Source organism: Marmota flaviventris, chromosome 10 (assembly GCF_047511675.1).
Source record: "Marmota flaviventris isolate mMarFla1 chromosome 10, mMarFla1.hap1, whole genome shotgun sequence".
In the NCBI taxonomy this organism is placed as follows: domain Eukaryota; kingdom Metazoa; phylum Chordata; class Mammalia; order Rodentia; family Sciuridae; genus Marmota; species Marmota flaviventris.
In genome coordinates this window covers 8047848-8113261 of record NC_092507.1, presented here as the reverse complement: position 1 = coordinate 8113261, position 65414 = coordinate 8047848, and the positions used below count along the sequence as shown (strand labels likewise).

General features: G+C 53.9%; 3 protein-coding genes across 7 annotated transcripts in view; 1 reads left to right on the top strand and 2 right to left on the bottom strand.

Moving 5' to 3' along the window:
- Positions 1-5624: 5624 nt before the first annotated feature.
- On the bottom strand, positions 5625-33052 carry Mfn2 (mitofusin 2). 4 transcript variants are annotated; one of them, XM_027947584.2, is made up of 20 exons: positions 32874-33052; positions 32002-32142; positions 31517-31601; positions 26809-26987; positions 23806-23941; positions 19687-19849; positions 18968-19092; positions 18004-18112; positions 17795-17902; positions 16336-16489; positions 16065-16132; positions 15832-15953; positions 14181-14307; positions 13709-13813; positions 13343-13445; positions 12660-12880; positions 11967-12122; positions 9811-10007; positions 8894-9028; positions 5625-7583 (listed from the first exon to the last, which is right to left on the bottom strand). In XM_027947584.2, the coding sequence occupies exons 4-20, from the start codon at positions 26981-26983 to the stop codon at positions 7514-7516; spliced, it is 2274 nt and encodes a 757-aa protein (XP_027803385.1). In that variant the 5' UTR covers positions 26984-26987; positions 31517-31601; positions 32002-32142; positions 32874-33052; the 3' UTR covers positions 5625-7513. The 4 variants fall into 4 exon arrangements, with proteins under 4 accessions (XP_027803385.1, XP_071473453.1, XP_027803382.1 ...); XM_071617352.1 differs by having other exon boundaries at positions 31517-31584; XM_027947581.2 differs by lacking the exon at positions 31517-31601 and having other exon boundaries at positions 32874-33048.
- A 4300-nt stretch (positions 33053-37352) lies between these two features.
- On the bottom strand, positions 37353-60336 carry Plod1 (procollagen-lysine,2-oxoglutarate 5-dioxygenase 1). Its single transcript, XM_027947647.2, has 19 exons — positions 60193-60336; positions 53587-53678; positions 52489-52622; positions 51686-51849; positions 50511-50623; positions 49888-49951; positions 48708-48805; positions 47960-48061; positions 47623-47754; positions 46021-46142; positions 44762-44866; positions 44324-44449; positions 43874-44015; positions 43087-43200; positions 42376-42441; positions 41712-41816; positions 40363-40509; positions 39393-39518; positions 37353-38201 (listed from the first exon to the last, which is right to left on the bottom strand). Exons 1-19 carry the CDS (start codon positions 60266-60268, stop codon positions 38046-38048), a joined length of 2184 nt encoding a protein of 727 aa, XP_027803448.2. The 5' UTR covers positions 60269-60336; the 3' UTR covers positions 37353-38045.
- Positions 60337-65296: 4960 nt separating this feature from the next.
- Positions 65297-65414, top strand: part of Kiaa2013 (KIAA2013 ortholog) — a 5899-nt gene continuing 5781 nt past the window's right edge. Inside the window, exon 1 of one of the 2 annotated variants that reach the window (XM_071617350.1) lies at positions 65297-65414. This exon is cut by the window's right edge and continues 940 nt beyond it. In XM_071617350.1, coding sequence (XP_071473451.1) covers positions 65322-65414 — 93 coding nt within the window. In that variant the 5' untranslated portion in view covers positions 65297-65321. The other variant, XM_027947572.2, reaches the window with a different exon arrangement.

The following is a 65414-nucleotide window of genomic DNA, read 5'->3' as shown; positions in this document are numbered from 1 at the left end:
AAGCAACCTGGGTTCAAACCCCAGTACCAAAAAAGAAAGAAAGAAAACTGGATATCAAAAATCACAGGATGTATGATTCCTGTTATTGGTAATGTCCAGAAAAGGCAAGTCTATAGATAAAAGAGATAGTGGTTCCCTGGGTCCAACATGTAAACAAGAAGTAACCATCATTCTGCAGAAGGGCATAAATGATCTTTCTGGGGTGACAGGCATGTTCTAAAATTGGAGTGCGGCAATGGCTGCACAACTCTGTATACTTATTAAAATTGTTAAAGGTTCAGCTCCACCATTTTTATGGTATGAAAATTACACCTCAGTAAAGCTGAGTTTTTGTTGTTTTGTTACTAGGGATTGAACCCAGGGACGCTTTACCAGTGAGCTACATCTCCCATCCTTTTTTACTTTTTCTTTTGAGACAAGGTCTCACTAAATTGCTGAGGCTCACCTTGAACTTGCAGTCCTCCTGCCTCAATCTTACAAGTTGCTGGGGTTACAGGTGTGAACTACCTGTCTGGTACTGTTCTTTTGTTTTTATTTTCAAAGTTAAAACAGACCCACTGAATTATGCAGTCATTCTATTCCCGGCATTTATCCAAGGGGGAAAGATTGTCCATACCAAGTCTTGTATAAGAGTGCCAGGCGCAGTGGCACATGCCTGTAATCCCAGCAGCTCAGGAGCCTGAGGCAGGAGAATTGCAAGTTCAAAGCCAGCCTCAGCAAGGGTGAGGTGCTAAGCAACTCAGTGAGACCCTGTCTCTAAATAAAATACAAAATAGTCTTGGCGGTGTGGCTCAGTGGCCAAGTGCTCCTGAGTTCAATCCCCGGTACCCCTGCTCCCACACACAAAAAAAAAAAAGCACTCCAAGATGGAAGGGCTTTTCCACTATTTCATTAAAAAAATAATAATAAGAGGCAACTTGGCTGGGATGTTTATTCAAAGCCAACTCTTCTTTTGGTGGTGCTGGGGATTGAACCCAGGGCCTGTGCATGTGAGGTAAGCACTCTCCAAACTGAGCCATACCCCCAGCCCCTTAAAACCAGCTTTGAAGAAGACAGACAACTTTTCTCATCCCTCTGTCTTCAGAGAAAGAAAAGCTTTTATAGAGAGACTGTGGGACAAGACTCAGGAAGTATACACAGGCAGATTTAGTTAGCCAGAGAACCTGTGGGTCTCGACTTCCAACTTCCAATGGGTTTGTCTTATTCTCATGCTAAGGAAGTTCTAAAGTTGAAACAATTTTGAGCTTAATTTCAAAGGGGGCTCTGTTTATTTATTTATTTGGTACCCAGGGATTGAATCCAGGGGTGCTTAACCACTGAGCCACATCCCAAGCCCTTTTTATATTTTATTTTGAGACAGGGTCTCCCTAAGTTACCTAGGGCCTTGCCAAACTGCTGAGGCTGTTCTTCAATTGGGATTACAGGCATGTGCCACCAAACCTGCTCAACAGGGGCTCTGTTTCATATCCCACAGAAAAACAAGTTATCGGGAAGTTGCCCTTAATTTCAGAGGGAGTCTGTTTCAGCGGCAGCTTCGTTGTGAATCCCAACATCCATCAAGAAGTAGCAATAAAATACACTGTGGTGTCTCAAAAGGTATCCGGAACCTCCTTTCCTCTACCTCCATCCCAATTGCCCTGGTCCAGGACACCATCACGTCCTGCCTGGCTGGCTGTTTTGTATCTGTCCTCTCATTGTCCATCTCCACCCAGCAATCCAGGACCCCACGAAAATGTGAGTCATAGCTGGGCACAGTGGTGCATGCCTGTAATCCCTGGGCCTTGGGAGAAAGAGGCAGGAGGATCACAAATTCCCGGCCAGCCTCAGCAACATGGCAAGACCGGGTGTCGCTCAATGATAGAGCACTGGCCTCCCAGGCTCAAGGCCCTGGGTTTGAACCCAAGTACCACAAAAAACAGAAACAGAAACACCCAAGTTGGCTCATATTCTGCTCCAACTCTCCAGTGACACCTGCCTCGCTCAGAAGAAAACAAGACCCAAGTCTGCCCCAAGCTCCCTTTTGCACCCCCTCTCCGGTCTCACTCCACTCTGGCTGCAATGCCCTCACTTTGCTCTTGGCAGATGCTGCTCCTGTGCCCACCCCAGGGTCTCTGCCTGCTCTGTGTTCCCTGTGCTGGAAAGCCCTGCCCAGATTCAGGACCTCATTCCCCACTGTATCCCCAGGGCCCAGAGCCCTGCTGAGCAGCAGCAGGCACTCACTCTGCCAAATGGACAATCTCCTCATTTGAGAGATCATTGGCATTTGTGGTGTGATGGCAAAAACCAGATCTGGTTGTAAAATGAAATTATAAAAATGTTATGGTTAGAAAGGAGTGCCTGGGGCAAGGGTTAGTTCCCCTTAGGAAACCTAATTAGCCACCCCTTTCCTACCTTTTGGATTATAAATAACTGTCTCCAGGAGTCTGTCTACTCTCTTTTGAAATGTAAACATCCCTTTGAAAGGCTTTCAAGGCTAGAGATTCACAATTGCCTGTGAAAAGGGCTGTTCCTTCTTCTGTTTCTGTAAGCAAGCTTTCTATTAGAGACCCTGCACAAGGCCTTTAGCCACAAATTTATTTATTTATTAATTTATTTATTTAGGTACTGGGGGTTGAACTCAGGGTACTTAACCACTGAGCCACATCCCCAGCCCGTTTTTGTGTTTATAGACAGGATCTCACAGAGTTGCTTAGCACCTTACTAAATTGCTGAGGTTGGCTTTGAACTCCGGATCCTCCTGCCTCAGACTTCTGAGCCTCTGGGATTATAGGCATGCGCCACCACACGGGGCCTAGGAGATTTTTAAAAAGAGGTTTAAAAAAAAAAAAAAAAAAAAAAAAAATATATATATATATATATATATATATATGACAGGTCTAAAATGACACCAAATGACCTATAAGTGTTGTAAGAAACTGTGGATGAGGGCTCAGAATTTGACATTTTTCTCCTCTGTGTCTGCCCATTTACAATAAAGTTTGGAGTTCTCTTCTCTACCAACGGTCTGTTTCCCACAACAGTGGGGGGTGATCTGCAGACAGGACACAAGGTAAGCTGTCAAGAGGTGCTGGCTGTTCTTAATCAAGACTGAGTCCAACTCAGCAGAGGCAGGAAGCCTTGACCCAAAGAGGCCATCGCCTCAGCACTTGGAATGAAGTCCTGCATTCCTGGTCACATAGTACTTGGGATTAAATGAGGATGCTGTCACCAGGGGGCTAAAATTCCCAGCCTCTCAGATTCCCCAGAACTTCTACTGTACAGGTGAGGTAGCCTGAGAAACCACAGGGATGAGTCTGGCCCGGTCTTGACTGGGGACCCAACAAGGAGCAAGAGACTTTTTATTTATTTATTTATTTGGTACTGGGGATTGAGCCCAGGCCCACTCTATCATTGAGCTACTGAGTTATATCCCCATTTTTTTTTTTTTTTTTTGAGACAGGGTCTCACTAAGTCCCTAAGGTTGGCCTTCAATTTGCAATCCTTCCTCCATGCATGTGAGAACAGCTTTTATCTATCCATCTATCTTGCAGTGCTAAGTATCAAACCTAGGACTCACATATGCTAGGCAAGCACTACCACTGAGTTACACCCCAGCCAGAAGAGCCTTTTTCAAACTGACCATCATCTAGGAATTGCTGAGAGTAATTGAGTTGTAAACAGCATCCTGCTAATGACAGAAGCTACTCTTGCACTGCAGGACAAGGATGATGATTAATCCCAAGTATTTCCTTTCACTTAACACACGGGTATATACTGGATCACAATATATTTAAAATTGTGGATCAGAGCAAAAAGTAAGTTCGAAAGCCCCTGGGCTTTGGGAAAATTTTAGTTTAAATGCAGGCTCCATGCCCAAAGAAGCTGGGGTTTAAGCTGGTCCGACTGCCCTGAGCCTGGTTCCACAATGGAGCCAAGAGTGCGAAACACTGAGTACATAACATGAGGGAAACAGAGAATGCGCATCTCCCCTATCTGCAGCTACTCCCCACCTGCCTCCCTGTGTGCAGGGAGATGTTAGTGGTAAATTGGAGCTTTTGTCATTTAGAAGCCCAGGCCTCAACCAGAGGGAAGGAAGGGGAGGACATAAAACCTGACCCCCCCATCAGCTGACCCTAGGAACTCCCTTACCTGCCCCCCGCCCGCCCAGTGAGCCCTGCAAAAGTTAACTCTTCCCATGACCTGGCTCTGCTAAGGCCCCATAAAACCCAGACCCCCATGGGGCCTGCCACCATGTCCCCCCAAGATGTGCCCCTCCAATGCTTGACTGCTTGATTCTGCTGCTTAGTAAAAGGTCTGGGGCTGGGGATGTGGCTCAAGCAGTAGCGCGCTCGCCTGGCATGTGCGGGGCGCTGGGTTCGATCCTCAACACCACATAAAAAATAAAATAAAGATGTTGTGTCCACCAAAAACTGAAAAATAAATTCTCTCTCTCTTAAAAAAAAAAAAAAAAAAGGTCTGTCCCCGTTTTGGTCATTTTTTGCTTTCCCAGTACCCCTGGAGTCCCCCAGTTTCAGTAGTAGTTGCTAGTTCTCTCCCCTAGTGCTGGAGGGCTGATGAACGTGCACCACAATGTCAGGGTCACTCAAGTCTTTTCTGGAGCTCAATTCTGTGCCAGACACAAGCCTGGGTGCTCGATAGATATGAATAACCAAAGCAGACCCAAATCTCAGCTCTTTGCAGTATGTGATCTGAAGGCGGAGGCAATAAAGCAAACACTGTTTCCTGTTAGGTGACAACTGTTGTGTGACACCTGCAGGCTGAGGCCGAGGGGAAGGAGGGCAGATCTCCCACAGGGGCTTCTGGGTTGACTTCACCATGGCAACAGTGTGGCAGACTTGGGGGTAGAGGAGTGAATCTAGCGGGGGCTATATGGGGAAGGACAGGCCGAGGGTCAGCCAGGGCAAAGGGCGAAGGCCTTCAGAAGGGAATATACTTAGCAATTGCAAGGACAACAAAACATGTGTGGCCAAACAGAGGGGCAAGGGCGTGGAGGGCTGGATCTGGAGGGCCAGGGTAAGGATGTCGGCCTCGACCCAGGTGGAACCCAGAGCCACCGCAGCGCTGTGAGCAGAAAGCAGGAGCTGAGCTCTAGACACAAAAGTCACTCTGGGGGCTGCCTGGGGGAGTCACTGAAGGCCGAGAAGGAGGTGAACAAAGGTCAGGGCCTCCACAGATTTAGACAATGACAGATACAGCATGTATGACAGTGAACTCAAGCATGATACCCCAAGTTCGTGGCCTGGGAGACGGGTGTTTGGGTCAAGGGAATGCGGGTGGAAGGGCAGGGAAGCCCACCATTCACACCCTTATCCACTCCTGAGGGCCTAGGAAGGGAGGGAGGAAGGAAAGGGCATACCGAAATTCTCAGAAGTCAAAGGATGGTGGGCCATTCTGAGTCATCTACTTTTTAAGTGAAAGATGAATGGTTTGGAGTTATAGAGAAATCTGTAAAGAAATCATTCTACACTTCCTGGCTTAGAGGCCAGTTTTGCCACTTGTTCTCCTGAGCCAATCGGTTTCCTTCCAAGAGTGAAAGGGAACTTCCCCTCAACTAATGTCCCTTCAGAAGGCCCTGCAGTGCCAGGAACCTTCAGCAACCGCCAGCTCCAGGCAGGGGCCTCATGCAGGGTTCCAACTAGGTTTTATTTTAGTTTCCAATATTATCAGCAATGATACAGGAGGAATTCAGGCAAATACAACACCTTAAATACATTCGAGAGAACTCGCTGGGTCGAGCTCGCCTTGCGCTCCAGAAACGAACATGAAATAGAACAAGGTTAGCAGCATCTAGTTAAAGTGCCTCTGCCACACTTCCTTCAGAAATCGTCTCCACTCGGTGGTGTGAATTTAATTTTACTTATTGTATAAGAAGCTCAAAATTTCATTTATCCCCCAGGAGCTACACTGAAAAAAAGTTTTTTTGTTTTTTTTTCCTTCAAAAAAGAACACAAAATTCATAGGTTTGTGTGACACTGATTCTTCCTGACTCCCTGGGAGGTGACCCTGTGGGCCCAGGCCTGGCAAAACACTCAGAACAACCTCACCACATGCCGACATTGGCCCAAGTCCATCATTTTGTCCCTCAAAGTGACTGAGGGGCTGAAGGACAAGCAAGGACATGGAAAAGACATCAGCCGTGTGGTCACCCACCAACTCCTTTTCCTCATTGCACCAACTACACGGGCAATGGCTGGATGGACCAGCAGGACAAGGCTTCCCTTGCCAAGCCTTGCCCTGGGCTTCACCGTGCAGGTTTGTTGGGATGTCTCTGACCTGGTCTTGCATTAACACCTTGGTGACAGGAAACTTCCCCACTTTAACCAGTAATAACCTCAAAACTCAAGGGCAGGGAACATTTCTCAAAATCAAGGTGAAACCAGTGTGTCAGGAAAGCTCTGAGGGTCAGGGAGAGTGGATGAAGGGTGCTGGGTCTCCCACGCTATCTTGTGGCCAACTGCAGAGTCGCAGGAACAGGAAACAGGCCAGAGGGTAGGTGGGTGGCTTGGGGCAAGGCAGGGGATGCAACCAAGCTAGTAGGGTAGGGCTCTCAGGCTCAGGAGCTTCTCAGAACAAGGTCAGCGGAGGCCCCTGTTCTGCACCAGCTACATTCCCCAGCCTCCCAGGCAGGGCCTTTTCTTCTCAGTTGCCACCAAGGCCCCACCTCCCACCATCCTGTAACCACCTGGACCAAACCAGCTCCCATCAACAATAAACAAACTATGCAGGCCAAGGACCAAATCCAAAGTGAGGAACGCCATCCCAAGAAGAGAGGCAAGTCCCTCCTCCTTGTGGTGATGGCCACCTGCTCTGACAGCGTCACTGTCACCAGCGTCAGACCCCTCCACACTCCCTCTCTGAGCTCCCCCCATCCCCCACTGGCTCTGTAGTGCTGCCCTGCCTTCAGCCTCAGTCTATAGCTCAGGGCTGCCAAGCGTGGCCACCAACACATCTGAAAGGCTTGCAAGCGGACAGAGCACTAAAGCCAAATGACCAGGTGACATAAGCCCCAAGTCCTTCTGGGACACTCGGGCTTCCAGGAGCATTTCCAATGCTTCTGGGAAGGAATTCCAGTCACTCTCAATGTGGCCTCTCTCTGCAGGATAGCTGGGGTGCAAGGAGGGCAGGTGGCACGAGCTGGAGGAAGGTGGGTGCTTGCCTGATGCCCCCGAAGGCTTCAGTCATCCTGCAAGACTGACACCCGAAAACTTATCAAGCAAATGATTTTCATCAAGTGAACCTGATGAAGCAGAGAAGGGCCTGGCTGTGACTCCAGATGCCATGCAGTCTGGTCATCATTAAAATCTCCTGTAGGGGCCAGAGCCAGGGGACCTTCCTGCAGCAGCAGGTCAGGGGAGGGGACATAACTAGTGCTGAAGGGCTCAAAACGGTATGAGACAGTGGATACGTTCACTCTCTCGGGTGGCCAGGGACCGGAGCTGACGTGCCTAGGGAGCCCACCATGCCAAGGGTGGTGACAGCGCCTTCCCCACGAGGACCCTGCTCCAACCGCCCACTATCTGCTGGGCTGCAGGTACTGGTGCGTGAACATGTTGAGCTCGCTGTCCAACCAACCAGCTTTATTCCTGCAAAGACATAGTCATTTTTAACAATGGCAATTGTGGACAGGTAACAGTGACACTAGCTACATGCAATGACAAGTGACTGGCAGCCTCATTTAATCCTCCAATACCCTTATCAACCCCCCAGTACAGAGGAGGAAAGGGGGCCCAGAGAGGGAGATGACTTGCCAAGATCCCCAGTGATGGAGTGGAGTCAGGCTTTTCTGCCTCTCAGGCCCCATGTTTGCTGTGCGGCCCAGGGCAAGTCCCTGAGCTGCTGGAGTCAGCATGTCTGCTAATGAGCAAGAAGATGGGGCACTATCTGTGGCCCTTTGCAGCGACCCTGTCCTTGGCTTTGAAAAGCAGCAGAGTGCGCCCCCCTCCTGCACTCCAGAGAGGAGCATGTCCCTGGGAGATGACGTTCCGGGGTGGTGGATGGGGAGGCACATGTCTACACGGCAAGGGAAAGTCCGCCACCAGTGAGGGGGCCTGAGCTGAAACCCTTTGAAGTGCCACCCCTTTGGCTCTGCCACCCCACAGGCCTCTGATGTCAAGGGCGAGGGCAGGAAGTACAGGGTCCCTGTGTGCTGATGTTATCATGGGCCGCACCAGCCAAGGACTGACACAGGGCACGTTCATCCTCAGCTGTGGCTGCCGTGAGCTCCTACTCCTACTTCACAGATGAAAACAGTGACACACAGGGAAGCTGAGTGCTGGGCCAGAAGCTAGGACCCCTGGTTCCTCTGACTGATGCTCCTTCCGGAAAACTGCTAATGGGAGCTCTGCCTTTCAGTGAAGCACCTGGAAATCTGGGTTCCAATCCTGCCCCTGTGGGTGAACATGGTAGCACGCCCCTTTCCTGGGCTCAGAAACCCTGACCACACACGGGTGGCGGTCTGGCGTGTGCATGGAAAATCAGCACCCAGCATGGAGGCTGCTACCACCATGCACACCTGGGCCCCGCCTCGCCCGACCATTTCCTGTGGGAGCCCAGACCAGGACTAACCTCTACAGGCAGTGTCCTGCTTAGAAATGGAGCTACCAACACGTGCCCGAGGGCACAGTGGCGGCTTCATGAAACAGCAGCCATGAAGTGCTGAGGTGCCGCAGTGCCCACAGGTGCCCAGAAACGGCCATCACATGGTCCCCTTCAGCTTCCTTCCTAGGAGGTCACCATGTCCTGCCCCAACTGCAGGTGCCTCAAAGGCAGTGATGCTGTCTTGAGCCTGGCACTCAGCAGCGCCTGGCAGACATCTAACACGTGTGGCTAAGGTCCCTCCAGAGAGGTCTGTGTCCCTGAGAGACAGCAGCGGAGTCCCAGGGTCCCACCTTACCTGAGCAATTTGGCTTTGCTCTGAAGTGAATCGAGAACTTCAATTTTCTTGTTCATGGCAGCAATTTCCTGCTCCAGGTTCTCCCGGGTGACATCAACTTGCTGGCACAAATGAGCAAAGGTCCCAGACAGCTCCCTGAGGGAGAAAGGTGAGGTCACTGGGCATGCAGCTGTCAGGCAGGACGCCACTGGTGGCCAGGCCACTCCAGGTGGGCTGCCACTGGGCCTGCCCCTACCCTGCCCCTACCCTGCCATCCCAGTTCCGTGGAGTCTTTCCTAGCCTCTGTTGAAATGTGACCGACCCTAACACCAAGCCCTTTGTTATCGCCATGGCCAGGAGAAGTGGCAGCACAGAGCAGAGGTCACAGTTTGGGCAAGAGCGCTGGGATTCAGAGCCTGGCTCTGCCGCTAATCAGCCAAGTGGCCTAGAACAAGGGACTATTCTTCAAATGTGTTTCCTTATTTTGAAAAAGGAGATGCAGATAATTTTATCTACCTCAAAGATTAGAAAAGTAAACAAAAAGTTAGGTGCAAAATGACCAGCAAAAGGTTTGCCACACAGCAAGAGAGGAGGACGCAGGCACGCCTACCCCCTACCAGCCCAGGGCAGGCAGCAGGCCCCAACCCCAAGGTGCCGTGAAGAATAGGCTGCCATCTAGGATTTCAAAGCTACACCCACAGTCACCTCCCCAGGACAACCTTAAAAAACTCCTTGACAAGAGACGTGTCCTCCCTCTTCCCTCTTCTTCCTTCCTTGGGAGACCAGAGACCTATGTCCTGAGACCTCTGTCCCTACCCTGGCCTGAGCTGGCACTGCCCGGCTAAAGACCTAGGGTCCATGACACTCAACCCACCAGAAGGAAGACTGGGTTGACCCACCCGGAGTGGAGTCCTCCCCAGGCCCCTGGGACGGCTTACTGCTGGACTTGGTGGCTGCAGTTGGAGCCCGTGTAGCTGATGATGAGCTGCAGCTTCTCACTGGCGTACTCAACAAACTGGCGCTTGAAGGCGCGCTCCTTGGCCTTGGTGGTCCACGTCAGGCGCTCATAGACGTAGAGGAGGCCATACAGCCCGAAGGAGAGGGCAATCAGTCTCCAGCCCACTGCCTTCCACACCTGCAGGGGCACATGGTCACCCAGGGCAGAGCCCCTTTGACCCCAGCCCCTGTCCTTTTGGGCCCAGACTCCCAGGACTGCCCAAAGAGCCCCAGTCAAGGAGCCTAGTGTCACACTAGGAAGCTCCCCCTTTTTTTTTTTCTTTTTTTTTTATCAGGGATTGACCTCAGGGGCACTCAGCCACTGAGCCACATCCCCAGCCCTATTTCTACTTAGAGACAGGGTCTCACTGAGTTGCTTAGCACCTCGCTAAATTGCTGAGGCTGGCTTTGAACTCACGATCCTCCTGCCTCAGCCTCTTGAGCTGCTGGGATTACAGGCGTGTGCCACTGTGCCCAATGGAAGCTTTTTTTTTTTTTTTTAATATTTTTTTAGATGTTGATGGACCTTTATTTATATCATATGTGGTGCTGAGAATTGAACCCAGTGCCTCACACATGCTAGGCAAGCACTCTGCCACGGAGCCACAATCCCAGCCCCTGGAAGCCTTCTTTTAATGGCTCCTTTGACCCCACTGAGGCCAAGAGGGCAAGGACTCTCTCCAGTTGGGAGGGAAACAGTGTTGGCCACGACAAGACTCACATAGGGTGGACCAGAGCCCAGATCTAAGCAGGCAGATTATTTTCCCCCAGTGCTAGGGATTGAACCCGTGGCCCCCTACAAGCTAGGCAAGCACTCTACCACTATTGAGCAGAAGCCTTAAGGATAAATGCTGATGTGCTTTTTTTTTTTTTTTTTTTCCTTTTTTGGTAGCAGGGATTGAACCCAGGGTGCTTAACCACTGAGCCACATCCCCCATCCCTTTTGTATATTTTATGTAGAGACAGGGTCTTGCTGAGTTGCGTTGGAATCTTGCTAAGTTGCTGAGGCTGGCTTTGAACTTGCAATCCCCCTGCCTCAGCCTCCCAAGCTACTGCCCCACTGCAGCTGGCTTGCGTAACAGCTCACTGTGGTGACACTGACAAGCAGGGCTGTGTGCAGCACCTGGGCAGATGGCTTCCCTGGGTCTGATGTGCAACGGCATGGCTGAAGGCCATGAGGCTGCACCAAGGAGCTGGGGACAGCCGGACAGTGAGGCTCCTGTGGCCCGCTGTCCCTGCTGGGCGGACGCAGGCCATTCCCCTTATACAGTTTCCTCTTTCACCAAAGAGGCCTATGGTCTGTGTCCACTTAGCAGGTTATTTGGGTGGACAAGACTGCCAGGTATCAACGTTTCAGCTTGTGACCCTCCTGCCACAGTCATCACCATCTTGAGAAAGGAACCAGAGCACCCGCCGCCTGCAGTCCCAGGGAAGGGGCTCTGCTGTGTCCCGCCTGTCCTACATTTGGGGAAAGCAATTTCTGGCAATGTTCATGACAAGCACCCTCTGCCACCACTGTCAAATGTCCAGGAAGGAACCTGCCAGAGCATCAAGAAAATCTCAGGTGTAAATGATTCCAGCAGCAGTGTGTCTTCATTCAGGGCGTGGAGAAGCCCAGCTACTTTGGAGTGGAAAGGAAGGGGCCACAAAACCAGGAGGAGGAGAGAATCGGCTCCAGGTCCAGCATGGCTTCTTTCCATCTCAAGCACTTCCAAGTTCCCACCTGCTAATGAGGAACCCTTTTTTTCAAGCCTAGTTCTCTAGAGCCCAGGTTTTTAAGGCCTCGGGTCACTCCCCTACTCACTGTGTGACCCAGGCCTTGCAGTCAGATGGGGCATGGATCAAATCCCAGCTGTACTAAGCCACTGCGGATTTTCCTCATCTGGGAAGTGGGAATGGTGCCAGCTAAACACCTGATTACTGAGTGAGGCTTAAAGAGGCCAGTAACGTATGTTGAAGGGCTCAGGCCCCAGCTCCCATAGAAAGCACTCAGCTCACTGTGAAGCGAGGACCAGTACAGAGGCCACCTCCAGCACAAAGCTCCTCAGACCCTGCCCTCAGGCCCCTCATCCCACTCCAAGCAAGACTCATCACTGACCACTCCTCCAACCACGAGAATGCCCATGGAAGTCCTGGACGTCAGTGAGGCCAAACCCGTGACCATGGAGACCATGAGCTCCTCTTGGGTGAGCGAGCCCTGTGGCAGGGGGGGCATGCTGGGGTTGGCAGGCGTCAGAGGGACGGGACGCTGAACCTGAGGAAAGAGATGGCAAAGAGTGAGAAGAATGTGACAAACCTCACATTCAAAAGCCTCAGTGACCCTCAAGGCTAGAGGAGCTGGGACAGGGACACAGAGAACAGTTCTTCAACATCCAAGAGGCAAAAAGAGGGGAAATGAGCTCTGCACCTCACAGAGGAGGCTTTACGCCTCCTGATGGCCCTGGCGAGTTCAGCACCAGAGGCCACAGGACGGGAGCAGCAGCCATGCCGGCCCGCAGCAGCTGTTTCCAAAGTGTGGGGCGTGAATGGAAAGCCAGGATGCACGGGCTCCGGGTGGGGATTAAAGTCTACGTTTTACGATGGCAGTATAGATGACTATGTGAAAAGTCACCTCCTCTTGGCAGTTACCTACTTGTTTTAATGTGAATTTTAAAAAAATCATCTTAGCATTTGAAATTAGGACAACGCCGGGTTGGTCTGTGGCAGTAGTGTTAACTGCGGTGTCCCAGGGGTGGTACACACTGCCATAGCTGACAGCCTGGGGGACGCCTGGGGTAGGGAATTTGCTTGCCTGGTCACTGTAGCCCACCAAGGCCCGCCGGCTATTCTTGGGGCCCAGGAACCTGTTCACCAGCATGGTCCACCCAAGAGAAAAGTGGAACTCAATGTCCTCCTGAAAGTCAGCACACAGCTTGTCACAGTTCAAGTCGTAGCTGAGGGAGAAGCACTGGCGAGGGACCAACATGTCTATCTGACTCCGCACAGACACAGGAAGGAGGGGCTTCAAGCCATCTGTCAGGGACACAAACACACAGGGAGAAAGCACATCAGCTGGGACTGTGCCACCCAGTGCCAAGCCCCAGGGACCAAGGCCACACCAGTGAAGGCTGCTTAGCAGTCCCTCCCAGGACTCGTCCACACCCAGGATGAGTCAGCCTGGGGGAATACCTCACCATGACAGATGGGCCATCTTTCCCTGTGTAACTGAAGGCTCCAAACCTGCTACCCCCATGCCTCATGTGGGTTATGGGAGCAGGCCAAATTGTTGCCTATGGCAATCCTATCTGGTAACTCAGGGCAGTTCCCAGGTCTAGGAGCAGAGTGAGTTAACCCACAGCGCACACCAGGAGTGTACAGGTACCAAGTGAATCGTCATCAAAGGTGGCAGAGAAGGAAAGGCCATTATTTCTCCACGTTGGCCTGATTCCTAGGCAGCCCCAGAACCCCAGCCCCAAGCTCCTCTGGGGCACTAACCTATCATGTCCTGCTGCATGGTCTGCAGGGAGCTGGTGATGGCCGTGGAGCAGCGGTCGGACATGTTGCGGCCCAGCCCTTCCTCTATGTGGCGGTGCAGCTCCTGCAGCAGGAGAGGGAGGTTAAGAGAAGAGGCATCCCCGTCAGAGTTCCTTCCGGGAGGCCAAAGAACAAGGAGACCCTGAGTCTGGTCACCCAGGCTCACCATGAAAGCCAAGGAGGTGAGGCAGCCCAGCTCCTGTGACCCTGCTTCCTTCCATTTTGCTGCAGACCAGCTGGAGCTGAACTACCGTCAGCGTGGCACTCACCCCCCACCAAAGAGAATCCAGGGGGCCCCGGCCAGAGCACCGCTGCTTCATGACTCACATTCTTATAGACCTTGAGGACCACTGGAGAGGGGTGGAAATCCATCTGGTACTCATCCACCAGCACAGAGAGGCGCCTGATCTCCTCGGCCATCGCAGTCGACACCTACAGCAGAGGAAGCGCGCTGCTGAGCACCAGGGAGCATTGCGGTCCCTTAGCCTCAGAGTCTCGCAGACGGTTTCCCCTCCCAGCAGCACCTTGGCTCATCTACAATCTGAGAAGCAGGTCAATCAATCTCCCATCAGGCATGGAAGACACCTAGAGGAGGAGTCACACAGTGGACAACGGAACCCCAGGGAAGCTCCATACCCTTAACTTCCTCCTGGAAAGCTGAGAAGCCCCTGAGATGACAAGATGAATTGACAAGGCACCCTAAGGCAGAGCAGCTGCGCCTCTAGGAATCAGTCCTAGAAAGACTTATACCCTGGATGCCACTGAAATCTCCCCCAAGTGCCTCCTCCTCGAGTCTCACCTGCCTTTCAACCTCCTCGGTAATCTGCTTAATTCGAAGTTTATAGTCCTGGGCCAGCAGCTCCAGCTGCTTGTCGATGAACCTCAGCCGGTCTTGCCGCTCCTCGCGCATTTCCAGGCAGTAAACACTACAAGCAAAGAGCACCAGTCAGAAGGCCACGTGCCAAAAGGCGGGAGTATGAGGGCCCCTGGGAGGCAGCATGGGCCACCCGCCATCCTGCCCGGGCAGGTTTCACGCACACACAGAGGCACGAGCTTCCCTCCCAGGCAAGAGGGAGTCAACCACGTGCTCCCCGATCTTCCATTTGTTAGAGAGATGTTGACAAAGAGGGGAAGACTAAAGGGGGTTTAGAAAAGGTGCTGCTGAGTAATGTGGAAAAAGTGCTGACCTCACCGGTAAGCAGGGAAATGAAATTAAAAAGAGGTACTACACTCCACCAGATGCCTAGGAAAAGCGGTCAGGCCTGGAGCTGTGGGGAGAGCTGCGGAAGTGGGAGTTGCCACAGGCAGTGTTGGGGGGACACTGGGGAAATAGCAACAAAGCCAAGCTGAGTAAAAACGAAAACACACCCACCCTATGGCAGAGCAGCTGCACCTCTAGGAATCGGTCCTAGAAAGACTTAGGAAAGCGAGCAAGCACGCACAGGCACGCGGCCCTGCGGCAGAAATTGCAAGGGCATAAGGAAAGTGAAGCCTAAAAAAATATCAACCCAGGAAAATGAGGTATATCCACAGTGGAACTCCCTATGGCGATCAGCACTCAGGAACTCGCACGAGCTCCGACAAGGACGAGGGGACACAACGCTGCCTGGAAGGAGCAAGGCGCAGCAGAGGCACAGGCACACCAGCACATGGGCAGCCACCCATCTGTCCTGTGAGACTGACGCAGAGCCCTGTCTGGTGGGCCCCAGGGCCTCTACCACCGAGCTACACCCAGCCTGTTTAGTTTTTGAGACAGGGCCTGGCTGAGTTGCTGAGGCTGGCCTGGACCCTGCGGTCCTTCTGCCTCAGTCTTGTGAGTTGCTGGGCTCATAGGCATGAGCCACCATGCCCAGCTAAAAAGTAGTTTGTAAACAAGTGAGGGGACTACAGATTCATAACTGTGGAGCCCCTGAGGAGTGGAAAGGGTCAAAGATCAAAGGGTACTTAACACCCTTTTCCGTTTTAACATAAATCAACAATGTTAACTCTGTGGCAGAAGCAAGGTGTTTTTATATTATTCTCTGTGCTTTTTTTTTTTTTAAGTAATTTAAAAGTTTTTAAAAAATGTGTTCAGGCTGGATGCAACTTATGAGGCTGTACACAACCTAGTGAGACCCTAACTTAAAATAAAAAATGAAAAAAGCTGGGGTTGTGGCTCAGTGGTTGAGCCCCCTAGATTCAATCCCTGGTTCCAAAAAGAAAAAAAAAAACGTTCAGGCACTGAGACTGGTGACAGTACCAGGCAGGACAACAGCTGAGATCTCCACCAAAGGGGATGGCCCTGCACAAGCCAGGAGGCACAATCAGACACTCAGAGGCCCGCCTCACCAGGCTTGAAGGGATCTGGCAGGAACCCAGAGCCAGCCTGCCATCAGGGACCCGGGTGGGACGGAGCGCCACCGCTCCTTCCTCAGCGCCCTCTCTGCCTGTCTGCGCTCCTGGGCTCTCACCGCTGCTCCTGAGCCGCGATGTGCAGGGAGTCCATGATGAAGCGAACCGCCTCCGCAATCTGCTTAGCCCGGACTGTGTGCTGCTCAAATTTCGTCTTCACTGCAGACTGGGAGATGCACTCCTGGAACGAAAGAAGCCCGAGGGAGGCGGGGGCCACCTAGGGTCTACAGCCCCAGCGAACATCCCGGGAGAGCTTGGGAGAATCACCAGAAACCAGGATCAGAGGACTTACCTCAAATCTTCTCTCAAAATTCTGAAACTCAAACATCCTCACTTGAAAGCCTTCTGCAAGAGCGCCCCCTAGGAGAATTGCACTGCATTAGCGAGGAAATGCTTGACAGCAGGAGAAAGGGGGAACCCAGGGGCCACAACTACGACCACACAGGACACTGGCTGGACAGCAAGGTCTTCTCCCACAGGCTCTTCTCACCAACCCAACCCCAGAGTGACTGCCACCTACTGACTTGCTGCAAGACCCGCCACCTTGAACACAGCTGCGTTACCTCCTTCTGGCATGCCCTGGGCCTTCTGGATCCGGGCGTTGAGCACCTCCTTGGCAGACACAAAGAAGATGCGGTCCCCAGCCTGGGCTCGATCCACCACGCCCAGCTCATCCACCAGGAAGCTGCTGCAGCGCTCCATGTGCTGCCGCCGCACCTGGACCCCAAGCAGAGGGGCATATGTGACCATGGTGGGCTGCAGGTGAGCCCCTCCGGATGGTGCCCACAGTCCCCACTGCCTTTTTTTAAAATAGGTAATATGTTCACATGACTCTCAAAAGGTACAAACTCTCAAAAGGTACAGACATAAACAGTGAAAATCACCCCATCTCTGCTCTCCAGCCACCACAATTCCCAGAACCAAATGTTATCGTGGGAGTGTCTTGGGGTATGGCCTCACAAGGACACTTTATGTGTACAAGCAGAAACACTTAGAAAGGCCCCAAATTGCCTCTTGTCAGACTCTATCTAGTGTCACACTTTGGTGCCCCAGAAGAAAGGAACTAGGAGGTCAAGAACCTAAACCTGGTTCTCCGCCCTGATCAGCTGAGACTTCCCAGGGCCTCGTTCATACAGTGAGTGGCACCACTAGAAAAGCCCTCCCAGCGCTGATGTCCTAGGGCTCCAGGGATAAGTAGGGCTGGGGAAGTGGCTCAGCGGTAGGACACTTGCCTATGGTGCACAGGGCCCGTTTCCATCCCCAGCACCACAAAATAAATAACAGCCTCTCGTAGACACACGTAGGGCACTCTTAACAGGTATCCTCCCCGCAATACTTATTATACCTGTCCCACAGGGGGAGGTTGGATTACTGCCCTGCATCAGCCAAAATCTGGACTCCCATCTGCTGACTGCAGGCTCCACAAAGGAAATCCAAAATCACCAATCTATTGCCCTTTCTTTCATTTCACACATAAAGTTAAAGAGTTGTGAGCTGTCAGCAGAACCCATCACCCTCTCCTTTTTTAACGTTTCTCTCCTGGATGTCAGATGTCTTCCTAAGGCTGTGCCTATTCCACATTTACTATGTGTGTGTGTGTGTGTGTGTGTGTGTGTTTTAAAGATTTTATTTTAGTTGTAGATGGACACAATACCTTTATTTTTATGTGGTGCTAAGGACTGAACCCAGTGCCTTCCGCACGCGAGGTGAGATCTCTACCACTGAGCTAACCCAGCCCGTGTGTGTTTTAATGAACCCAAATGAGCAAACACGGCCCCAAGGACGCAGAGTTGGGGGATGTCTTCAGACCTGGGGGAGAGCCACTCAACAAGGGTCATCTAAGAAAGTGAACAGGAGAGGGGAAGGGAGCTTTCAATGCCATCAGAAGATACCACAGGGAACACCGGGCAATCGTTGGTGAGAAATTAATTCAGGGAAGCCATTATATCTGGTGCATGAGGTGGCCAGGGTAGACAAAGCTCCCACAGAGTGCTACCCCCTGAGCAGCCAAGAGGTACCAACCTCCTCCATGTACTCCGGCTCCGAGGCAGACGCATCCCAGCGGTTGTTCAGGATGAAGATGTTGGGGCGGGAGAGACGCTCGCTGACCTTGTGGAAGAACTGCTTCTCCTAGACAAGGGGGTGAGCCTCAGGGGGAGGAGCTGTGCCAAGCCAAGGCCCCACCAGCCACCTGCCCAGCCAGGACCGTGGAGAAGGCAAAGGAGGGTTACCGTCTGCATCAGGGTGGACTCTGAGTTGGCCACCAACACAAACACGTCAGCATCCAGACAAAATTTGTCAATCCAGCTGTCCAGCTCTGTGGTGACGTCAATTCCAGGGCTAAAGGTGACAGGGGTAAACCAACATGGTCGGCCACAGAGCACAAGCCCTGTTCTTCCTGCTGTGAACAAATCTGGGTCTTGTGAGGCAGCCTCCAGAGAAGAGAAAGCCAGGGAGGAGAGGAAGAAGGTCTGGCCTTCTTGGGGGAACTTTCACTTCCCACTTCATGTCGTTCCAGATTGCCTGGAAACGTCTTTTTAGCACACACATCTGTCACACTTATAAAAATGTAATGGCTATGGCGGGCACAGTGGCACACACCCGTAATCCCAGTAGCTCAGGAGGCTGAGACAGGAGGATCACAAGTTCAAAGTTAGCCTCAGTGAGGCAGTAAGCAACTCAGGGAGACCCTGTCTCTAAATAAATACAAACTAGGGCTGGGATGTGGCTCAGTGGTCGAGTGCCCCTGAGTACCAAAAAAAAAGTAATGACTTATGATTTTACTCTAGGGATAGATATTAAAGTGAATTTTTATATCTATGAGAGTCCAGGTAAGTGCAGCAATGCTGTATTTCCTGGTACAGTTTTGGAACCTGTCCATAGCTGGGGCAAAGGTGTCAAGAAGAATGAAGCACCCCAACTCCCACCACACACACTCACCCACACACACCTCAGTACTGGGATGGATTGAGGGCCTTCCCCACTTTTGAGCTCTCCACCCATCTGTTGAACAGGACATGTGCAGGGCACTGATACCAGTGGGTATGACAGTCCAGCTCTGGAGGAGAGCCAAGAGGCAGGACTAGCTGAGCCTCTGAAAGGCAGCAGTGCTTGAGCAGAGCAAAGACTGCTGGGGCCTTGGGCCTGGGTCATGCAGAAAGGGAAACCAGGACCTCCAGGCTCCTCCCCTCTTACCTGTCCATGAGCACAAGGTCATCCTTCAGAAGTGGGCACTTGGAGTTGGGCCACATCACACTCACCAGGCTGCCAGCGTTCAGCTGCTCATCCTGATGGAGGGCATGAGCCAGCTGGTTCACAGTCTGACGGTGGAGGAGGAAAGAAAGATGAGGCCAAGGAAGAGCCCAGGCCCACTTCTGGTGCCGGAGCCTGGGAGGGCTGCCCATGGGCTGCTCCTTTTCCTCATTTAACACATAAAGTTGAAAGCTGGGAGCCACCTGTGAGAACTGCCTCCTCTCCTCTCTCTAAGCCTGTTTCCCGACAGCTGCCTAGCTGCATGCGCTGCGCATGGATTAATCCTTTATGAATCATAGCGAGCACCTGGCCCCGAGTGAGAATGCAGCTGCCACTCAGAAGAATCAAAGTGCGACAACCCCAGATGGGTGTGGGAATCCTACAGCCACCCAGGAAGCTCTCACTGGGGTACCCCGGGAGGAGCGGCCTCACTCCCCTCCTGCCTAGTGCAGTGAGCCCTGGTGAGGGCCAGGCGTGCACGGTAGCTGCTTGGCGCTCTGTCCACCTTCCCGCCTTCCGGCCCTCTCCAGTGCCTGCTCTCTCCTCTGAAACAGGGTTTCCCATCTTCACCACTGGGAGGCGTGGCTCTCTTCTGGGAGGTGGCACCAGCCTGTCACATGGATGGGCTGGTTGGGCCAGCCTTGCCTCAGCAGCGCACCCACCTTGACGCTCCTCTTCTCCTCTGAGCCCTCCGTGAGCAGGAAGGCCTCGTGGCCATCTGTGCCCTCCACCCGCAGGAAGCAATTGGTGGTGTGGCCGATCCCAGAGGGCAGAACCTTGTCCCAGAGCATGGCATTGATCACAGTGCTCTTCCCATTACTCGTCCTAGGAGGCAATAAAGGCTGTCAGTGAAGCCCAGAGAAGCCACAGGTTTGGCTTTCACATGCAGTTATTGAGCAGGAGGTCTGGGGACTTGTTCTCTGCAATGCCACCGACGCCCAGGTAGCACCAAGAGAGGCAGAGAGGATCCTAGGGTTTGTTGAAATAGGCAAGGCCCCTTGGCTGGAGCCTGTGCCATGCCCCAGTTCATCACTTCAGACGTGCAAGGGGTTTGTGCCACGTGTTGCCCCCCCAGGCAAACTGCCCTTGGATAATAACCCAGCTCCACTCAGGAAGTAGCTCAGCAGCCCTGGGGCTGGGGATGTGGCTCAAGTGGTAGCTCGCTCGCCCGGCATGCGAGCGGCCCGGGTTCGATCCTCAGCACCACATACAAACAAAGATGTTGTGTCCGCCAAAAACTAAAAAATAAATATTAAAATTCTCAAAAAAAAAAAAGAAGTAGCTCAGCAGCCCTGATGGAGACGCCCCTCTCTGAACACAAGGCACTCCCTTTGACACCATGGCCTCTGTCTCAGGGCCGTCTTCCTTGGTCTAAATGAGCTTGGCCAAAGACCCCCATCGCCAGAGACCTCACAGACTTGTTTTCCACGTGGGCCTGTTTGGCTGCTGTTTTCCCACCATGCTCCTCCTCCCACGAGGCCCCACCTCTCCATCCCAGCTGTGAGTGCCCGGCTGCAGGGGAGACTCCTTCATCTTTCCACCTTTCCCACCCACTTCCAAATTCTGCTTAAGGTGGCTCTCCTCAGTGTCCTGTCCACTCTGGGTGTCACAGCTCCCCAAATGCTACATACGCTCACGCTCATTCAGAGCAGAGCAGAGGCTTCCCAGCCACATCACACACCTCGGAGCCACATGGGCCTTCCTGCATGCAGCAAGACCAGCACTGCTCCTGGTCAAAGGGAGGTGAGAATGAAGGACTGGGAGGCCAGGAGAGCTGGGGGCTACACCAAGGCCACAGGGCCTATTCCCTCAGCTACCACCGTGTACCTGGCATCCAATATGCCTTGGGGCCTTTCCACAGTATTGGATTTTGATTTTTTTTTTAAGTGTCTTCTAGATTCCACAGTGTAATAAGAAGCTGAAAATAAAACTCTTGTAATAGGAGAAAAGCTTCATGGCACTGAATTTGACAATTATTGCTTAGATATAACATCAAAAATACAGTCAAAAAATATAAATAGACAAATTAAACTACACTGAAATAGTAGTTTATTTGCACCAAAGGATACAATCAACTGAGTAGGCGTGGAATGGAAAAAAATATTTTACCAATACAGAGTGTTCCTCAAAGGTCCTTCAGCTCAATAATAAGTGAAGAGCTTGAATGGAATTTCTCCAAAGAAGATACACAAATGGCCAGTAAGTGCATGAAGACGCTCAACACCACCCCTCATTAGAGAAATGCTTATCAGACCCGCTAGGGAGGGGCTGGGGAGAGTGTTTGTGCAGCATGCATGAGCCCTGGGTTCAATCCTCAGCACCAAAACCCAAAAAAACTCCAAACTCACAATGGGAGGCAGGCACACTGGCAGGCCTGCAGTCCCAGCACCAAGGTAGGAGGATTACTAAGGCCCCCGAGTTCAAGACTAGCCTAAGCAATACAGCAAGCCCCATCTCAAACACAGCAAAACCCACAATGCAATATTACTTCACACGTGGTAATCGAAAACCAGAACAGGGCAGGGGTGGGTGGGCGGGCTGAGGTGGGGGTCTGTGTGTGTGAGCTCATGAGCATCCCAGCTACACTGGAGCCTAAGGTAGGAGGATCACAAAGTTCAAGGCCAATAAAGTGAAATCATGTTTCAAAGTAAAAAATAAAAAGAGCTAATGATGTAGCTCAGTGGTAGAGCACCCGGGGTTCTATCCTCAGCTGTATGTAGGTGGGGGAGTGTTGGCAAAAATTAGAGAAACCTAGTCCTTGTGCTCTGCTCTGCGGGTGTAAATGTGCCATGGCACAGTCGCTCCTGCAGTACAGTGGTTCTCCAGAACAGGAAAAATACAATTACTAGGGCTGGGGTGGTAGCTCAGTGGCAGAGCGCTTGCCTAGCATGTGTGAGGCACTGGCTTTAATCCTCAGCACCACATGACAATAAATAAGTAAAATAAAGGTATGTGTCCATCTACAACCAAAGAAAAATTTTTAAAAAATACAATTGCTATATGGCCCAGCAATTCCCTTTCTATGTACACCTAAAAGAACTGAGAGCAGGGACTAGATAAAACCCATGTTCAAGGCGGCGTCACTCATCACGGCCAAAAGGTGGAAGCAGCCCAGGAGTGCACGGACAGATGAGAGCATAAACAAAGCTCAGTCTGCACACACAGAAGAAGAGCAGCAACCTCGGACAGGAAGGAAATTCTGACACAACTATAACGTGGAAAACTCTGAGGACACTATGCTAAGTGAGATGAAGGAATCACCAAAAGACAAGGACTGTGCTATTCCACTCACATGAGGAACCTAGAATAGTCAAATTCTTATTTTTTTTGGTCTGGGGGATTTAACCCATGGGTGCCTAATACTGAGCTACATCCCCGGCCCTTTTTATTTTTTTTTAATTTTGAGACAGTCTCACTCAGTTCCTGAGGCTGGCCTTGAACTTGTGGTCCTCCTGCCTCAGCCTCCCAAGTCACTAGGATTACAGGTGTGCACCATCTTGCCTGGCTGATATATTTCGAGACAGGGTCTCCCTAGTTTGCTTAGGGCCTTGCTAAGTTGCTGAGGCCAGTGACTACAGGTGTGCACCATCATTGAACTCAGTGCCTCTTGCATGCCAGGCGAGCGCTTTACCACTGAGCCCCAGCCCAGCCCCCCTAGAGTTTCAATATTTAGGGTACACCTTCTCTTGCACCAATCTCATACAAAGGGCAGGGCACATACAGAATAGTTCAATTCTTTTTTTTTTTTTTTTTTTTTTTAGAGAGAGAGGGAGAGAGAATTTTAATATTTTTTTTTTTTTTAGTTTTCGGCGGACACAACATCTTTGTTTGTATTTGGTGCTGAGGATCGAACCCGGGCCGCACGTATGCCAGGCGAGCGCGCTACAGCTTAAGCCACATCCCCAGCCCCAAATAGTTCAATTCTTAAAGATAGAAAGTAGAATGGGGGCTGCTGGGAGAGAGGGAGAATGAGGACTTACTGTTTAGTGGGGACAATTTCAGTTCTGTAAGATGAAAACATTCTGAATACTGGTTATATGATAATATGAACACACTCACTCCTGAATATACACTTAGAAATGGTTAATTTAGGGTTTAGGGACATAGCTCAGTGAGAGAGCTCATGCCTAGTATACAAGAGGCCCTGGATTCACTCTCCTGTACCACCCCGCACAAAAAGATGCATTTTATCTTATAAATATTTTACAAATAAAATAAGGAAAGCTAGGCATGGTGGCACACACCTGTAATCTCAGCAACTCAGGAGGCCGGAGCAAGGTGATCACAAGTTAGAGGCAAGCCTCAGCAACTTAGCAAAACTATGTCTCAAAATAAAAAATATAGCCAGGAGCAGTGGTGCATGCCTATAATCCCAGTGGCTTGGGAGGCTGAGGCAGGAGGGTGGTGAGCTCAAGACCAGCATCAGCAATTTGGCTAGGCCCTGTCTCTAAATAAAAGATAAAAGAGTTGGGGATGTGGCTCAATGGGTAAATGCCCCTGGGTTCAATCTCTAGAACCAAAAATAAAAAAATAAAAATCAGAAGAGTGATGCGGGCTAGGGATGTGGCCCAGGGATAGAGTACTCATCCAGCATACAGGAGGCCTAGGTTCCATCCCCAGCACCAGGGGAAGAGAGAGAGAGTAATGAACTCAGGACTGCCCTCCACTCCCTGCCTGGGCACACTCTGGCTGTGACCTTGCTCGGAGGGCCTGCCTCCCTCCCTCCCTCCCCCTCACCTCCTCTTCCCATCCAGGAAGCTGTGAAGGCTTCAAAGACTCACCTGCCAAAAAAAGCCACTTTCATATGCCGCCGGGCCAGCACCTCGCTGATGCCCCTCACTTTGGATAGATAGCCTTTGACATCCAGAACCTGCTCTTCTGTCGTAACGGGGTCCAGTTCTGCGTTCCTGTAGGTGTCTGGAGCGGGGATGAAAACGGGCCACGGCATGGGCAGGAGCTCCACGGCACAGGCGGGAAGGGCCAGCGAGCAGCTGTGCTCACCAGGACTTCCAGCCCACCCTGATGGCACCCTACTGTGGCTCTGCCGGGTGGCAGCTAAGAATACGGGTGGGAGCGAGACCGCCCAGGTGCCCACGCCAGTCCTGCCTGCCTCCTAGCTCTGTGCCCACAGGCACACAAGCCAACAGCCAAACCTGCTTCATGAGACTACCGTGAGGATCAAGTGAGTCAAAGGGCCGAGAGGGCACTGGGGCACCTGAATGCTGCTGCTCCTGGGCCCCAAATCTCTCCCCTGGCACCAGGCTGAGGCACCTGTCTCAGGCACCGTGTGCATGTGGCCGCATTCGGTCCTCCTTACTTACATGGCAGAGTCAGTAAATGGCAGAGTGGGGATCTAAACCTGACCCTGGTGTCTGGGCTCTTACCCACTCCGTCACTGTGCAAGGTCCTTCCTGAGTGGTCCTGCTGGCCCCTCCAGCCTGGTCTCTTGCCGCCCCACTGCCTCTCACTCCACCTCACCATCTCCCAAACACCAGCCTCTGGGCTCTGTGGGCACTGCCCAACCCCCTCTCACACTCTGATGAACTGATGAACTTGGAACACCCTGGCCTGTTCCTACTGGGCCTTGGGTGCAGCTTAGATGGCTCAGCCCCCAGGAAGCTTCCCTTGGGCACACACTCCAGCCTGAGTGGGTCCCCTTTTCCATTCCCACAGCTTCCTGGATTCTCTCCTCTCAGCACTTAACTTCTCTACAGTGCTGCTGGGGGCTGACCTGTCTGTCCATCTACTACGGGAGGCTGACCTGTCTGAGTCTGTGTCCTGCAGGTGCTCACACGCTGGCTGAGCGAGTGGGTACCTAGATCACAGGACTGCTTTTCCTAGTGGCCTCGGCAGGCACGAGGCTAGCAGATCATCCCAGAATCAAACACCTGAGCAAGATCCTGGCCCATCCCATCCAGCACCTGGCTGGAGAGGACATGGCGTTTGGCCCCTTGGCACACTCCCACAAACCACCAAGCTGACAGGCCCCTGCCCTGACCACTCTCAAAACATCCAGAGCATGACAAGTGACACGTCAGAGCCTGCACAGTTTGCCTTACAGTTAATGCCACCAAAGAAAGTGACCACGTCAACAAGCCCCACCCCATTCACCAGTCACCACCCCTCAAGTTCCTCCCTTATATGGGCACATGAAATGGCCTTCACAACGCCCCTCGAGCACATGGCTACACAAAAGCAACTGCCAGGAGTCCACCAGGCCCTTGTCAGCCCTGGGTGCCCTCCCCACCCAGAGCAATGGCAACCGGGAGGGATCGCTCCAGGCCGTCTACTTTCAAAAAAAGGGAAATCAAAGCACTTGTCACATAAACACCGCCCCCCAAGAATCGACTGAGTGCTCTGGGCTCCAGAAGAGCAGCAGCTTTGACAGCGCAGGCCAGGCACAGCGGAGCTGCTGCCAAATGGAAAGGTGGTGAGCTGGACTCACTCCACCCTCCAATCACACATCTTTAAGCCAGGCGTGGTGGCGCACGCCTGTGATCCCAGGGACCGAGGCAGGACGATCATAAGTTCAAAGCCAGCCTCAGCAGTTAAGTGTCCCTGGATTCAATCCTCAGTACCAAAAAAGAAAAGAAAAAAAAAAAAAACTTTTAAAATTCAGTTTTTTAAGTTATTATTACTATACTTTTTTGTGGTGATAGGGATCAAACCCAGGGCCACAGGGCCACATGGCTGCTTGGCAAGTGCTCTACTCCACGCTACATCCCCAGTCCTAGAGTTTTGTTTTTGTTTTTTAGCTGTAGTTGGACACAATGCCTTTATTTAGTTTTTATGTGGTGCTGAGGATTGAACTCAGTGCCTCATGTATGCCAGGCGAGTGCTCCACCACCGAGCCCCAGCCCAGCCCCGCTAGAGTTTGAATATTTAGGGAGCACCTTCTCTTGCATCAGTCTCATACAAAGGGCAGGGCACAGACAAGCTGATGAAAATGGACACAATCCCGATTTTTTCGTGGAAGCCTCACATAGGAGCTTGGCGTGGAAAACAAGAGAAGCCAAGTGACTCAGCTGACGAAAGGCAAGATGGGGAGAAGGCGGCCCACCGGAGCCAGGGGTGAGCCCTGTGGATCTCCACTAGATTCCTTGGGTTCCAAAAATGCCTGGTCTCACTGAGTCTGTCATTCTCAAATGAGAAAACCAAGGGCAGTTAAGACTCAGCTACTGGGTTTTCAGACGATCCCTGGACCTGCAGCCATGGTGCCCTTCTAGACCCAGAGCCTGAGACATTAGTGGCCAGAGTGGGCATCAGACCAAATGGGGCTCCAGGAACCAGTCCTTCTCTGCCGGTAGAGCAGGAACTAGAGGCAGGGCTCAAATTAGTAACTAGTAGAAAAGGCAGAGGTAATAGGAGCTCCCTATTCACAGTCCTGTCACCAGACTAAAAATACGAGAGGGCACACTGTCTGGGATAACCAACACCTGGCAGTGCTTGGCACTACAGCAGCCAGTCCTGGCCAGGGAGAACACACGAGTTGACCACAAGCTGCTCAGTGACTCCCAAGGCAAGGACAATTCTCAAGCCTCAACCGACTTGCATTTTAGATAAATGAAACAAAACATGCAGAATTCTTAAATCAATTCTTAAATGACAGTTCACACGTCTTCCTGGAGCCCTATTCCACAGGATTCCAAGAGCAGAGCATGGCGGAGGGTGACGACCCCCCTGGCATGAGTTCCTCAAAAGCAGGGCTGCACTTCCTCACTCCCCAATCCTGCTAACCATCTCAATGGACCAAAGGGAGCCTGATGAGCAGGTGACAGTTTTACCTTCAAGGAAGGTGGCACTCTCCTGGATATAGGCCCCCAGCTGTTCAAAGATGCCATTGATCTTCTTCTTGGCAGTGACAAAGTGCTTGAGCGGGGAAGCATTCACCTCAGCCATGTGTCTCTTATCCTTCTTGACTGCGACGATGGAGTTGCATCGAGAGAAAAGCAGGGACATTGCGCTGCAAGACAAGACCGTGTGAGTGAGCCCAGGAACAGCCACCTGGGACAGTCAGCTGTGGGCATGGCATGGGGTAAGAGGAGAGCCAGGACCAGTTCTGAGTTCTATCGAGAATACAGGGCAACCAGCAGGGTGTGGTGGCACAAGCCTGTAATCCCAGCGGCTCGGGAGGCTGGGGCAGGAGGATCACGAGTTCAAAGCCAGCTTCAGCAAAGAGTGAGGCCCTAAGCAACTCAGTGAGACCCTGTCTCTAAATAAAATACAAAATAGGGCTGGGGATGTGGCTCAGTGGTCAAGGGCCCCTGAGTTCAATACCTGGTACCCCTCCCAAAATGGAATTTGGGGCAACCAGCATACACTCAAGAGATGGCAAGACGAGAACCAGCACATCAGAGTAGGAAGGGGGCCCCCAAGACACAGGCCAGTCTCCTGACCTGCTGCAAGGGCACTCAGACACCTGGAGCCACAGCCCTGAGTTCAGGCCCACCACTGGCCATTCCTCGCCTGCTGAGCAGCTGACAAGCACCTCAGAGAGTGATGGGGTGGAACCCTGAGTGACATCAGAAGCCCTCCTCCAAGTCTAAGGAAGAAAAGTGCAACAGAAATCTGACTCATCTCTTATACTGTAACACCTAAAAAAAAGCGTCAGCAAAGTGCTGCTCAAAGTCAGTGATGTCCACTCCCACCCCACCCCCTGCCACTCTGCTGTCCAGGAGCCGGGTGGCCCTAATTCCTAACAGGATTTGTCTGTTTGCTGGAGGGATGGAAACAAAGAAGAGTGATCCTCAAGTAAGAAATACCTACTTCTAAAACTTATTTTAGAAAACATCTATTGGTCTCCTAGTCTAACACATGTATGCTATAGAACATTTGGAAACCAAAGAAAAAACTATATAACTACTATTTTGTGAAAGGCGCTGTTAACACGAGGTGCGTTAACAGCTTGTTTCTGGGTGGTGCTCTCCTGCTTCCCTCAATCACATGCATCTTTGTATACTTTTTTTCTCCCTTCACAGCAATAACATGTTAGGGGCTGTGAGACTTGACTCCAAAGACCTAGAGGTCTTGGCTAAGGTCAAGAGGTGAATATTCCAGAGAAAGTAGCTCCCAGGCATGGCTGGGATCCCTGCCCCCAAAAGTGGAGCCTGCCAGGTCTTCCTGAGAGTCCTCACACAGAGCCACTGCCTCACAGAGCCCTCCCATCCTGAGGTCAAAGGTAAAGGCCTCTCCCTGGAAGAGGCAGCGTGTGAACTGTGTGTGCCCGACTGTAGCACTCTATTCCCAGCCACCCTCCTGGCAGCCCAGCCGGATTTGAGTGTCTAGTTGGAATATGAGACAGGTGCTCAGGGATGAGCACACACAAGAAACTCCCAAGTAGTGCCAAAGGGTGCCGAGCAAAGAAGCAGAAGAAACATTCAGAAAAAAGCACCCAAAGATGAATGCTAAAGCTGGCTCCCAAGAACTGATGATCCCAGCCAGGCACACACCTGTAATCCCAGCAGCTCCGGAGGCTGAAACTGAAGGATTGCAAGTTTAAGGCCAGCCTCAGCAACTTAGTGAGGCCAGAAGCAACTTAGTGAGTCCCTATCTCAAAATAAAAAATAAAAGGACTGGGGATGTGGTTCAGTTCAATTCCAAGTATCACGCCCCTCCCCGCAAAAGTACTAACCATCCCAAAGGGTAGGCAGGACACACAGACACACAGGGAGACAGGAATCCATGTGTGTTGCTCAAATATACAATTTCTTTGCAGCGTCACAGATTCCTTGGGAGGAAACTACTGTTTCCCCTTCCTCCTCCATGACACTATAGAACCACACAGCTTTCTTCTTCTTCTTTTTTTTTTTTTGGTTGGGGGTGGGGGAGACCTGGGATTGAGCCCAGGGGTGCTCAACCAACGAGAACATCTCCAGCCCTTTTATATTTTTCATTTTGAGACAGGGTCTTGCTAAGTTGCTTATGGCCTCACTAAGTTGCTGAGACTGGCTTTGAATTTGTGATCCTCTTGCCTCAGCCCCTCAAACTGCTAGGATTACAGGTGTGCACCACTGTACCTGGCCTGGTTTTTTTTTTAATTAAAAAAGACAGTGGAGTCCAGTGAGGTGGTGCCCACCTGTAATCCCAGTGGTTTGGGAGACTGAGGCGGGAGGCTCATGAGTTCAAAGCCATCTCAGCAACTTAGTGAGGCCCTAAGCAACTCATTGAGACCCTGTCTCTAAATAAAGTACAAAATAGGGCTGGGGATGTGGCTCAGTGCTTGAGTGCCCCTGGGTTCAATCCCTGGTACCCCCCCACACCCAAATAAAAGACAGTGGAGTCCTGAGAAAGAGAACTAAAAACAAAGTGACTCTCCAGCTCCTTCAAACAGAAAAGGAGAGCACACTGTAATCAGGGGGTGTGGGCAGGCAGGAGAGGAGCAAAGCCAGCCACAGAGAAGAGAACAGGGTCTGGGATGGGGCATGATGTAGCGATGCATATGACCCTGAAATCAGGTAACAGCTGGGTGACAACCCTACCGGTTCCCTCTCGGGCCATAAAAGCAACTCACTTCATTTCAGAACCTTGGACTCTTCGTGTGTACAAGTAAGATACCACATCAACCCTGAGAAGACTAAAGACGATGACATGAGCAATTGGTGGCACACAGTGAGAGCTCAAAGGGAGTTCTTTTTGTTTAAAGCAAAAGTAAGAAACTCTACCAGCAAGATATAAGGCTCTCCCCACGAACACCCAGGTGTCAGGGAAGACACCCCCACTCCCTACCATGGCTATCAAGCAAACAGATCAGCTGGAGAGGTCAGTTCTTCGAGGTCCCAGAAGTGACTGGCTTGCAGGAAGCCAGTTCCCTGATCACAGCTAGGCTTTTAGAAGCAGGTGCTTTTAAGTCCTGATCATGGTCTGCAAGCCCAAAGGGTATGAACCAAAAGCATTAGTGCTCAGTAAGTGAAAGATTGAAGGGAACGCACACCAGTCAAAGCTTAGTGGTTCAAGGTTAAAGGTCTGCTGGAGTTCAGCTGGCCTAGAGGCTGCTGCCCTTGCCCACCTGCAGCGGCATGCCCCAAACCCTCCTAAAACTGCTGACTCCTTCGTGCCGTCTGATTTCTCCAGCCCTCCTAATTCCCGAGCCAAGATTCTGCACTTAGTTCTCCTCTCTATCTGGACCCTTTTTCTCACCATCCTGACATACTCCTGCTGTCCTTCTAGCACCAACTCGGGTATTATGTCCTCCATAGAGGACACACACCCTTATCTGACTTTTAGTTTTTAATCACCTTGTGTCCCCTGAGCTCCTAGAGAGCCCGTCTTTCACAGAGGAGCGATCGACCTCTTTCCATTGCTACCTTCCTCCTGCACCACTGTCAGATAAAGGATGAGTGAGTGAACACCCTCCCAAGGACACCACCTTAAACTTGCCATTTCTAGATATACAAATGCACTTTTTTCATAAAAAGCAGTTTTTAGTTATCTATTTGGAGTTCCATGAGTCAAAAGAGTTGAACTAACCTTTCAGATTCTGAAATTGAATCCTTCCTAAAGGCAAACTGAACATAACTAAAGTTGCAAAATATGGGGGCTGGGGATGTGGCTCAAGCGGTAGCGCACTCGCCTGGCATGAGTGTGGCGCTGGGTTCGATCCTCAGCACCACATACAAATAAAGATGTTGTGTCCACCAAAAACTAAAAAATAAATATTAAAAATATTTTTTAAAAAGTTGCAAAATATGTGCACAAAAGCCAAGATAGAGACCCCACTGCCTCAGGGGATTGTCTGCTGACTCTATCCTCCCAGAGCAGAGAGAGCAGCTGGGTTCCTGTTCCTCCTCTGAAAAGCCCTGATAGTCCTATTTCACCACAGGGCTTGCTGCAGGCATGTGGGACCTGTCATCTAAGCATAGCTGAGCCAGAGGGCCCAATTCCAGTGTCTATTACACACTCCAGGTTTTTAGGACAGCCTCAAAGTGTTCTTGAGTTTATGGTTTCAGACAGTTTACAGCAGTACTTCCTAAAGTATGGTCCACAGAACTCTATTTATACCTAATGTTCCATGTAAAAAGGGTTCCATGCTAGAATCAGTTTATACAACACCACACGCCACCACCCCTCTCCACCGGCACACATGAACACAGTAAAGGCCTTGGTAAGGAAGACCAGTTTAAATGCAATTTAAGTATATTTGATCAGCATTGCACAAATTTTTTTTCAGTCAAGAAACTCTTCTTTGTTAACAGCCTTCAAAATTCTGAGGATCACACTTTAGGGAAAGGTTCATTTATCCTGGTAGTCTAATTCCACCCCCCAGAAGTGCTAGAGGCACAACAGATATTAACCTAAGACTGGAAACAAACTCAACTCTGAATGGAAACTGCTATTAGCACTTCAAGGTGATCAAAAACTTTGCCTCTACCCAGGCCCTAGGCTATTAGTTGAGGAATATTAGCTATCTGGGGTGGAAGCAAGGCAGTAGCAAAATTCACTGCAAGGTGTGTTTGGATCCCAAGCACAGTCCCTGAATCCACACCACCTCCTTACCCAGTTTTATGTACAGCAACTCCTAGCAGGGAAAATAAAATGGATCCACGGATCGTCTGCTGGCACAACTGGAACAGAGGAGAAGCTGAGAAATTGAAACAAAAGAGTATACAGGGTAAAGGGAGCAGAGCAGACTCTTAGAAGAGCTGTGATAAGGAGCCAACCTCTGCTGGGCAGAGACGGGAGGAGAAGAATCAGCACAGTAGAGAAGAACAAACAAGGGAGAGAGAGACTACCCTCAGGGAGCCCAGGAGATCCCAGCCAGTTCCTGAACTGCCAACCTTTAAACAGGCCCAGCAAAATCCTCCACGAAGTAAAAAGGAGATATAATATTTTTGTTCAACGCAGGTAGCAAAGCACCATATAGATCTGTACAAGCAGGACCCCATCCCAGAAATTTGCCACTGCAGGGCCAGGGAGGGCGCAGCATGCCCCTTCCCACTGAACCCTGATCCAGGGCACCAGAAGTCACAGGCACCACTTACTTTTTGGATGGTAAGAGACTTTTCACAGGGTGGGCATCATGGACATGGCTGGAGTCAAAAAAACGAAAAGAATTTGGGTTCTCCTCTGTGCTGTCTCAGGTCGAGGTTGGCTATTGATTGTGTTGACTCCACCTGTCCCGACTTATTGGAAAGGAAAAGGGAGATGTCAACAGGTGACCAAAAGAGGAAAACAACTGATGTGCAAAACATGTCTAATCAGGTTTGAAAGCCAAACAGACTCATCCCTGAGGGAAGCTTACTCATTGAGGTACTGGGGAGCGGGGCTGTCATGTGAGCAAATGGCCCGGGGAAAACACAACACAGGTGCAGGTTGATCACACATGTGTTCAACCATGTGCACCAGGGAGGTGCCCTGCGGCCCCGTAAGGCACGTCCAGAGGGGGAGGGGAGGGAGCACAACCAGGACGAGGACTGGGCTTGAGGACAAACTGCCAACGAGAGTCGCGGGGCAGGGTGGTGGGGAAGAGCAGTGGAACTGACTGGAAGTCAGTGGGTCCCGGCTGCTGTACGAGGCGGCTGCGGGAGGGCAGGGCAAGCTGCCCGCACTGACCCGGGGCACCTGTCAGGCGCTGAGCAAAAGAAGGCCAGATGAAAACCGAAAGGGCAGGGGTCTGGGGAGGCGGGGCGACGGGAGCGCCAGGGGACCCCACGCCCCTGCCCGGGGTCCCGCGCCCCACCGGCTCCTCGCAGGGCCGTGCGGGCCGGAGGCGAGGCCGCAGCGTGGGGACGCCCGTCCGGCCGGAACCTGACCCCTGGGGGCCCTAGCGTCCCACCGGCCCAGGCCAGGCTGTTCTGGACTCTCCGGGCCGGAGCCGGCCGTTCCCACCACCCCGGCGCGCTCGCCCTCTCACCTTCACCTTCCCGGCCTCTCGGCGGCCATCACACCCACAACGTCACCAGCAGGCGCCACCCAGGGGGAGGCGCAGGGAGTGCGCGCGTCACCAGCCGCCGCGGGCTTGCCGCTCGGCCCGGATGAACCGGTGGACTTCCAGATCAGCCAGTTGGATTCTATTACTCCTAAGGTTCAGGGAACCCACGGCTGTGCGCATCGAGAGGCGTCTCGGCGCGCTGTTTTACCGCCCGGGAGTCCCCGGCCGATGACGCAGAGCCTCGGGGTTCCCGAGGCATCATGGGAGTTGTAGTTCCGGCAGGTCCCTACCAGGGCCGGGAGGGCGTGGCGGGCGGGGCGGGGCCTCGAGCTGTCAAGAGCCAAAAACACAAAGGCGCGGATTAGATGTTCCCGCTCTTTCGTTCTTTGCCCCAGATCCTGACCCCACAGCTTCTGCCAACGCTGGAAACCTGACTTGCATTTTGTAATTGTACAGAAGGGCTCTCAAGAGGACCAGTCCGTTAGGGTGAAGTGACTCATCCAGGGAGACAGAAGCACACTGGGGCCTGCTGCCCTTCAGTTGCCTTTGGGGAAGTCAGAACAACAGCAGCCTCGACGTATCAGGCTCGAACTGAGGACCAATCACCGAACTGGATACCCAACAAGCATCCTTTTATTTAATCCTCACGACAGACCCAGGAGCCTCAGAGGGTGCTTACCCAAGCCCAATGTCAGTCACTAGGCCCCTCATTGTGTGCCAGGCACTAGGGTACAGCAGGAAACAGCCTCAGCAGTGGGCTCCAAGCCTAAGTTATGTAATACCTGCCCCAGACACATGTGGCTATTGAACCCTTGAAATGCTGGTGAAAAATGAGATTTGCCCCAAGACATGATATGAAAAAGAATGGAAACGATATCAATATTTTTATAGTGATGACCTGTTGAAATATTTTGTGTAAATTGAGTTAAATGCACCTGTTTCTTTTACTGTTAAAAATGGGACTAGGGCTGGACTCAGTGGGACACACCTATAATCCCATCAACTCAGGAGGCTGACAGGAGAACCACAAGTTCAAAGCCAGCTTCAGCAATTTAGCAAGAACCTCAGCTTAGACCTTGTCTCAAACTAAAAAAAAAAAAAAAAAAAAAATTAAGGAACAGCGTGTAGCTCAGTGGTAAAGCACCCTGGGTTCAACCCCTAGTACAGAAAAAGAAAAAGAAAAAGAAAAAAAAAACATGGCTATGGGTTGGAAGTATGGTGCAGTAGTAGAACACTTGCCTAACAAGTGCAAGGCCCTGGGTTTTATCCCCAGCGTGGCAAAATAAAGATTTAAAATAATATATGGCTTCTGGAAGGGCTGGGGATGTACCTAAGTGGTACAGTGTTTGTGAGGGCCTGGGTTTGATCTCCAGTACTGGAAAAAAGAAAACAAAGTTAAATAAACTGTGGCATTTATAATATTTAAAAGTCGATGAGTACCTTCCCTTTGGGGCTCCCCTTGTATTTCTGTGCCCTAACCAGGGTAGAATCTTGCCACAAATAGCCTCAAGAGGTAAATCAGGGCTCTGGTGACTAACCTGCTCATCAGCCTCCTGAGAGGTAGGTCAGAGGCAGCTGTCCCCCCCTCACTGCCCTAGGGGCAGCCTCTTGCCTGGGCCTCTGACTCTGTGAGGCCACACCCAGCCCTGACTTGGGGTGTAGCCAGGTCCTTAGATATGGCTTGCAAGGAGCCTCAATTACCAGCTGCTTCTACTGTCACTGTTTCCTCTTCCATAACCTCTGGCCTCCCCGAAGGATTCTCAGAGGATAGGAACTTCCATTTCCCTCCCCTTTGGCAGAATCGTCTAAGTCAGGTGGAAGCCTTGAGGATCTCTCCTGTCATTTTTCTTCTTTTCTCTAAGCCTCTCTGCAAGGGTTGGCCCAGGAACCTCTGAGTCCACCCTGCTCAGACCCTGGGGGTTCTATGAAACAACCCCAAAGTGTGGAGCCCTTGCTTCAACCCGTTCTGATAAGGCTCCCTGGTACTGCTGAGGGTGGTACTGGGAAGCGCAGGGCAGGCTGGTGGAGCTGCAGATGGCCTCTTTCCTGCATTCCCTACTTCTGTTCTGGTTGACTTTTTCAGTCGACATGAATTGCATCTATAATCAGAAAAAAAGTAAAATTAGAGTTAAAAACAACCCTGGCCAGGTGCGGTGTGCACACACCTTTAAACCCAGCAGCTCCAGAGGCTGAGGCAGGAGGATTATGAATCCAAAGGCAGCTGCAGCAACTTTGCGAGGCCCTGTCTCTAAATAAAAAAATAAAAAGGGCTGGGGATATGGTTCATAGGTTAAGTATCCTGGGGTTCAATCCCTGGTTCCTACAACAAACAAACAAAAAAACCAACCCTGGCCTGGGAATGTAGTTCAGTGGTAGAGCAAGTGACTAAAGTGTGCAAGGCAATGGGTTTAATTGCTGGCACACCCCCCCCCCCCGCAAAAAAAAAAAAAAAAAAAAACTTTAATGCACACATGCGCACACACAGTCACACACAATTGTGTATGTACAGATGAGCTCAAGAACATCCAAAAGCTGCGCATAGTAGTGCACACCTATAATCCCAGCTACTCAGATGGATGAGGCAGGAAAATCACCAAGTTTGAGACCAACTTGGACAATTTAGTGAGTGCCTGTCTCAGCATAAAATAAAAAGGAATGGGAATGTAGTTCAGTGGGAGAGCCTAGCATGTGCAAGGTTCTGGATTTAAACCGCGTGCTAGGAAAAAAAATTCAAGAAACAGACGAGCCTGGTGAGTTCTTGAGAGAACTGGGCAGCTGGGAAGCGGGGTGGAGTGAGAGAGACTGAGATTTGTGCTCTTTGGCCAGGTGTGGTGGAACACACCTTAATTCAGAATTCCAAGTTCCAGGCCAGCCTCAGCAACTGAGACCCTGTCTCAAGAATTAAAAAAGGAACTAGGAGTGGTCATGCACACCTGTAATCCTGGCAACTCAGGAGGCTGAGGTGGGAGGATCACAAGTTTGAGGCTATCCTCAGCAAATTAGCAAGACCATGTCTCAAAAAAATAAAATGAGCCAATTTTAAAAACTCAAAATTTAAAAATCTTTAAAAGGCATACACACAACCCTCAAATGACTCCAGCTGCCTTCCAGGTGCCCAAGCTCTCCACAGCCTGGTGCTTTGGTTTGAATGTGCCCCCAAATATTCAAGGGTTGCAAGTTCAATCCTAAAAGTCATGTTAATGGTATTTGGATTAGGGCCTTTGGAAGGTAATTAGAATTAGATGAGGTCATGAGGGTGGGGTTCCCATGATGGCATCAGTGGCCTATAGTTCTGGCCCTTACCCTATGATGACCTCTCACAGGTTATGATGTAGCAAGAAGGCTCTCACCACAAGGTCAGGATCTTAGACTTCCCAGCTTCCTGAACTGTGAGCTCAGGAAACCTCTGTTCTCTATAATTGCCTGGTCTGTGGTATCTCATTATAGTAACAGAAAACAGACTAAGACACCTGGGAAAGTAGGCCTCTGAACTGCCACCCCACCCACTCCAACCAACCAGTGTTCTCCAGGCCCTGAGGGTCTCTCTGCCTGGTGGATCCCTCCTCCCCCTTTAAGGTCCAGCCTAAGATGCATCAGGGTTCCTCAGCCTCACATTACTGACATTTTGGGATGGATGATTCATTTTTGGGTGGTGGTGGTAGGGCTGCCCTGTACACTGTAGAAGCACCCTAGGCTCTGTCTGCTAGATGCCAGTGGCACCCCCTCTGCAGTTGTGACAAACAAAAAAGATGTCCCCTAAGAGGCAAAATAAGCCTCATTTGAGAGCATCAGGTTATACTCGCTGACTGGTCTCGGGCTCTGCTCCACTTTGTTCTTATAGCCATTGGGACATTTATCACCAAACTGTATTTGGTTCTTTCTGCCCCTGCTGCCCTCCAGGGCTGAGTACAAATACCTTGGGGGCAAGTGTTTTGAGTGGTAAAATCATTCAAATCCCCCCCCAACCGCTTACTTTATGCGTGACCTTGGGCCAATTACCTGGCTTCTCTGAGCCTCTTTCCCCTTCAGGAAAGAGGAAATGGGGGGCGGGCTGTATGCTGGGGTGGGGGGGCTGTGTGCTGAGCACCAGACCTGTATACAGCCCAGCCACAGCAAGAGGTGAGCAGGCACAGCTCCTAGGGTTGATACATTCCCTCAAGTATGATCAGAAGAGAATGCCCCGGGGTACATGGGGCCACTGGAAGCACCACTTCTCCCACGTCATGCTTCAAGGAAGGAGGGTCAGCAAAGGCTCCAGAGAGGCGGTGACACCTGATACAGGTCCTGACAGAGGAAGAAGTGCGCTCCAGGCAGCCAGCGCCCAGCTCGTGGGAAGGGATTCTGAAGTTTACAAATGCCAAGGCCACAGGGCACTGGGTTTGGGAACCAGCCAGGGGCTCCGGACCTGCCCCCCAAGCTCTCCTCCACACCTGCACACTCCCCCACACCAAGTGCCTCCCATTCGGTGGTCTGAACAACCTTTAATAGAACTGTCCTGTTTCTGATTGTCCCTCTCTCCAGAGGCATTGGGACAGGGTGGCCCAGTGCAGTGTGGACATGTCACCGCCCCCCCCAGCAGGATCAAGTAGAGGATGTGGCTGCTGTGGCATTGATGTCTCTTCTGTTCCCTGAGAGGTTTTCTGAGTTGCTCTCTCCAGGGGACAAAGCTGTGCTCTCAAGACAAGAGCCAGGAGGAAGGGGCTTCAGAAGACCCAGGCCCAGGGTAGGAACGTGGCTCTGTTCTGGTCTCTGTGACGCCACAAAGCTTTAAGTAGAATCTGCAGAGCTGCAGGCCACCAAGGCGCTCTGGGGGCGGCTTCTCCAGCTGGAGTCTCTGTGAGCAGCGGGTGGCCCTGCTCTGCTCAAGTCCTGCCCTGGGAAAGCCTGGAGGAGGAGGGGCTGGGCTCATCAGGGAGGATGAGTCACAAAACAGGAAGCGATCCGTGTCTCCTGGGGCTGGACTGCAGGCCTCAGAAAGGCCCGCCCCAGGGGTGCTGTGTCTCTGGCTGGCTGTGTCTCTGGCCATTCCAAGAGCAACAGGAGGTCAAGAGCCTGGAGGCTGAACCGGGTTCCTGGGGACCCCAAGGCCCCAGGGGCTGCTGGGCAGTGGTTGTCAGCAAGGAGGAACAGTCGGAGGGAGCCAGGATTGGCTAGTTAGGGGTCCACGAAGGAGACGGCGATATACCGGGTGCCCTTGGTGGTGGGGAGCCCCTCGTGGTAGTGCGTGAGCCGCCCGGGGTGCATCAGGGTCCAGCCCTTCCTGGGGGCTCGGATGGAGCAGTTGTAGCGCAGGAAGCGACAGCCCCCTCCCTGGGAGAGAGAAGTGTCAGTGCCCAGGGCAGAGCTGGCCCCCCCCCCACACCCCCAACCCAACCGTTTTCCTATTCTCTTATGTCCCACTGTCTGCCACAGCCAAGTGGCCCTGAGCACAGCCAGCCTGGGGATGCCCTGTGGAGTGACAGACAGACACTAGCTGCCTAAGGAAGACACAGGTGGAGGGCTCTGGCCTCAGAGTCAGGCAGCCCTGGGTAACTGTTGCTCCACCCTTCACTAACTCTGGGGTCAGTGGGAATCCCTCCTGTAAAGTGGGAACGAAGCTACCCTGGCCGTGAGAAGTCACAGAGGAGGCAGAAGAGTGTCGGGCCGAGGTTCCAACCTTGTCACTACCGACAGGGGGGCTGTCCTGGGCGCCCCTGGCCATTACCCAGTGGATACCAGAGCACCCTCACAGTTGTGACAACACAAAATGTCTCTAGGCACTGCTAATGGCTCCGGGGGGGCGGGGGGCAAAAACTGCTCCTGGCGGAGAACCCCCAGCTTAGGGAACGCCTGACACAGTCTCAAAAAATTGAACTGTTTTTGAACAGTTTTTACAAATTTTTTTGGCCCACCCCTGGGCCAAAAGAAAAAAAAAGAAAAAGAAAACCCTCAAAAATAGTAGCTTAAGGAGAAGATGGAGGCAAGCCTGGCCAGCTCCCTAACTGACCACATGCAGAGGCCCCCATGGGCCCAGAGGCCCCCACAGCTTCCCACCGTCCTCAACTCTCCCTCCAGCTGCAAGCCTGTGCCCCACACCTAGACGATGCCATACCCTGCCACTCCCAAGGCAGCCCTCTCCCTTCCACAGGAGAACCCAAGCTCCCTATCACCTGTGGGGCCCTTCCTTGAGAGCTTATCGTGGCTCCCTGCACAACCTCAATTGTTCTCACAACTCACAACTCCAGGGAGCGCACTCAGACACAGGAACAGAGAGGTCAAGAAATGAGGCAAGGCCACAGAGCAATCTAGCTCCAGATCTCCTAGAGTTCAGGCTGTCCCCTTGAAAGTCCCCTCTCTCCTGCCAAGTAGTGCCTCAAACCCACCTCTTCCAGGAAGCCCCCTCCACACACCAGGCAGCCCTTCCCTCTGGCCCTTTGACCTGGCAGGCTCCTCTGCCTCAGTCACCTGCCAGATGCTCTCCAGCCAACCCTCGCTCTGCCCTGTGGCCTGGCCCCTGCTCACCTCGTAATCCTCCCCCACCCGGTTCAGGGCAATGTTGACGGTGAAGGTGGAGGCGTCATGGTGTGGCATCAGCGAGGGCTGCTCGTCGGGCTTGTAGCGGACCACAAAAGCCAGGTCAAACTGGGCCTGTGCCAGAGCAGAGGGACAGTCAAGGGTAGGCGCCAGTCAAGAGAAGCTGCCGAGGACCCGGAGGGGCAGGGTACACAGCAGGGCCCAGTCCAATCTGTTGGCATGGCAGCTCCCAGGGCCACCTCCTCCTCTGCCAGGAACAGCACTGGCACAGAAGAGCCTCAAGAAAAATATAGGGAAAGAGGGGCAAGAAGGGGGAGGAAAACAAAAGCAAGAATGTAAAAGGAGGGAAGAAGGAGAGAGAGGAGGAGGAAGGAACCTAACCCTCAGCACCCTCTCGGCCACCATGCAGACAGGCCAGGTGGACAGAACCACGGGGAGGAGGAAACAGCTGAGTGAGCAAGAGAGAGAGTGAGCCAGAGATGGGGTGGACACAGAGGGGCGATGGCACTAGAGAGAAACCCAGAGGCGGACTGGGTGTACCCGCAGGCCAACTGGGGGTTCACTTGGTGGGCAGGTGTAGGAGCCAGAGTCAAGGTTTAAGGACAGAGGAGGGATTCAAAAGGGGCAAGGTGAGAAGCTAGAGCAGTGTCCTCCTGGGACCTGGTCACCCCAAGGCCCCATCTCCTGGCCCTGCATCCCCACCCCCACACTCCTATGATGGGGAGACCCTGCTCCTCCTGGTAACCACATATCCGGGCCTCTGCAGGAAGTTGGCGCTGCTGTCTGCCCACCCTCAACGGACCTCACCCCAGAATCCTGCCCACTCCATCTGGCCCCACCCTCCCCAGACACCCCACCCACTCACTTGGCCCCACCCTCGAAGGTACTCCGCCCACCACCTGGCCCCGCCCCTCCCAGACACTCGGCCCGCCCACGTCCGGCTGCATGGAGGGCGCACCCTGGTGTAGTAGCCGGGGTAGAGCTTCTCCGTCATGGGGGCGATGTACTCCACCAGGAACTTGTGCCACTCTCGCTCAAAGTTGATCTGGTTCATGTGGATGTCGATGGTCGGCACGTTTTCATAGCCGCCCTGGATGCGGTTGTCCTGGAAGTGACCAGAGAGAACGTGGCAGCAGAATTCTAGGACAGTCCCCCAGGTCCCCATGTCCTGGCATGTAGGCTCTGAGCCCCTCCCCTGGCCTGGGCATAGGATGGAGCTTCACTACATTATATGGCAAAAGCGGAGGGTTTTGCTGACGTAAGACCCCAAATCAATTGACTTGGGGTTAATCAAAAGGGAGTCTGGGTGGACCAGACCTGAGGGGGAGGGTCTTGGAGAGAGAGACTGTGGCTCCCATTGGCCTCAAAAAAGCCAGATGCCTTATGTCTCCAGCTGCAGGTACAGGAACCTGCCAGCCACCACACGGGCTTGAAACAGGACCCTAAGCCTGGGAGGAGACACCAACCCCATCTGACCCTCAACTGTAGCTTTGTGAGACTCTGAGCAGAGGACCCGGCTAAGCCAGATTCTGGCCCACAGAAACCAGGAGATGATAAATGGGTGTTTTCAAAGCCATTAAAAGTAAGCTTGTGGTCATTAGCCACGTGAAACAGATAATTAGTTCCATGGGCTCATTAGCTCAGGTACTGGGGTCCAAGGATTGGCCCTGTCACTGGAGCACAAGAAACCCCAGAATGCATGAGCTATTCCAGTTCCTGGGTTCTGGAGACTTGCCCAGCCACCAAAGCACAAGGATTGAGCAGGCAGCCAGAACCACAGGACAGTCCAGCTGCCAGATCAAAGGCAGCCCAACCTTTGAGGCACACTGGCTCAGGATCTCCTGTGCCTTTACGAGCAGAGCCTGAATGTCCCAGGCAAGGGCGGGGACGGGATTCCCGCTTCAGAGAACACATGTCCACCAGGCCCTGCAGAGGATGGCTGATGAACCTGGCCCTGACCACCATGTCCTGAGGCCCCTCACCCCACACTTGCCTATTCCTCTCCTCTTCCATGCACAAGTCAGGCAGGAAGCTAAACCATTCTAATAATAAGCCAGGACCTAAAAACCCAGCAACTCACAGTTAAGGCAGCTCAAAGTCACACAGTGGTAATGGCTGCTTGGGGACCAACCCTCCACCTCCAGTCTCCCATTCCCTCTATTCCTGACTGCCTTGCAGGCACCCCAGCCAGCGCTCCTAAGTGAAGAGTCCCAGAGACACTGGCTATGTAGCCAGGAGAAGAGCCCAGAAAGCAGTGCGGGCGGAGGGGCAGCCCCTGCAGGCCGGCCCCGATGTCTGGAGCCCTACCTTGTTATCGCCCATCGACCACTGGCCATAGTGCTCCATCTCCTCCACCAGCTCGTCACAGGCTGCCTCAGTGAAGATGGGGAACCAGTAGACATCGGGGCAGGGCTGGAGAGAGCGAGGGCCCAGTCTCGGGGGGCTGCAGGGCGACCCCTGCATCTTCCCTGTGATGCTGAGCCTGCTGCAGGGCCCCTAGGGAGCTCCCGTCCACTACACCTCAGAGCCCTCTGGGACCCCCTGAGTGACCCTGAGCAGCAGTGACTCTCAGACCAGGTGAGCTACTGAAAGCGGGAGGCAGAGCTCAGAGATGGGCTTGCCCAGCCAGCTCACAGAGCTACCAGCACAGGATCACAAAGGAACATGCACACCCAGGGAGCGGAGGCCGAGGGCCCAGGGGAACGGACACAGAAGACAGGACAGACAGCCACTCCTCAACTGGCACAGGGGCCACAGCAGAGACCCATTCAGACGTGTTTCCCTCTGCATGCCTCGGCCAGGGAAGAGGCCTACAGGCCCTGAGGCCCCTGCAGGCTCAGAGAGGAAACGTCAGCAGGGAGGGCCCATCCTGCCACCAACTCCTCTTGCCACCCTTCACCCAGCAGCAGGCGAAGGCCAGCAGAAGGTGAGGGCCTGGCAGCAGGCCAGAGTGTGAATATCTGGAGCTTACCGTCTCCACCAGCTTCCCCGCCAGGGCCTTGGTGTAATTCTCATGGATGTACTTCTCCTTCCAGTCCTGTAGGGCGGGAACCAGGCTGGGCCCTCGGGTCTGGCCTGAGCCAGGGGCTCACCACTTGCTCAATCCACAGGACGTTCCAAGAAGGGAGCTTCTGACGGGCTCCTCAACACGTAAGTGGCTACATACACGCTTGGGGTAGGTAGATGCTCACTTGTGCCCACGTGTGAGGGTGTGCTATCTAGGCACCCAAGTGTGCCCACAGGAGATGGTTTTTGCACACGTATGAACATGCCTGTCTGTGTATATGTGTATGTGCAAAATGCCCTTGTCAACTATAAGCTCCCACCATCTAGGAACATTGTCACAACTGTCTCCTTCAATCATTATGACGCCCTCAGGGACAAGACAGGCTGAGGTAGCATACCCATTCTACAGCCAAGACAAACCAAGACAATCAAGGCCCCAAAAGGTGAGAGGGTCTTGACCAAGTCAGAGTTGACAGATCTGGGCCTCAAAAGAAGGCCTCTGAGGCCTGGTCCCTCCTCCACTAGGTGGCGCTATCTCTGAGGGACCTTCCTTACCTGAATTCTGCCCTTACCAGCCCCCAGGGCAGAGGGAGGGGGTGACACAGGTAGCCTACAGGCCACAGGATCAGGGAAGTCCCTTCTGTTCCCAGCCCTTTCCACCCACCCCAGGACTCACCTCGGGGTTGCTGAACACCTCCCAGAGATCATTGTGGAGGTGGGTAGTCTGGTAGCTGTCCAGGGAAAGCAGGTGGCCAAAGGTGTGTCGGTTGGTCAGGAACATGAACACCTCCTGGGGACAACAGGCATGATTGAAGAAGCCCTGGCCCACCCCTCCCCTGCATGTCCCCAGGAGGGGCAGCGATGCTGCCAGTTTCCAGTTCACAAGACTAGGGATAGATAAGTGCAGGTTGCTCCTGGGCCTAGGACCAGCATCCAGGAGGCAATCAAGGAAGGCTTTAAAATTGTTTAAAAGGACTGGAGATAGAGTTCAGTGGTAAAGTGCCCCTGGGTTCAAACCCCAGTATCAGAAAAAATCATCACCGGGGCTGGGAATGCAGCTCAGTGGTAGAGCACTTGCCTAACACACGAGACCTGGGTCCATCCCCAGACCCCACTAAAAGAATCACCAAGAAATATGGGGAGGGGGTGCTGGGAAGCAGAGATGGAGTGTGGGGCCCCCTGGATACCTTACTTAGATGACATTTAGGGGGAAGTTTCATTTCCTTTAGGCTTTGACAAAAATATAAATAATACAAACAGTGTGAAAACTGAGTCCACCAAATGGTCCCTGTAGATCCTTGAGGACCACCCTCAGGTGCAGTGGCCCTGGTGGCCTCTGAGTGACCCTGCTGGACCCTCAGGTGCTTCCTGGCCTACAGTGCAAGGTAGCCCACTGAGCAGGTCAGAGCTGGAGGCCAGCTCCCCCTGCCCACAGACCCCCATGGCCACCCAGCCTCACAGACCTGCTGCCGGACGTTGGCACAGAAGGCCATGTCTGGGTCCAGCTTGCTGTGGTGGAACAGGTCTGTGTGCTGCAGCTCAGACCGCAGGGCGCTGCCCTTGATCAAGTAGATGCTGGAGATGTAGGGTACGTTCCACACACCACTGAGGGCGAGAGAGCAAGACGGTGGGGGTCACAGGCTGGTGGAAGGACTTACAGGCCAGGGGCTGGGGCCAGGAGGAAAGGGAGGTCACAGGCTGAGAGGGCATCATACTGTGGATCTGAATCCCCTACTCTGGGCACGTGGGCCCAGAGCAATTGTCAGGAAGTCTTTCTTTGTGTCTGGCTGCAGTTTTCATTGCTTGAGGGTCAAGACAAATTTGAGGGCAACCAGGTCAGGAGTCGCGGGGAGGGAGCCTCGGCCAGCCCAGAGGGAAGATGGAAGAAGGTGGCCCACCCCACAGGCACTCACACGCGCCGCCCCTGCACGATGTCCACGTAGTCCTCAGAGCGGGCATAGTAGCCATCTGCGCTCATTGCCCCCCAGAAGTTGGACCACAGCCTCCCGTGGCGGGTCATGAGAGGGGCAATGACGTTCCTGAGGAAATGGGCGTCTTAGTGGGACAGGAAATAGACCTGACAGGGATGGGGTTGGGGGCTGACACCTGCTCACAGGGGTACCTAATGGGGTGGGGGTCTGCCTGGAGGGTCATGTGGCTCATCAGCTCCCTCCCCACCACAGGACAGCCATTCTCTACCAGCCCACGGAGTCCCCAGGCTGGGGTCCCATAGCCCAGGTCACAGGCAAGCCCAGGAGGAGGCGGAGAAGCCAAGGGGCTTCCACCCTGCACAGGCTTCTCCTGAGCGAGGAGGGCTAGGGCCCAGCCGGGAGTGCCCACCCCAGGCTCACTTGTTCTGCTCGATTAGCAGCCTCAGGCTGTTGGGCTCGGTCAAGGCCACGTCTGCGTCCACGCTGAAGTAGTAGGTGCAGGCCCTGTCCTGCCGGCACAGGTCTCTGCAAGGAAAAGGAGGACTCCGGGTCGGCCAGGCTGGTCCTGGAGCCGCCCAGCAGCTGCCCACAACTGTGACCATGATTTGGCTTTACAGTGTACCAGCTGAAGGGCCACGGAGAGGTCAGCCAGCCCTGGGGCAGACCAGCTGCCACAACGGTCCGACTCCCAGACTCCCACCCTCGGCTTCCGCACTTACAAGACAGAGGCTTAGAGCCTGGCAATCGGCATCGAGTGCCCTGAAAACCTGGTACAAGGGACAGCATAGGCCACCAGACAGGTCCCCACCGCGCTCAGGGCAGGGGAGAGGCTGATGTTGGAGGGCATTTTGGTAACGGGGGCTGGAGGTGTTGGTCAGTGGTAGAGCACTTGCTTAGCATGAGGGAGGCCCTGGTTTCCGTCCCCAGCGCTGCAAGTGAATAAATCAACTAAAAAGCGTGTCCTTTTCTTTCATCTGCTCAGGGCTCAGCAATCTACGGTCCCTGGTCCAAATCTTCCCACTGCCTGGCTTTGTACTGCTTATGAGTGAAAAAAAATGATGTTCTGTGTTTCAATGACTGGGGCAGAAAAAAGAACATCAGAAGATTACGTGGAAGTCAAAGTTCAGTGTCCCTAAATAAAACACAGTCCCACTCATTCATTACATGACATCTGTGACTGGCACTGTGCTGCAAGGACTGAGCCCAGCAGTTGCAACCGATGACCCCACAAAGCCGATTGGCAAATCCGTTTACACTCTAGTGCTTTGGAGGAAGTTGGCCAACCCTGATCTGGAATGTCCAATTCTTCTACAATCAACACAAACTACTTGCGTTTTTTGTGTGTGTTTTTGCCTTTTTCATAGTAAAGGGAAAAAAAATCAGAAGTTGTTTTCCTTAATGTCAGCTTTTGTCATTTTCTGACCCTCCAGCTCTTCCTCTTTTCCTAGTTTTGCTTTTTGCACCCAAATGACAGTGTTCCGCCTGCCTGAGAGCCCGGAGGTTGACAGGAAAGAGACCATTTCCCTATGTGACAGATGGGAACTCTGAGGCCCGGGAAAAGGCCGAAACACACTGGTCCCCCAGAGCTTCTGGGCTCCTGATGCCCGGCCTGCGGCTCCTGACACCACGGCCCATCTGCCCGCCACGGTCAGCGCAGACAACCACGGCCTGTGACTCACGCGCCCATGTTCCTGGCATCCGCGTTGGCCAGCCGCACCTCGGGGCCCACCAGCTTCACGGACTGGTACTCGCCGCCATGGGCTGCCAGGAACTGCTCCACCTGGGCCTTGTGGTGTTGCTCCTGGGGCAGGCGGCAGGGGGAGGAGAGGACTCAGGTTCCACCCCAGGGACCACAGCCCCACGGTCACTGCCGGGCTGCTCCCCATAACCTCGGCACATGGCTGGTTACCTGCGTTCCCAACTCCAGACCTCTGCCCAAGCCAGGCCCTCTGCCTGGATTGCCCTTCTCTGCCATCTTGGAGCATCCTCCCTGACCAGGCCAGGCCTGCAGGCCTCTTCAGGACCTCTGACGCCAGAACAGCATCCCCCCCAGCCCCAGGCCCACGCACAGAGACACAGTCCACGCGGGCCTGGGTGCGGCTCAGGAAAATGCTCTGTTACAAATTGCACCACATGACCCTTGGCCACAACCTGGCCAATGAGAGCCCAGACCAGGAGCCCTGTCATAAGGTGTGCGGAAACAGCAGCGTCTTCAGGCTCGAATTCAAGGTTCAGACCAACCGTGGCCCTGTCATGCTGAGTGTGTGACCCCGGACAAGTCCCTTTGCCTTCTCCACTTCAGCTTGCTCCTCTACAGAAGGGCAGCACATCCCTCCCCAGGTCACCGTGAGTCAGACACAGCACACAGTAGGTCTCAAGACCACCTGTGACAGTTCTCCTTTTCTATACAGCTACAGCTCACGGGTGGGCCCTCCAGGGAGCCTGAGAGCCTCGCCAGGCAGGGCCCACACCCCTTCTGCTCCTGGGGGTGCAGGAAACAGGTGATATGCATGTTGGTGACCTAGGCAAGGAGCTGAGCTGCGTCCCTGGGGGCAGGGTGCACACTGGAGGGGTCGAGAGCTCTCTGAAGTGGGAGTCTGCAGCTGGCTGAGAAGACTCTGGAAGACAGAGCCCGGCAGAACACACGGGACTGGGCGGGAACTGGCTTCACAGCCGGGAGATGGTCAGAGCAGAGGTGAGAGGCAGGAGGAGGGGTAGAAAGGAAGGAGCTGGAGTGGAACCAGGCCTGCTCCCCACAGAGCAGCCTCAGGCCCTCCGCGGTTCCCCAGGAGGAACCTAAGGAGCAAAATCCAACTTGACATCATAAGATCAAATTAGAAAGCATTAGCTGGGGCAGCATGGGAGGGGATAAAACAAAAATGACAACAGCTAAGAACACCTACTATGTCGCGCCTCTTACGCACTAGGTTCTTTTTTGGAGGTAACCTTCTTAAACCCTGCAGCAATTCTATGTGATTGGTGCTATTATGATCCCTACTTTATAGTTGAGAAACAGAAGCCCAGAGAGGTTGAGGGATGTGCCCAAGGTCACCCAGTCAATAAAAGCAGTCTTACTGGGATTCATGCCCAGCCCTCTGACTCCAGAGTCAACTAGTGATTTGGGGTCACTGCCACATCTACTTCCGTTTGGCTCAGATAAGCATGGTTCGGTCAGATCCTCAGAGGGCTCAGGCCAGCTCATGACGCTGTCCCCTTAACCCCAAGCCACACGAAGACCCTCAGGGTGCCACACGAAGACCCTCAGGGTGCCTGCTACTCACATGGTTGTGAATGAAAAGCCGCATCCGTTTCCGCGGGTAGTGGAGCCGCAGAAGCCGCTGGAAGAACAGGGACAGGAACGGCGTGGGCTGCTCTATGAACACCCCGACCAGGACCGTGGGCAGAGTTTCATCCTGCGTGGGGGAGGGGTGGCTAAGGGTCCAGGAGCTTCCAGACACTATGTGGCCACCAAGTGGCCAGTGTGGACGCAGCCAGACACGGGGTGACCCCTTCACTTCCCACCAGAGCCGACGTCTGTTCCAGAACCATCTGTTCCTGCCCCATCTTGGGGCACTGAGCCCTGTATGTCCCTAAGCTCAGGGATGGCCATAGCCTCACCCCAATGCCCTTGAGGCTGCGAAGGCCCTCATCACACACGGTGCAGCCCGTCTCAAAGGTCCAGAACCGAGGGATGTAGTTGCCCAGGTAGTTCAGCTGCAGCTGTGGAGGGGACACGGGAATGAAGAGGAGCCTGCCCACCGGCCTCCCCGATCAACAGTCATGAAGGGCCCTCCCTGCGTCCCTGGTGAGCCCTCTCCTGCCCTGAGTGGGTCTTGGTGACAATGTCCTATCCCTCAGAGTGCACAGAAGCTGCAGGGCGGTGCACAGGGAGAACTTGGTGGTCACGGTCCCCATCCCTCAGAGGTTCCAGGGGAGCAGACCCCAGTGCAATCAGGAAACCTCAATCTTTTACACACTCCCTTCCTCCCTGTCCTGCAATTCTGATGCAGGTGGCCGAGGACAGACAGAGAAAAATGTTAGGAGCCATGGGCCAGTTCCCCAGGAGCGACTTAGGTCCATCCTGTCCCCAGGCATAGCGTGCCCTAGGCCCTTGCACGGCACCATGAACACAGGGACCATCTGTCCTCTTTGCAACTGACCATGACTTGGCCTCCGGTGTAAAAAGTCAATAAATGCCCACGGAGAGAGTAAAGGACTCTGCCCCTGGCTAACATTGTGACAGTGCTGGCAGCACTGCCGAGGCCCACATGGGGACAGTGGACTCCCAACTGAGCACAGGAGGAATGGACTCAGATGCGAGGTGGAAGCAGGTGGCCCTTCTCCCAGATGCTGGGCTCCTCCCTACCTTGGTGGGCCCGTTGCCGTGGATCAGGACCGGGAGTGTGTCATAGGCCAGGTTCCGTGCTCTCACGTGGCCCATTTCAAACTTGAGCACCACCTCATCTAGGGGTCAGAAAGCAAAGTGCCATCCAGGGTCAGACCCAGAAGCCAAGCCCAGGGGCCAGCAGGTGACATCATGTCACCTCTCTGAGCCTCAGTTTCCTCATCTGTAATGCGGGGCAAATCCCTTCCTCATAGGTGAGTGGGAGGACCCTGTGTCCAGCCAGCACTTGGCACCACAGGGGCACGTGGCGTGAGCGCAGAATCCACGAGCCCACACCTATGACGTCCTAATGGAACTAGAAGTGGGGACAGGAGAACAAAGCCCCAGGACACCCCAGCTCCAGTCACGAGAGGAGCACTGAGAATATACCAGGCAAACCAGGAGCGCTGGGCGGGGAGATCCCTGGTACTCTGCACGGAGGGAAATGGGGGGACGGCTGCAGTCGGTATAAAATGCACAGAGGTCTTTTCTTCTCAGTGGCCTGAGAGGATTCAGGGAGGGAGGCCTTCCATGGGGGTAACCATGAGGACAGCCCCTCTGTGCAAGCTCCCAAAGGCCAAGGGAGTGGCCCGGCCCAGCTTCTTAACCCAGAGCCTGAGAAGCCACAGGCAGGAGGACGATGGTTCTGCATTTCGCTTTTTCCTCTTTTTTTTTTTTTAACTGGGAATGAACCCAGGGGTGCTCTTCCACCGAGCCACACAACCCAGCCCTTTTTATTTTTTGTTTTGAGACAGGGTCTAAGTTGCCCAGGTTGACCTTGAACTTGCGATCCTCCTGCCTCAGCCTCCCGAGCCACTGGGATTACAGGCGAGCACCACTGTACCCAGCCGTTTCCCATTTTTAAAGATAGGAAACGGGAACTCGGGGTGTGTGTGTGTGTGTGTGTGTGTGTGTGTACAGGGAGAGAGAGTCATGCCGGAAATCACCCAGCAAGACCCGTGACAAAGCAAAGCAACGTCATCACCAGCCCCGGACATGAGCCCAGGCCAGAGGTGTCTGCCCCTTCAAGTGCTATCCCTCCTCTCCCTTCCGGCGCAGTCATGGACCCCAACCCAGGAATCCTTCACCTGGAAGGTGGGAGAGCAGGGAAGAAGGGGGCCCACCCAGAAGAGGGCTCCCACTGACCCCAGGGGCCGCTCACCCAAAGCTCCGTCCAGGTTCTGGAAGATGCGGCAGCGGTGGTCCAGGGTGATGTTGATCTGCTCCTGGGGGAAGGAGGGGACCAGCTGCAGCAGACACAGGCCCTGGCTGAGGCCGGGGCCTGAGCACACAGTGGGAGAGCCTGTCCCCCACTTCTCTGCCTTGGCACGTGACGGCAGCCCTGAGGAGGCCAGCCAGCAGCCATGCCCTGGGGTCTCTGGTCTTGGGGGTCCATTCACAGAGAATCAGAGGCTCTCAGAACTGAAGGAAAGGAGGAAGGGGCTGCTCCTACCACAAGGCTGATGGCCACTGTAATGACCAATGCCAATCACCAGTCTAAGTACCCTGCATACACACATTCATCTCATCCTCACCACACCCCTGGGGAAAGGACTCTCGCTTCATTGTACAGTCAAGAACCTAGCCATGCTGATCTCGGACTCCAGCCTCCAGAACCCTGAGCACTGCTTAGACGCCCCTCGTCTATCTGTTACAGCTGCCCAAGGGGTTAGGACACCGACCCAGCGGCCCGGGCCCAGGGGGACGGTGAGCAGTGCAGCCTGGCCAGTGGGACCCAGAGCCAGGACTCCCGGCCTCCTCTCTCTGGCCACCGCCAGCTCTTACCCTCTTCTCTGGGTCCAAGAAGATCTTAGTGTAAAACAGCTGCTCACTGTCGCTGTCCTGGCCCTCCCACTGGGCCACCAGTTTGCTGAGGCTGGGAGCATAACCAATGAAGCCTGGGTAGTCGCAGAGGTGGGGGGACATAGAGGCAGACACTTAGCTTCGGGCCTCTAAGCCAAGGGCCTCCCCTATCCCCTAACTCACCCACCTCCCAGGCTTTTACCTACATGCTCTGCCTCCTCCCAGCAGTCCTCCTGGACTGGAGGAGGGCAGCTATTTATGCCACTAACTGATGAGTTCCCAAGATCAATGGTTCCCACCAACCTGCACCTACTCAGTGCTGAGCACCTACAGGTGCTGAATAGATGGACTGCACCAGCCCTGGGAGAGTGGAGTTGGGGGGGATCCAGGCTTGGACCCCCTTTTATATACTGATCTGGTAAAGTTAGCCCAGAGGAGGGCAGGGGCTGGGCCAACGCCACACAGCTCTCTGGTGGCTGAGTCCTGGCAAGCGGGCAAAGCCCACGCGGGCTCCCTGGTTAGGGTGCAGCCTTCGAGAGGCGAAGAGAAACCGCACACCTTGGCCCCTGGCCAGCCAGGTCATCTGCTGGGCTAACTCTCTGAGCTAAGGACACACCGGCTGTCAGGGGCAGACCTGCTGCTGACACAGGCCTGTGGATTTTATCCTTTGCAGCAGGAAGTCACTGAGTGACAGCACGGATTCGGATCCTCTTAAAGACCTCTGGCGCTGCTGGGTGGAGAATGTACTGGAAGGGGATGAGGCCGAGGCTGGCAGAGCAGTTAGAAGCTGACTACAGAGGGCCAGAGGTTGGGGGGGGGGGGGGCATGGGGCCTGCAAGGTGGGGAGTGTGACCCCACAAGGGCAGGTTCAGGCATCCTGAAGAGTCGAGAGGCCTTTCAGACACATGAGTGATACAATGTGAGATGGACGAGAGGTGGGGACATCAGGGGAGAAAGCCAGTGCGACTGCAGGTTTTGACCTCGCAGCTGAGAGGCTGTTTAATGAGGCCACCCTTTGCAGGGGAGCAGGCTGAGGTTAAGACTCTTCATGATGCTCTGCATCTGTGGCCTGTGATAGGTCTCACCCAAGGGGCCCCTCAGGAGGGCAGGGTCAGGGGGCCCCTCTGCAGGGTGCTATGCTCACCCAGGCCTCTCACCTCCAGAACCCAGGAACCTCTTGCCATCAGAGACCACCGGATACTTGGCCTCCAGCCTGCGGTCTGGGTAGATGAGCTCCTCCGCGGAGAAGACCACCTGGCTCTTGGCCTGCCGGAACTTTTTGAGGAGCTCCCGGGGCCCCGAGGCAAACACCACATCGTAGCTATGGCCAGAGCAGGGAAAAGAGATGAGCAGGGGTCCAGGGGGGGCACCAGCAGGAGGGGACAGGGACCAAGGTGCCCCACAAATCCCTTCTCCCTGCCAGCCCTGGGTCACCGTCTAGGAGACGTATCTGATCTGCCCATGGACTCCAGCCCAGCCTGCTACTTCTCCACCCCAGTGATGCACAAAGATGATCCCCATAACCCACGTCCTTGTCACATTCAAAACACACCAGCTCTGGATGTGGTGGCACAAGCCTGTAATCCCAGTGGCTGGGGAGGCTGAGACAGGAGGATCGTGAGTTCAAAGCCAGCCTCAGCAAAAACAAGGTGCTAAGCAGCCCAGTGAGATCCTGTCTCTAAATAAAATATAAAAATAGGGCCAGGGAAGTAGCTCAGTGGCTGAGTGCCCCTGAGTTAAATCCCTGGTGCCCCCCCAAAAAACCCACACTGAGCAGGTCACCCACTTCCATCTTCTGACCAGGAGTGGGAGTGGCCTACACCAGATGGTCCTATCCTGGGGTTCATGGATCCCCTAAAGCCACAATCTTGGCTCCTGATGTGCAGGGAGGGCCTCGGTTTAGAATATTCCTCTCTCGGGCTCTGGTGAGGGTGCAGTCAGGAAGCTCTCGGCCACCTACCTGTCTGTGAAGAGAATGACCAGGTCCTCCTTGTCTGCATGCTTCTCCAGAGCTCTCTTCAGCAGCCGAACCTTCTGCCCGCCCCCTGTCGACGCCCCCTGCTCCACACTCCAGTCCTCCCCCAGGCCCAGTGCCTGTGGAGAGGGCCCCTTAACATTAGCTTTTGGCAAAGAAATATTTTCCCAGTCAAATTCCCACCTGCAGCAGAGCAGCAAACATCCTGACTCCTGTTTGCTCAGCCCCTCTGGGCCTCCCCTGTGGAAAAACCCTTCTACCCAGGTGTGAGGCTGGCCTGGCCCCCAGGGGTCCCTGACCACCCCTGGCCAATCAGCGGGTCCGATTCCTCCCGCCTTTCCAGGGCCAGGTTTGAGCATGTGACCCAAGCATAGTCTACCAGCCTTCCTGGGTCTATTCTGTTGAAATTTAGGAAAGGCTTCTTGCTCTAATGCGTTGAGTCTGCAGCAATGTCACCTGGCCACCGTGCAGAGGAAGCACGTTTGCAGGTGAAGACAAGCAGAACGTAGACCCAGAAGGACAGGGCCCTCGCTCTGCTGAAACCCCAGAGCCACCTAGGCCTGAAGCAAACCTCTTCTTCAACCTCATCCTTGTGAGCTAATGCATTTCCTTTCTGGCTTCAGGCCAAGCTCTGGGGAGGCAGTGATGTCATCGGTCTTGTCCACCACTCCATCCCCAGTTCCCCACACGGGGGACACAGAGAAGCACCTGCAGGACTAAGCCCCGTAGACCATGGACAGAGAACACCAAGCCCATGACGGGGACTCAGAACAGTGCTCACAGGGAAGGTCCCCAGATCACTGTCCCAAAACGTCCCAGGGTCATCTGTGGAAATGCCGATTCCCAGGGCCTGCCCATTACCCAGGCCCCCCTGGGTGAGTCTCCTGTGGACTTTTCCAGTCTCGCCTCACCTCTTGCTCACCTCCTAGGAAATGCTCACGCTCTGTCCTTGTCCTAGCTAGTTTTCATCCTTCCGCCTTCTGGAAGCCTCCCTGTGGCCCCAAGTCTGTCTCCGGGGCCCTGGCAGTGTGGGATTCTGCCACCACCCCTTGCTGGCTCTACCTTGCCCAGGAAGCCCCTCACCTGGATCTTATAGTTGAAGAACTGAGCTGAGCGCTTGAAGCGGCGGAACCCCTCGGTCTCTCTTGTGGCCACCGTGAGGACTAGGAGGTTGTCTGTGGGCAGAGAAGGGCGTGTTGAATGGGAATAGAAGCTGTGGGGAGTTGATGGGGAGCAGGGGGTCACAGTGACCTGTCCAATCCTGGCAGCACGTGCCTTCATGTCAACCCAAGACCCACGTCGGAGGGGGTGCACCCAAGATTACTCCACGGGTTAGTGACAGAGCTGGGACAAACCCAGGCCTCCCTGCTCCCTCCCAGGACTCCTAGCTGGTAACTACCAATGTGTCAAGCAGTGTCCACAGGTGAGGTGTCAGCACCCTGCCGTGAGGAGCTGAGCCTCTGGCTTTAGGGGGCTCAGGCCCCCACGGGGTGGGGAGAAGGATTCGTTCTGACCACCAGAAGGTCTCTCCAGCTGATGTTGGACGTTAGCCCAGGATGGCAAACACGAGGTCCAGCGGCCACTGCTCTCACGCCCACGCCCAGCACAGACACTGCTACTCCAACAGGCCTCACCCAGCTGGCCCAGAGTGGGAACGGACTTGAACTCCCTGTCGGTCCACTACTGACTCAGGGCCACAGCAGCTGCTACCTTTGGACAAGGGACCTCACCCAGGCTCTGCAGTGAGGCTTCACTTCTCCAACAGAACTTGCTGGAAACAGCTCCCCAGACAGCACGTCTGGGAGCCCCAGGGAAGCCCTCCCAGACTTGCTGGGAGACCGTGTTCTCTGAGAAGCGGGATCTGGAGCTGGCCTGCCTGCTCAGACCCCTGGCTGTGCCCCTGCCAGCTGTGAGACCTTGGGCAAGTCCCTGTCCCCCCCTGAGACTCGGCTTTCCCCTTATAAAGTAAAAACAATGACACTACCTGCCTCCCAGGCACTAGTCAAGTAAGACCAGGCACGTGAGATCCTCTAGGGGACGCTCAGCACACACCAAGAGCCATGGCCAGCACTGGCCAGAGAGGCAAATGGCACTCGCCAGGCCAGGCACTGTGCTTATCCAGGCTCTCCTCCGGCCAGGGCTCTAGCCACTGGGCTCCGCCCCTTCCAACTGCCTCCCCCTGTGTCCCTTTTCTGAAGTCTAGGGCTAGTAACAATGACACCCCTTTCCCCCCCACCACCTCTCTGAAGACCTCGGACACCGCCCTCTCTGGCTGCTCATTGTTTCTGTGGGGGCTTAGCTCCCTCAGCACCCTGCTGTTCTGGTAAAGATTAACCAAGATTAACCAGCAGCCAGGCCAGCAGCAGGCAGGTAAGGCTCCACCCCTAGTCAGGAGGGGCCTGGGCTCAAAGAACAAAGGGGGCCATCGGGCCAAAGCAGTGGAAGCTGAGCAGCCTGCAGGCTCTGGCCCCAGAGCAGGGGTGGGCAGGAGCCGGCCGGGTGGGTAGGAGGAGTGGGTGCTTCCCCCTTGACCCCAGGGGCCAGGAAAAGGGGGGCTTCTCACACTTGGGAAGGGCTCCCCTCAACTCCTGCCAGGATGACTGTCTCCCCCAGGTGAGGAGAACCATCTACCAGCTCTGAGGCCCTCCTGCCAAAAGGGGGCTGCGGGGGGCGGGGGGGGGGGGGGGGGACAGGAAGAGTGTCACATTTCACCAATGGAAAAAGCCAGCTTGTGTGATTCTGGACTCTGGGAAGAAACCCGGCTGCAGGGGCGGGAAGGGGAACTGGGGAGGGTCTCAGGCTCCCTTCTCCAGCTCTGCTTCCAAAGGACAGTGACTTACTGGCTCACCGTTCACTTTCCACATGCCACGTGCCACATGCCACCCTAAGCACTTTATTCACACTAAACCCACTCTGAAGTTAGGAAACGGGCTGGGTGGCGTCTAGCGTGCCCCAGGGAGCCAAGATATGGTGGCACCAGGGCTGTGCCACAGCAGCCTGACCCGGCGTCCCCTCTCAACCTAACTGCATGCACTGCCCAGGCCTGGCACAGTGACCAGGCCACCTGCTCTGAGGGCCCCGTCTTTCCCTCTAAGGAAACTGTCTAGCTGGGTCACAGTGGGGTCCCCGCCATGCCAGACCCTCCTCATGTGCCTGTCCCTCTCTCACTCTCGTCTGCTGCCAGTGCCCACCCTGGGGCCCTAAAGTCCTGGGCTCCCTGGGCTGTGGCAGTGCCTGCTTCCCCAGTCAAGGGTGCCACGAGGTCACGTGGCTCAGCGGTTTCTGCACACCAGCATGGGAGGCTGTGACAATCGATGGCCTGAGGTCTGCAGTGGGCCCAGGAGCCTGGAGTCTTCCTTACTTTCCCAAGTGATTTCGGTGTCAGCCACATCTGGGAACCAGCAGGCCAAGCCGTCTCCAGTCCTCTGGGCTCCAATGTTGGGTGGGGAGTGGCTCTCAGCAAGAGATCGCAAGTAAGGCCTCTCCTAAGGGACCCTGGCATCAACCCCAACACCCCCCAAGGAAACAAATGCCTCAGTGACCCAGGTGCACTCCATTCCCTTGTCCTGTCTGCGGCAGCCACAGCTCTCCTAGGGAGGCCCTGAGTCCAAGGCCTCCAGGAGGCCCTCTTCAGTCTCTCCCCTTACCTAGCCACCCAGCTGCTGAAGGACTGGGACAGACCTGCTGCTCTTCCCTTTGTGGGGCCAGGTCACGCCTTTCCTTCCTTGGCCTCCCTCGCCTCCCCCTAGCTGGACAGTTGCCAAGGCGAGATGTGCTCCTGTCAGGCCCAGAGGAGCACCCTCAGGAGGTGAGTTTAAAGAGCTCCAGGGGCCGAATCCCCAAGAGAAGCCACCTGCTGCTGTAGTCCCCATCACCCTCCACCTGCAGCAGAAATGAGACACAGAGAGGCTAAATGCCTGCCCAAGGCCACAGACCTTGGCACAAGATGGGAACCAGTTGGCTAGCACCCCAAACGCCATGCTCTTAACCTCACCCAGGACTCCAGAGACTCCCCGCTACAGACTGAATCCAGCATTTCCAAGGCTTCTCTCTGGCCTCCCCAGGGTGGACACATGGTCCAGGCCTGTTCCCAATCCCTGGTCAAGCTGGCTAGAGCTCTGGACAGCCCTCAGGGTGTCAACGTGGAGACTCAGCTTGGGCTTGGAGATACCAAGGTCCACCCACCTGCTTTCTGTCTGCTCAGCCACTGGCCTTGATCTCAGGCCAGGGGCCACGTTGGGCCTGGCACCAGAGAACTAAGCACCCCCCCAACTGCTGGCTAGAGTCCAGCAATGATTTCCCCAGATGGATGAACCTGCGATCCAGCAGGGATAAATGAGATGTAGAGGGGGAGACAGACAGGCTCTCTGGGCCGGCTTTCCCCAGTCGCAGTATGGGAATAACATGGAAGACAGCACTTCCTGCAGAGACTCCCCGAGGAGCCTTGGGCCAGGCTGTCAAGTGCTGGGCAATGGGAGCACCTGGGTTCTTGTCTGAGGGAGGAGTCTCCCCTGAGAAAAGGGGCCATGCAGGGGCGGGCGCTGGCCTGGGGTCAGAGTGGACAACAGCCACCCTCCTGAGAACGAGAGTGGCAGACAGAGGCTGGGCAAGGGGGCTCCGGGAGGCGGGCGGGAGAGCTGAGGAGGTCCTGAAAGAACAGGGCCTCTGGGGTCCCACGGGGAAGGCTGAGACCCAGCCTGACTGAGCTGGCCCTGTCCTCCCCAGCAGCTCCAGCCCGGGCAAGGGAAAGGGTGGTCAGTGTGTCCTCTTCAGGCATGGTCAGGACACACCCAGGCTGCTCTCTGGGGAGCAGGAATGAAGAAGGCTCCTCCCAGCCCAGGCCCACCCCAGGCCTTGACTAGGACTAGTATAAACAAGGTCCAGCAGAAGGGCAGACAGAAGTGGGGATCCCTGTGCCTGGGGCCTCCCTGGTTCTGGCTGCCTTCAGGCACCTCAGGACCCAACCCATCCATCCCGGCTGCCTGGCTCCTGGCACTCTTCCAACCCCTTCTGTGGAACAGCAAGACTGGGAACCCCACCCAAGCCCAGCTCACCTCCCCAGGGGCTCTGACCTTGCCAGGTGTCCTCCCCTCCCCGTGGAAAACCAAGGCCTGCAGGGACAGGCATGGGCCTAAGGAGGGCAGGAGATGGGCCCCAGGGCCTGGGGGCACCTGGACACACTCCCTTGGGGCACCAGCATCTGCCTGTGCACTGCTGCTCTGTTGAGGGCCTCTTCCATCTGCTACATTGGTCCACAGGCTCCCCGAGGAGGGCAAGGTCTCCTCCCTCAGACACAGGGCTCCCCGGGAGCAGAGAGTTGTGTCTTCCCCATCAGACAAGGCTCTACTGAGGTGAGGAGCTCTGTGTCCCCTCTGATTGGAGGACCCTTCAAAGTGACAACTGCCCATGTTTCTCTCCCTGTGTCAAGTTCATGGATGTTCAGATGAGAGGTTAGACACGAGCCAAGAGCACCCCACCCACCACGCTCCCCAGGTCCCACCTCAGGCCCGGCTGAGTACCAGAAGGGCACGGGTCACAGTCCCTGCCCTAGTCAACACTTCCTATCCCAGCCACCTGACAAGGTAAGGCAGGAGCTGGCCTCCCTGGGGGCTGATGACTGTGCCTTCCCTGACTCTGGTCAGTGGGGGGCTCAGGCAAGGCCTGCAGGGAAAACAACCATCCCATTCTATTCTGCCGTTCAGCTAGGGGGAGCCGGCAGGTTCCCCACAAGCAGCATTTCCAGGTAGAAGCCTTGCAATCAGAGATGGGGACCAGCAGGAAGGAGCTGTGGATCTGAGTCCCAGACACTGAGGGACCCCACCTGAGACCAGGCGTTCAACCTCTCAGGGCCTCCATCTTCCCACCTACAACTGAGGCTAGTGATTCCTCACCTATCAAGAGTCTAACGGGGCTGGTGGTGCAGCTCAGAGGGAGTGCATCATGCATCACGAGTGAGCGAGGCCCTGGGTTCCACCCCCAGTGCTTCAAACAGTCTAGATGAAGCAAGGGACGGACAGCCTCGCTCCTGCACATCCATGGGGCCTGCTACCTGCTAGGCACTTTACCCTGATGAGCTCAGCAACATCCCCCAACCCCAGCAGCAGCACCCTCTATGCTGGCCGCCCTGTATCTCCTTTGCCCTCCTCCTGTCACCCACTGCAGTGGGGGTGCCCGAAGCCCTGCCATCAGCTTGGTCCATCTCTGACTCACCTCTCTGGGCTGTAGTGTAGGCAGCCGTATTTTCCCTCCTGGGAATGGTCTGAGGTGGAGGAGGCCCACATCAACAGAAGCTGGGAGAAGGGAGGCTCAGGAAAAAGAGGCTATCATAGGGCTCATGGCTCCTGACCAGTGAGTGGCCCCAGGCTGGTACAGGCCCCTGCACACACCACCAGCTCAGGCCTGTGCTCAGCATCTCTCTAGGGGGACTTCTTTGACCCATCTTATGCCCTGATGGGCTTCTCCAGGAAAGGTGGCAGCCCTGGCCCAGGACAGGAAAGGCCATTTTCCGAGGACCTTTACTGGGGCGAGCATTGAGCTGAATTCTCACACACTGGCCTCGTCCTCTGGAATCCTTCAAGAGCTCTAGAGGTGAGATATTATCACCCTGTTCTGTACCTAGGACACTGAGCCTCATGGAGATGCCGAGGGCTTTACCACTGAGAGGTACGTGGTTCTGGGTACAACCTAGCACAAAGAAGGTGCCTAAGAAATGGGGTTCCCATCCCCCTTGGTCCAAGGGTCACAGAACCCAGTTCCTTCTGCTATCCCAGCACCCCTCACGCTGAGGATGCTCCCAGATCCTCCAGAAGGGTGAACAGGGTGCCATGGAGGGCCAAGGGGAATGGGTACCAGGGAGGCTATGGCCAGTGTGACTTGGCTTTGACCAGATGGGCTCCTCAGAGCTCGCCGGTGCTCACTGGGCAGCCCTGGAAATGGGCCACACCAGGGAGGGCTGAGGAGGACAGAAGTCCCACTTGGGATAGTGGAGCACACCTGGAAACCCAATCTGCCTCGGAGAAGTAAAGAGGCAGGAGACTGAGGGTCCACACAGACTCAGAGCTGCTCTAGGGCTGGGCAAGCATCTCACCTGTCTGTGCCTCAGTTTCCTCACATGCCAACCAGAGAGAGGAAGACCAGCCTAGCAGGAGGCTGGGCAGAGCACAGAGGAGGGGGGGTGGCTTAAAGTGCTCCACAAACCTGAACCACACCTTCACCTCCCCATCACCGGCCAAGGCCTAGTAGCTCTGGGCTGGGCCCTAGAAACAAGACATACCTGGGGTGACTCCTGATCAGAGGCCCACAGCTATGCGACCTTAGCCAAGTGATCAACTCTGCGGCCTCAGTTTGCCAAGCTAGGAAATGGAGACAATAGAAGGAAACAGGTCCCAGCGCAGTCGCCGGTGTCTGGCCCTAGTAGCCCATAAATAGTAGCCAGTGTGGGTTATCATTGTCCTGTCTCCGCTGAATGGGACTTCAGCTGTCACCCTGTCCAGCCCGCTGCACGAAGGTGGGAACCTCGGCCCCAAGAGGGGAAGTGATTTGTCCAAGTCACCAGCGGGCAACTGGACAAGCCGCCGGAGCCCAGCCCTCGCTCCAGGCCCCGGGTCCACACCGGTCCTTTCGGGGCAGCAGGGACACCCCGGCCCGCTCCCTCGCGCCGCGCCCGCCCCGCCCCGGCCGCACCCTCACCCTCCGGCTTCGTGTCGCCCTTCGCGGGGGCCAGGAGCAGCCAGCCCAGCGGGGCCAGGAGCAGCAGGGGCCGCATGGCGGGGTCCGGGGACGGTGTGCGGGGCCGGCGGCTCTCACAGGACTGGAAACTTCGCGACGGGGCCGGCGGCTGCCACGCACTGGGCCCGCCCCGGGGGCGGCGCCGCGGCTCCTCCCGCCCCGCAGGGCTGTGCCGCCGACGGGCCGCGCCGGGCTCCCCGGGCTGGGGCGGCTCCGCGCGGGTCCGGTGGCGCCCGGGTCCTTCCGCCGGCCCCTTTCTCCGGGGTCTCACAGCCTCCTGGAGGAAGGAGGGCCGGGCCACAGTTTCTAGACCCGACACGGCGCCGCGCCGAGGGTTCTCGGTATCCACTCCCCACCCCCCATCCTCGGTTTGCTCACCTGAAATCCAAGTGGAGCTTATAAGGGCATCTATGCAACGGGCGCACGGGTGGGGTGGGGTGACCTGGAGCGCGCTAGAGCGACCCTGGGGACAAGCCCTGAGAAAGTCAACTCTTGGGATTTCATTAGTTCTTCCCCAAACCCAAGGGGAGAGGATGTGAGCCTGGGGGGTTCAGGGATGTGGAGGAAGGCCTGGCCCTGCTCTGGCCCTGCAGGGTGCTGGAAATGCAGAAATCCCACTCTCACCCCCAAAGGGAATCCAAACCTGGCATTATGTCCCTGGGAGGCAAACTTCTGAGCCTAGGGAAACCGAGCTTTGGAGGTTAAGCGCTGATGGTTGATGAGTGAACCAACCAACGAATGAATGAATGGAAACACCAAAGGCCCAGCAAACAATTGGAAGGTCTCTAGTGCAAGGGCTCCTGATCCCCAGTCAGCTAGAGGCATCCACCTCTGGGCAAAGTCCTCCTCTCCTTGGAAGAGACCTCAGAAGGGACCCAGGAGGTTCCTTCTGGCAGATTAGGAGATACTCTACCCTAGGACACTGCAGTATGGTCCCACTCAGTAAAGATACTTTTTTCTTTCTCTCTCTCTCTCTCTCTTTTTTTTTTTTTTTAGAAAAAGGAAAAAGAAGCTTTACTGCCTTGATAGCACAGGAGAAACACAGGGGACTCTGTCCCAAAGGCTGTGATCCTGCCCTCAGCAGGAACAGGGGGCTTTTAAAGAGTGATGCAAAGGCTACATTCCACATGTTCTCTGTCTGGAGTTGTAATTCACTTGCTCATTTGGGAGACAGTCATTTCTAAGATTTTCTGGTGCCATCCCCAATAAAGATACATTCTTATACATGGAGCCACTCATAGAGACCGTGCTGGGGTAAAATTACAGTCAAATGTTGCAGTAATTATTTCTAGGTCATGGGATTCTTTAAAACAAGCATGTGTGTGCGCCTGTGTGTGTGTGTGTGTGCGTGCATGTATAAAGCACTTATCATTTCTAGGTAATTTTTGTTTTCTTATTTCTATTTTTAAAATTTTTACAATGAATATGCAGTATTTGGTGTAATTCAAACAAAAGGAAGAACACATATGATTTTTAGAAGATGGATACATCGCTGGGAATCTTGCAGGTACTCTCACTGTACAGAGACTTGCTCATTTGTACAGATGGGAAAAGTGAAACCCAGAGGGACCCAGCAGCAAGCTCAAGATCACAAGGCAAGTAAAGGGAAGCAAAGTGAGCAGAATCTAGGGCCTCTGTGGGACCCAGGGCTGGGACTTTCTGCAGCTGGGGACAGGACTTGGTGCCAAATCCACCGGATGTTTTGAATTCAGGAGGTTGCAGACAGATTCCAAACCCTCACAGCAGGAAATGCAAGCAAGAGCAGAGGCAAAAGTAGCAAGCTTGTGCTGACTGGTTCCATTTCAAAGCTCTCGGTCATTTCCCGCTCCCAAGAGCCCTCAAGTTAGGCAGTATCATTCCCATTTGCAAAATAAGACAAGTGGGGCTCTGAAAATTGAAGCACTGGGCTGCTGTTGGGCCACAGAAGTAGCACTGGAACCCAGCTCTAACTGCCTGTTTGCTAGAGTTCAACGATGTGCCGTGGATAGAAAAAAATTCTTTGCTAGTGGTACCTGGCTCAAATCCCCAGAATCATCATAAATCAGGAGGGGGAATTATTCTTGGAGGCTGCTGGCCTCTTTAGAAGAAAGGATTCACTCTGGCAAAACCTGCCCTCCACTATTTTAGTATCTGTTTCCTGTCCCCTTCTCCGAATCGCTAAAACTTGCACCTGGTCCAAGCTTCATCCAGGAGGCCTGTCTCTTTAACCAGTGGTGGCTGCCACCCAGATGCTACTCCCTGTACGTGCAACACGTGCTGTGGATAGTTAAAGGCACAGGACTCAGCTTTACAGAGAAGGTGCAGAGGCAGCCAGGCTGGAGGACAGCTCCCAGTGCCAGGAGGGCTTTGCTGGGTTTTAACCTCTTCTATTATTCATTTTCTTTGTTGGCCTGAGGAAGAGCCACAGCTCAGAGAGATAGACACACTCTGTGCTACCAGATGGGCTGCCACCTCCCATTGGCTTTTTTTTTTGGTACCAGGGATTGAACTCGGGCACTCGATCACTGAGCCACATCCCCAGCCCTATTTTGTAGTTTATTTAGAGACAGGGTCTCACTGAGCTGCTTAGCACCTTGCAGTTGCTGAGGCTGGCTTTGAACTCGCAATCCTCCTGTCTCTCAGCCTCCCAAACTGCTGGGATTACAGGTGTGCGCCACCATGCCCGGCTTCCCATTGGTATTTAACCCAAACAACAATGATAATAATAATTTCCAAACTGAAAATGATTTTTTTTTGTGTGTATGGTGCTGGGGGTTGAACCTATGGCCTTGTGCAAGGCAAGCACTCTACCAACTGAGCTATATCCCCAGCCCTCCCTTAAGTTGTTTTTTTTTTTTTTAAAGAAAGTATATGTCATATGCTACAATTTCTGTGTATGGAAAAAGTATGGATATACCTAGATACAAATAGAAGACTCTTCAAGGAATCTGGAAGAATAGCCAAGGAATGGGTAATAGTGGCTAAACAGAAGAAAGAACAGATTAACTGGGGCCCCAGGAGGGAGAAAAGTACATGGTCACCCTTCACAATTTTGTGCTTGAATTTTGCATCATGGACAGGTGTTAGGTGTTTCCTAGTCAAAATAAGTTAATGGGTGTAGTGGCGTGTGCCTGTAATCCCAGCAGCTCCGGAGGCTGAGGCAGGAGGATCATGAGTTCAGCAACTCAGTGAGACCCTGTCTCTAAATAAAACCTACATATATTAAAAAAAAAATGGCTTGGGATGTGGCTCAGTGGTTAAGCAACCGTGGGTTCAATCCCCAGAACCAAAAAAAAAAAATTTTTTTTTTTGAACAATAACAGTCCATTTAAACCAGGCAGTGTGTTAAATGCTCCGTGGACTTATCCAGTTGAAGTCTCAGAGCAATCCTACTTTGCTTTATGATCCCCATTTTATGGATGGAAACACAGAGGCCCAGGAAGGTTAGTCAACTTGTTATCAAGGGGCAGGGCAAAAATTCAAAACCCAAGCCTGATGCCCAGTCCTCCTTCTTGCTCCCCTGGCTTTCTGTGGCTCTGCGACTCACCTGTAGCTGCAGCGACATTCCTACCTGCCTTAGGGCATTGGAGAGTCTGGCAAAGGAGTTGAGAGACCAGAAGCGAGCTTTTCCTTTGACCCTGGGATTGTTTTTCAGGAATTGCTTCCACCGAAACATTCACAGAAGTGAGCCAAGATATATACACGTCCGCTACACCAGTATGTGTAGCAAAAATACGTGAACAGGTTTACACACCCGAATACTTCCCATGTGTCTTGCACTATGCTTGCTTTTCCTGCTTGAGCTTGTTCATCCTCAGAGTCACTAGAGGCTAGAAGCACTGGTCGGTAGTCCCCATCACACTGGTCTGGGCTTTCACAAAGGGAGGAGGGTGAGCAGGTGGATTAATTACTTTCTGTAACAGGACATCATGGATTCCCATGCATCCATGAGGATATTCTGTGAGATGTGTGAACTCCCAAAAAGATTTTGGAATTTCATTCCCTTTTGAGATGGGGTCTGACTGTGTTCCCTGGGCTGGCCTTGATTTCCTGGGCTCAAAGTGTCCTGCTATCTTAGCCTCCCCAGTAGCTGGGACTACAGGAGCATACCACCACTCCCCGCTAATAATCTTTAATTTCTTCAAGGGTAAGCATATGTAGGATCACACAGACAGACAGCTTCTAGCCTGGCACTGGCTCTTTATCTGGACAAACATTTCTGTGTCTACTCACAGCCCACAGGAAGCCACCTCAAGCAACCATTCCATTTCCAACTGTGAGAGCTCTGTCTGGCTTTGGAATGCCCACAAACCAAGTGGAAACAATCGCCCATTGTCCAGCCTGTGTTCATGCTGAACTTTCTGCTCAAGCTGCAATGTGAAATTTCTTTTTTTTTTTGCATTGATAATTCACAATTTAAAGGCATTTTTAGAAATACGAGATTTTAGTGTTGTGTCATTTAATGAGTTAAAACTCAAGGTTGACATCAAGAAAAACACTTGGTATTAGAGAATTGACAGTCTTGGGCCGGATTTGTGTCCCCATCTGGTATACAGACAGCTAGACAGGCCAGCAGAGTTGTCAACAAAATATTTCCCTGGAAGTCCTTTCCAATGGTTACTTTTCTTTCTTTTTTTTTGTACTTTTCCGTATGATTATCTATCTATCTATCTATCTATTTATTTATTTATTGCAGAGAGGATCATCAATTTTCCAGGAACAATGTACTTTTTTAAATCTTGGGGCTGCTGAATCCATCAGTAACAAACGAGGCCCAACACGTGTACAACTTGGCCATCTCTGGGATTTTTTTTTAACACGTGAATTGGACGCCTCCAGGCCCGCGGTGACCACGCCTCCTCCTTCCCGCCCCACCCCTTTTCCATCTGTCGCAAAAGACTCGGCGGCGCTTTACGGCCGGCGTCGTTTGACGGCGGGAGGTAACCGAGGAGGAGGAGGAAGCGGCGGCTGTGGCTCCCCGGGCGGCTGCGGCGGGCGTCGGGGTGGGCGCCGCGGTCCGGGCCGGGGAGTGAGGCGGGGCCGGCCGGGCCGGTGGGCTGGGCGGCGGGCCCGGCGGCCGCCCCGCGCCGTCGCCTGCGCCTGGCGGCCCGATGTGGCTGCAGCAGCGGCTCAAGGGGCTGCCGGGACTGCTGTCGAGCAGCTGGGCCCGCCGCCTCCTCTGCCTGCTCGGCCTCCTGCTGCTG

Excerpts from the sequence above, each read along its gene's own strand:
- Mfn2 (XM_027947584.2), bottom strand. The coding sequence starts at position 26,983 with ATGTCCCTGCTTTTCTCTCGATGCAACTCCATCGTCGCAGTCAAGAAG. Across the intron at positions 19,093-19,686 it reads AGGAGAAGAGGAGCGTCAAG|ACTGTGAACCAGCTGGCTCA; the intron begins GTGGGTGCGCTG and ends CTCCACCGTCAG. Across the intron at positions 18,113-18,967 it reads GACCTTGTGCTCATGGACAG|CCCTGGAATTGACGTCACCA; the intron begins GTAAGAGGGGAG and ends TGTCACCTTTAG.
- Plod1 (XM_027947647.2), bottom strand. The coding sequence starts at position 60,268 with ATGCGGCCCCTGCTGCTCCTGGCCCCGCTGGGCTGGCTGCTCCTGGCC. Across the intron at positions 46,143-47,622 it reads GGCTTTTCATTCACAACCAT|GAGCAACACCACAAGGCCCA; the intron begins GTGAGTAGCAGG and ends CGCCTGCCCCAG. Across the intron at positions 44,016-44,323 it reads ATCGTGCAGGGGCGGCGCGT|TGGTGTGTGGAACGTACCCT; the intron begins GTGAGTGCCTGT and ends TCTCGCCCTCAG.